Genomic DNA, 72,089 nt, shown 5'->3' on the forward strand with positions numbered 1-72,089 from the left:
CAATTTGTTTATGCCCAATTAAAACTGTGATTGATAATACAATTTGCGTGATTGAAGATATTTCAATTAAAAAATTTATTGCATCAATTAATTTCGTGATTGAATCACAAAAAATAAAATGTGTGTATATATACATATATAAGTCTCATGTATTGTATTTCTATCAATATGTAGTCCGAAATGGGTTGAATTGATTAATAAAAATTGAATTAAATTTTTTCGATTAATCGATTTTGGTCGCTATTAAAAGTCGATTGAGGCCATAATCGAATGTCGATAAGAGTTAGAACATGGTATATGAAGGAAGGTACTCTCAGTTTTACTAAAACAACAATATCAGCCGCCATACTGCTATTTTGAATGTTTAACAAGTGGGAAATGTAAAACAAAGTAAATCTGTATATGGTATTTGCTTCGAAATATGAGGAAAAATGTTACGGTTCGCAAGAATAATTGAAGTAATTCTTACCATCAATTGTGAAGACAATCTTTTTTGCGACACATTTCTGTCATCATTTTAAAGCAAATTGAATATTAAAAAAAAAAAAGAAAATTATTTAAAATTTTTATTTTTCTACACATCGAAATATCGATTTCCGACTATGTAAATTATATATATTCTTGATCAGGGAGAAATTCAAAGATAATATAATCATGTCCGTGTCTCGATCTGTATGTTGTCACGCTACAGCTTTCAATAAAGGCGCTATCGCCCTGCAAGTTCGAAGATGGGCTATATCGGTCCAGGATTTGATATAGCCCCCATATAAACCGACCCCCCGATTTGGGGTCTTGGGCTTCTAGAAACCTATTTTCTCTCCGATTTGTCCGAAATTTAAAATCTAGAGGAATTTTAGGACCACAAAAAGGTTTGCCGAAAATGGTGCCTATCGGTCCGAGTTTTGCTATAGCCTCCATATAGACCGATCTCCCGATTTTACTTCTTGGGCTTCTAGAAACCATAGTTTGTATCGAATTTGCCCAAAATGTAAAATCTAAAGTTTTTTTTAAGGACCATAGCCGTATTTCCTCTCCGAAGTTCGGAATATATTGAATATCGGTACAGATTTTGATATTTGTTATCTCCCCTATAAACCCGCCCTCCGATTTGGGCCCTAGATTCAGAACCACAATTAGGTGTGCTTAATTTGGTGTGTATAATTATAATTTGCAGATTTTACTTGTTCAATCAGATTTCAAATCAAGGCCTTATTTCATCATTTTCTTGCCCACTTGCCCTTGTCATTGAGCTTAACATGGAATCGGGCAGTACTAAGTGATAAGAGAGAAGTTCACCAATGTGGTATCACAAAGGACTGAATAGTCTAAGTGAGCCTTATACATCGGGCTGCCACCTAACCAAACCTTGCTCACTTAAACGAGATGTTTGTGATTCCTCTAAAACTCAAACCTAAAAGGTTGTTACAAATCCAGAATCTGATCTAGTCGTCATAGGTAGCATTTTGAAATTTATCTTCGAGAAGCGTAATGGGTGAACTGATCTGCTTGGGAGAATATCGGTCATCAAACCCCCTGTAATTCCATATATTATCTTATAACCCGCTACGACGGAGAGTTTTCAAAGGAAACTATTATAGATTTATGGTGGTGGGTATTTAGGATTTGGCCAGGCCGAACTTACTGTTGTATATACTTGTTAATTGGTACAATTTTCAGTTAAATATTGGCGTAGCCAGCAACATCCTACTAAGGGGTCAGAGCTACAAAATTATTTTCTTTGTTAATAACTTCAAAAAGAAAGAATAATTTCGAGTATATATGAACACAAAATATTTAATACAAGGATAAGCAATAATAATTTGAAAAATACTGCATGGCATTTGGTAGGGGAAGAGGGCACATCCATACAAACCCTTCTACCTACGCCAATCGCATTAATAAAATATATTTGAATATTAATTAACAAACGCTGACTATCAAAATTGTGCCAGCAATGGAAAAAATTGTAATCAGCTGATTCCTAGAAATTACCTTCCAAAATATGCGTTGAGTTAGAAGTCGAATTTTTAAAAATTTGGAAAAGTCGACTCTTAGACATTTCAATTTTTTCAAATTTTAAAAAAGTAAACTTTTCGAGTTCCCGCCTTTTTTCAAACTTGGAGAGTTGATTTTTGGGCTTTTGTGTTTTTTTTTTAATTCTAAAGAAGTCAATTTTCGACTTTTGCGATTATTGAAGAGTCGACTTTGGAAGTCGCGACTTTAGAATTTTTGAAGAATTTTCAACTACATCATTCGAATTTTTCATTATGGTTCGATTCTTCGATTTTGATCAACATCAATTTGTCTCTATTTATACAAATAAAAAACTAGTTTAAAGATTACAAATAAAAGCGATTTAAAGATTTGGTATCCTCAATAAGAGTTAGAACAAGTATATACAGCAGTAAGTTCGGCCAGGCCGAATCTTAAATACCCACCACCATGAATCAAATATAATAGTTATCTTTGAAAACTCTTCGTCGTAGCGTGTTACTTGATAGAAATTATTAAATAATGCCTTGATTTGAAATCTAAAATCTTTAGATTTGGAAATTTTACTTTCAGTTTCAAGCCACTTTCATGATCAGTGCGCCTTCTATACCCTCAAGTAATGAAATCGGTCTATATGGAGGCCTTACCAAATGGAGCGATAAAAACTAAATCCGTTACAATTTCAGACAAATCGGATAAAACCTACGGTTTATATAAACCCAAGGAGTTAAATCAGGAAATCAGTCTATATGGGTGCTATGCCAAAAATATGCACCGATACACAAAATTCAGCACAACTAGTTGTGGTTCTGAAAAACCTACAGAATTTAGACCCCAAATCGGAGGGCGGGTTTATACGGGGGATAAATCAAATTCTATAGCGCTACACAATTTATTCGGAACACCTATTTAAGGTCCCCAAAAACCTCTAGATTCCAAATTTCAAGCAAATTTAATAAAAACTACGGTTTGTAGAAGAAGTAAAACCGGAAGATCGGGCTATATGGGGGCTATAGCAAACCATAGATCGATACACACCATATTCGGCACACCTGTTTGTGGTCTTAATATACCTTTAGATTTCTAATTTCAGGAATATCGGATCGAAAATAAGGCTTCTAGAAGCCCAAGAACTAAAATCAGGAGATCGGTCTATATGGGGGCTATAAAAAAACATGGACTGATACACACCATTTTCGACACACTTATTTGTGGTTCTAAAATACCTTTAGATTTTGAATTTTAGGCAAATCGGATAGAAAAAACGGTTTCTAGAATCCCAAGACCCCAAATCGGGTGGGAGCTATACTAAAACATGGACCGATACACCTCATTTTCGGCACACATATTTTTTGTCCTAAAATACGTATAAATTTCCAATTTCAGGAAAATCGGATAGAAAATACGATTTCTAGAAGCCCAAGACCCCAAATCGGGTGGTCGGTTTATTTGGGGGCTATACCAAAACATGGACCTATAGGCACCATTTTCGGCACACTTATTTATGGTCCAAAAATACCTCTACGTTTCGAATTTTAGGCAATTCGGATAGAAAATACGGTTTCTAGAAGCCCAAGACACCAAATCGGGGGGTAGATTTATATGGAGTCTATACCAAAGCATGGACCAATATAGCCCATCTTCGAACATGACCTGCTTGAAGACAAAAAAACGAGTTTGTGAGAAAATTAAGCAAGATAGCTTTATTATTGAAGGCTGTAGCGTGATTACAACAGACATCCCGACAGACAGACGAACATCGTTATATCGTCTTAGAATTTCTCCCTGATCAAGAATATATATATACTTTATATAGTCGGAAATCGATATTTCGATGTGTTACAAACGGAATGACAAAGTTATAATACCCCCATCACCATTCTATGGTGGTGGGTATAAAAAACTTGAATTTGAATCGATTTTTAAAAATAGCAAAAGTGTCAAATATGAAGGTTATCAAAAGTTGACTCTGAATTTTCTAAAAGAATAGTAATAAAAAAAATATAGACAATTTTCTCAACTTAATTTTTCCCATCCATATTCTAACTAAAAGGCATGTGACCAATTTCTCATTAAATACAATGTTCGACTCACCGCTAATACATTCGTAAGCAGTGGCAAAGTCCCGCACATTATGCTCATCTGATCAATGTGCTATTTGGTGTTAAAACCCTTTGATCTAAATAGTTTGTAAAATACCACAAAACAAATCAAATCAAAAACAAACATGTGCAATATTTTGTATACATAGTAGGGGATTTTTTTTAGTAATTATTCATCTAGATTTAGTATGCAATTGCTTTGTTTCAGAAAATTTCGTTTCGAAATTTTTAACAGTACTTTTTGCTATATATTGTTATTTTGTTCTTTTTTTTTTGATACAATGTGATGTTGTGTAAGTTTTGTTTTTTGTTTTTCATTAATATTTAATTAATTTTCTTTGTATTTGGCACAATTGTTACTAATTTAAAATTTTATTTATTATATTTAAAATATTCTTTATATTTAATTATACATACATAAATATTTATATTTGAATTGAATTAATTTATATTGAATTGCTGCGCAATGGTAGTGATATATAGATTTTTATGTTTGTATGATCTAAATATGGAGTAGTTTTGATTTCTATTTTCAAATTGAGCAGGATATGCATGATTTTAGTAAACAAAAAAAAAAAAAAACAGCATTCATATATGGAGATATCAATATAGTATAAGTATAAAGGGGGAAACATTGGGTTTATATTATTTGTATACATTACAAAAAGAAATACTTTAAAAAAAGACTAGATTTCTATGATTAAATAGAAACAAAAAAATATATATATTAAAGAAAATATACAATATAGTACATAAAGATAAATAATTGCAATCGGAGTGAGTCTTTGTCTAGTAGAATTTTATAACTTAAGAAGTTCTTTTCATTAGATTTTGTTTTTATACTGATACCTTAATTCCATAATACGTATTCTCAACTATGACTTGGTAGCAAAAAAACAAACAAAAACAAAAAAAGAAAGAGGGAGAGAGAATCCCATCTTCAACTTAAATTCAAATTACTTGCCTCAGAGTATGATTGAAACATAAAGAATGAATTTAAATTTAATAAGGGCCGATAAACGATATTTCCAATACTAAAAGAAAACTGTCTTTAGCAAACCTTGTTTAAAATGAATTATTGAAAAAAAGTAACCGTGACAATGGGAATTTAATCACGGTTACTTTTTTCCAATAATTCATTTTAAACAAGGTTTGTTTAGACTGTTTTCTTTTAGTATTGGATATATCGTTTACATGAACTATCGTTGCACTGTTGTTCTATCCGAAACTTTTCATCTGTGCAAATCTCTCTAGTATATCCAAATTAAATTTTGATTTCTCAATTAGCCATAGCTATTTATTGTGATTAATTTGTTCAATAAAACTAAATTTAAAGTATTGGAGTGTCATCATCATCAATACATTTCTGTAAATGCTTTTAAAAATTTAATAACCAGTGTTGCATATTTTCCAACATCCCAGCAAAAAAATTGGAAGTTCTTCTAAAAGCATAACATTAAAATCACTTCCAAAAATGCTCTCCCAAAGATGTTCTTTATTTTAACTACACGGGTAGTTCTTTTGATTCAATTTTTTTTTAAATTCGTTTTTTTCACATTTTTAATAAGAAATTTTAAATTATTTTGTTTCAAATAAGTTAAAAAAGAGAGTAAGAATTAATAAAATGGTACAAATTATTTAAATTGTATCGAAAGAAATTCTAATCCATTCTAGAAAAATTGCACATGTTTGATAATATTTGAGGTCAAACGTTTTAGACAAGCGTTAGAATGCATTAAAAATTATAAAAAAAATTATAAAAATTATTTATTTGGCAACATATCACACAATTTTATAATTCACATCCAAAATATTGAATTCGGACCACACCTTAAAAAGTGATGCAAATTCAGTGCAACGAATGTTGAAAGGGTGGACATCCGTCCTATGACAAGCCCATGTTAAATTCATCGCTTCTGCGCCAATTTTGTACCACTTCCGGATCCAAAAAGAAAATTTTCACTACTTTTTTGGCGACGCTTTTTTTGCTGGGATGTTCTGCGGGAATAACGACTTCTGTGTTTACTTTTAGTATGTCAAAGAGTTTATAATATTAACTTATATTGGATCACACCTTAAAAAGTGATGCAAATTCAGTGCAACGGCTGTTGAAATAGTGGACATCGGTCCTATGACAAGCCCATGTTAAATTCATCACTTCTGCGCCAATTTTGCACCACTTCCGGTTCCAAAAAGAACATTTTCACTACTTTTTTGGCGACGCTTTGTTTAGCTGGGATGTTCTGCGGGAATAACGAGTTCTGTGTGTACTTTTAGTACGTCAAATGGTTTATAATATTAACTTATATTTTGGGTCAATTTGTAAATTAAAAATTTAAATTGTATTTAAACAGCTGATTGTCAGTGTTGCAAATGTAGGGATCTAGCGCCGTCAATGGTTTGGTGTTTTCAATAGCCATTCTTCCATATTCTTTATTCTATGATCTCTGTCCTGGCAACCCAGTACTAAAAGAAAACATGCCTACTGGTGTTTTTTTTTTCTTGTATGCCTTCATTTTGTCTGTACAAAGTGTTGCTGTCAGCCACGTACAAAGGCGCAAACAGAGGGCTATTCACGGCATTCGATATCCAGAATTTTTGATCGAAATGTAAATTTTTCGGGTCTAGGGAGTCGATATCGAGTTTTATTGATCGAAAATTTATTCGATTGGTAAATTTTAATAGTAAAACAGGTTTCACTTGTTTTTTACATCGTTTTCGCCATATAGAAGTACTAAATATATTAGTGTTTTAACATTATAGCTTGGCAAAGAACCATATAAAAAGCGCACAGGCAAGAACGATATCGAAGAGATTGTGATCAAGCAATTACCGTACCATACCATGACAACATAACGCTTCTGGGCCACCATGTAGGAATAGTGGAGTTTCCACTATTTAAGACGGCAGACACTTGTATTATCGATAGAATTGACGTTGACATGCCACCAAATATTATATTCCTCCAAGTAACAATTGAACGCCTCTTTCGTCAGCCGAAGGTATAATGCAATACAATTCACTTTTTATTTTGAAATCTTCAAAACCATCGAATCGAATGCCGTAATCCAAACTTTTAATCGTATCGACAATTTTTTCGATATCGAATGCCGTGATTAGATCCCAGGGCGAAATTAAAATGAACTCAAACAAAAACAATAAGAGTAAAATATAAACAACATTTACGATTTTTCGGATTTCTATGAAATCCATTGTAATTCGTTAAATTGGCCCTTTAAAGGCTTTGAATTGCTTAAATAAATGGAATAAAAATATATTTGTTTGGTATAAAATATAGATGCAAACATTGAAATTTGTCTACATTCATTTATATGTTACATGTCACCATTAACAGGTAAACGCAGCTCTGCTTTTCAAGGCAATCGCCGCACTCTCGTTTGTCGGCAGTGCTGAAATGCTCTCAATTTCTCTCTATGTGTGCAACAACAGAATTCGAAAGCAAACTGCTGTTTTTTTTTTACAAAAGAATCTAAAAAGGTCATATTCCGGGCAAAACGCGAAAAATGCATATATTAAAAAAAAAGAAAACGACATAATATTTAGATTTACATGTTGTTCACAGTTAAAATCAAAGCTTGTAATTTTAAGATAGTTTTTTTTGCGGCGATGAAAATCATTGGTGGTACATCACGAACAGAGATGAGCCATTTTTGCCTGCAACTGAGCTGATATAAAAATTAATTCCCTTCATTAGCGCTTCGACAAATATTCGTTTGTGGCTAACATGGTCAGCTTCATTCTCCGATCAGGAACATTTTCGACTTCCTCCAACGTTGTTTTTGAAATATTTTTTACTTATGTTTTGTTTCGTCCATATTTAGAATTGAAATTCTTTGTTGGTATTTATGAAATATTGCATTTATCTTTTGGTACTCAAGACATTGGTACTATTCAAGTTTCCCATATATTTTAGGACATAAAAATCCTTTAAATAAGTTTTTCATAATAAACAATTATTTGATTGCTAGCTCCCTATTCCGTCGACGTTCTGAAGTAATAAACTAAAAGTTGATTATGTTGAAAGTTTAATAAACAAAAAATATGGCAAAATAAAAAAAAAAAGATTCTTTGTTGTTAAAGGCAAAGAAATCCGTAATAAGACGAATTAATAGGTTTTTTATAATAACATATTTTGGAATTAAGGTTCGTATGTAACTAAAATTTGAACTTTAGTTTCAATAAATACCAATGAAAACTGTATATGCATAAATATACAAAATAAACATTTAGAAAAATATATTTAGATCTTGGAATTATTTTGTATAGTTTACTCACGAAAGAACAAAAAAAATATATATGTATATGTTATTTATATTAATACACAAGACGATACATTTTTTTCAGCAAAACTTAAAAATATACACAATTCTAATGTACTAATATACAAAATGAAGTTGTAAAAAAGTACACAGCGCATTATTTGAAGATAGAGAACGGTTCCATTACATTCGTCTATCATCAATTAGAGGCAGCAATATTTTTCAATTTGGTATATTAATTAAAACAAAACAAAAAACTTTTAAAACATACCCGAAGAAGAATAAATTAAACTTCATTTTGACTCCACCTTTGGTCACATACATCTTATAAATATATATATATTATGGCTTTGCCATTTTAATCATCCCATTCATCATCATTGCCCGATGATTCTGACTCATCATCGGAGGATTGCATTACACGTCCTCTATCTAATAGAGCTCTTCGTAGAGCATCAGCTAATGCATCTGTACCGGAAACGTGCTCATCGCTAAGACGATTTGCTGGTAATTCTCTACTTTGAGCTGGTTTAAGTTCAAAGCCCATGCGAATCTCTGACATAAGATCACCATGTGAGTCTCCGCTACCCGTACTAAGAGCTGACGTATCAACTTTCTGTAAGTAACAAAAAATAATAAAACAAGTTTAGTAGTAATATATGGATATTATGAAATCGACTAAAGTACGATAGTAGTAAGAAAAATCACCTACGAAGTTCAAAGTATTGTGTGAATAATTATCAGAATTGTTGGTCACATGAGAACACATTTTAATTATCTTTTGGGAATGCAACTATATTGGGAAAAATTATCTATAGAAAATTTTCTATAGAAATAAAATTTTGAGAAAATTTCTATAGAAATAAAATTTTGATAAATTTTTTATAACAATAAAATTTTGACAAAATTTTCTATACGAACAAAATTTTGAGAAAATTTTCTATAGAAATAAAATTTTGACAAAATTTTTTATAGAAATACAAAATTTTCTATAGAAATAAAATTTTGATAAAATTTTCTATAGAAATAAAATTTTGATAAAATTTTCTATAGAAATAAAATTTTGACAAAATTTTCTATAGAAATAAAATGTTGACAAAATTTTCATAAGAAATAAAATTTTTAATAGAAATAAAATTTTGACAAAATTTTCTATAGAAATAAAATTTTGACAAAATTTTCTATAGAAATGAAATTTTGACAAAATTTTCTATAGAAATAAAATTTTGACAAAATTTTCTATAGAAATAAAATTTTGACAAAATTTTCTATAGAAATAAAATTTTGACAAAATTTTACAAACTTTTCATAAGAAATAAAATTTTCTATAGAAATAAAATTTTGACAAAATTTTCTATAGAAATAAAATGTTGACAAAAGTTTCTATAGAAATAAAATTTTGAGAAAATTTCTATAGAAATAAAATTTTGACAAAATTTTCTATAGAAATAAAATTTTGACAAAATTTTCTATAGAAATAAAATTTTGACAAAATTTTCTATAGAAATAAAATTTTGACAAAATTTTCCATAGAAATAAAATTTTGACAAAATTTTCTATAGAAATAAAATTTTGACAAAATTTTCTATAGAAATAAAATTTTGACAAAATTTTCTATAGAAATAACATTTTGACAAAATTTTCTATAGAAATAAAATTTTGACAAAATTTTCTATAGAAATAAAATTTTGACAAAATTTTCTATAGAAATAAAATTTTGACAAAATTTTCTATAGAAATAAAATTTTGACAAAATTTTCTATAGAAATAAAATTTTGACAAAATTTTCTATAGAAATAAAATTTTGACAAAATTTTCTATAGAAATAAAATGTTGACAAAATTTTCTATAGAAATAAAATGTCGACAAAATTTTCTATAGAAATAAAATTTTGACAAAATTTTCTATAGAAATAAAATGTTGACAACATTTTCTGTAGAAATAAATTTTTACAAACTTTTCATAAGAAATAAAATTTTCTATAGAAATAAAATTTTGACAAAATTTTCTATAGAAATATAATTTTTACAAACTTTTCATAAGAAATAAAATTTTCTATAGAAATAAAATTTTGACAAATTTTTCTATAGAAATAAAATTTTGACAAACTTTTCGATAGAAATAAAATTTTGATAAAATTTTCTATAGAAATAAAATTTTGATAAATTTTTTATAGAAATAAAATTTTGACAAAATTTTCTATAGAAATAAAATTTTGACAAAATTTTTTACAGAAAGAGAATTTTGACAAAATTTTCTATAGAAATAAAATTTTGACAAAATTTTCTATAGAAATAAAATTTTGACAAAATTTTCTATAGAATAAAATTTTGACAAAATTTTCTATAGAAATAAAATTTTGACAAAATTTTCTATAGAAATAAAATTTTTACAAACTTTTCACAAGAAAAAAAATTTCGACACACATTTCTATAGAAATAAGATTTTGATAAAATTTTCTATAGAAATAAAATTTTGATAAAATTGTCTATAGAAATAAAATTTTGATAAAATTTTCTATAGAAATAATATTTTGATAAAATTTTCTATAGAAATAAAATTTTGAGAAATTTTTTTATATAAATAAAATTGTGATAAAATTTTCTATAGAAATAAAATTTTGATAAAATTTTCTATTGAAATAAAATTTTGATAAATTTTCCATAGAAATAAAATTTTGATAAATTTTCTATAGAAATAAAATTTTGACAAACTTTCTATAGAAAAAAATTTTGAGAAAATTTTCAATAGAAATAAAATTTTGAGAAAATTTTCTATAGAAATAAAATTTTGATAAAATTTTCTATATAAATAAAATTTTGATGAAATTTTCTATAGAACTAAAATTTTAATAAAATTCTCTATAGAAATAAAATTTTCTATAAAAATAAAATTTTGACAAAAAAAAAACTTTAAAAAATTTTTTAAAATAATCACACAAATAGGATCGAAAACTTCAAAGAGAGATATTTCAAATTTGGTAGATTTGTGGTAAAATTTTCTTCAAATTTTGGTAATTTGGCAACCGTGTTTAAAATACCAAAATAGGCTTATTACTTTAAGACATTTTTTTCGTTTGAATCAATAGAAAATATTTTGACACAAAAGCTTGTTGTGTTCCTTACCTTAAGTTGTACACCTTTACGTATACTATCCAGAAGTTCGTTGCGTGTATCTGATATAGGTGGTAAACTCGAAGGAGCTTTTGTTTCTTTAACATGCGATGTGGTAATTGTTGGTACTTCTCCCATGGCTGGTGGTGGCGGCGGTGGAGGTGGTGCAAAGGATGCTGCTGGTGGTGGTGGAGGAGGTGGTGGCTATATAAAGAAACCAAGAAAGCGTATTAAGAACAAAGTAGGTAATTTAAAAAAATTGTTTTTCATACCGGTGCAGCCATACTGGGTGCTGGTGGCGGTGGTGGTCTAGAAGGTGGCGCAGGTGCTCTTGAAAGACCAGGCACTGTTGTAGGTACTGGTGGAGGAGGTTGTCTAGCTGGTGGAGGTGGTGCAGATCTTGGAGTAGTTGTTGTTGTTGTCGATGTATTGCCATTTTGAGCCTGAAAAATCCAAACAAACAAAAATAAAAAATACAAATTTTGAAAAATATTACAGATTAAATACTCACATGATGATGTCTTGTTGGAGGTGGTGGTGGTGCAGCTTGCGCCACTTTCATGGGTTTTTCGACATTTTCTTGTTTCACAATATCCAAAACATTTTTATTTTGTATGAAATCGTAAATGAAAGCTCTCGTATCCCGATCATTAAGTTGTGTTTTCGATACACCAGCTTTCGCAAAGAATTGATTAAGAATTTCATCTTTCTCATCGCCCTGACAGTCGAAACCTTTGTCATCATCCCAACCCACATGGGTGACATGACGGAAATTGGTAGGTGCACCAATATCACATTTATTCACTTTGGGCTTTTGCTTTTTATTGTTGGAAGACGACGATAGCGAGAATAAATTTTTTGAAGGCGGCTGCGTTGTTGGAGCTGATGTTAGATTAATAGTACCAATTTTGGATGCATTATTCCTTAGTTGTACCACATTAGAATCGGGTTCTTTGGGTAAAGGCGCTAATGGAGCAGAAGGAGCCATTTGCGATTTTCGTTTATTACGTTTTTCTAAAAGAAATATTTTGGAATAGGGAAAATTGGTGGACTATTAAAAATAAAATTCTTAGGTGACAACAAAAAAAAAAAAGACAAGTTAACACAATGAAACACATTTTAATACAAGCAAAGCTTGGCATTAAGCAATTAAATGATATCCATGCATTTCGATTTTATATTCGATTTAGCATGTAGAATTGTATGTCCACAAATAATTTACTTCACAGTTGGCATAGACAAAACAAATGTTAATCAAAGAAATTGCGATGGTAAATACGTTTGGATACTCACACAATTTTCGATTAATATTCGACCACAAAATTAACGTAAAATCAAGAAATGTGTTATTATATAGTTGAAAGGATAGCCTATGGCATGTCGAACCATCTGGCAATCTGGACTATTGAAAATTCGGTCTATTGAAAAGGTTAGGTTAAACTGGCAGCCCGATTAAGTTTCAGGTTCACATTAACTAAAAGTACCTATTACATATGGGAACTTCTACTTTTAACCAACCAGATTGTTCTAAAAACATTAGCAGACTGCTTAAGTTAACGTTTTACAGGTTCGCCAGAAATCGAAAGCTATATGCCTCTAAAATTCGTTTACGCCGTACACAAAAAGCAGGACACTCACACTGGAGGTGTTTAATTGATTCCTTTTCCTCCGCATCATGACAGCTCATACAGTAGTCATTATACTTCGCGCCAATAGTTTTTGCAAAATCGCTTATAAGGCAGCGACCCGTTATAGCAGATATCAGAAGTGAAATCTGCCGTCTTGAGAACACTAGCATATCTAGTGTGCGGTTTAAGTTTAAATGGGGCCATATTTGCTTGGTGTCGTTACAACACTTGCAATTCTCCCATCGAACATTTACCATCATAACAGCCTTCTCACGCAGTAAGAACTTGCAGGTAGCCAGAGGCATACCAACAGATTCTAGTTCCCTGGAATATGTAAGGTAGTTCCTAGCCTTGCTAACTCATCCGCTTTGCAGTTCCCCGGTATGTTCATATGGCCAGGTACCCATATTAGGTGAATATTGTATTGCTCAGCCATCTCGTTGAGAGATTTGCGGCAGTCGATGGCCGTTTTCGAGTTAAGGAACACAGAATCCAAGGATTTTATTGCAGGTTGACTGTCTGAGTATATATTAATGCCAACATTTCTTGGAACATTACTTTTCAGCCAATTCGCCACCTCTCTTATTGCTAGTATTTCTGCCTACAGAGATTGGATAATCGTTTCTATATTCGAAGTTCCAGGTCTTCAGAATATATTCCGAAACCCACTTGTACATCAAAGTTGGTTTCGGTGTAGAAATCTTTTATTCCCTGTGGCCTGTGTGCATCAGGCCTCACTGTTGGGAATTAGTTTCAAACTTTTTGTCGAAAAGTGGTTTCGCCAGAGTGTAATCCACGTTTAGCACATCTAGCATTATTTTGAGGACCGAACTGTGACCGTACTTTTTTTTTCAACCACAGCGATGCGCAACCCCACCTCCGTTGCGTTGTTTGGCGAAAATGTCTAAAGACAATAGATGCAGCATGACATTAAGGGAATCTGTCCCTGTCTTACTGAATGCGCCTGATATACACAAGCAAGCCATACGGATCGAAGAATCTTATTCAATTTTTTTTTGCAATTTATATTACTTCTGGATAAAATTTGGTAAAATATTAGAATATTTGTTTTAACTGTATTAATATCAATTTTAGGGATGTTTTCTGAAATAATTTGTGATTCGGCTTAGTGGCCTACGTATTTTGCAATTTCTCTCTCTTTCTCTTTCTCTCTCATTCTCTAAACTTTGATTGCAAACTTTTTTCAACTGAGCTCTTATGGGATCCATCGTCAATTATTCATTGCTTTCTTACTATGGTGTTAACTTCCCATTAAATTCGTAAAAAGTATCACATTTAGTGGCACAAAAGTTGAACCGGCCAAACAAAGTGGCAAATTCGACATTAAAGTGGCATAACGGTAACGCTGGTCCTAACCTTCAAAACTATTCCATCATTCGTTTATGTATTGATAGTATTATTTTGTTGCTAGCGTGATATAGTGCTAATTTATGGAATATTATAACTGAGGCAATCTTCTGCAGTGTTCAAAAAGCTACGATTGCCTACACGATGTTGCCAAGTTCACTCTGTAGATTTATAAACCCACCAAGTGAATGAGTTTATTTAAAAAAAAAAAACTATGTTGTTCATTATGGTGTACAAGCGTAACAGTGGGATTGTAACACTAAATATATCCTAAATTGTGATAATAAATATATCCTAAATGGTCAATACACTGAAAAAAAAAATGTAGTAATCACGAAGATTTAATGTTCTTCAAATGAAAAGGCTCTTTTTTGTTTGACATACACTTGTATCCAACGATTTTGACGTTCACTTAAGGATTTTGGTATTGATTTCGAGCCAACGATGTGTCGAATTTGCATTATCTTTTTGCGATATATTAACACAGGTATTCGAGCGATTCGGCTCTAAAATGCGCATCATTCAAAGCCACTTTATTAATATTAAAGAACCCGTCCTTAAAGTCGATGATTTTTGAAATTTGGTAAACTTCATGCTTTTTGCTTGAATGTGACATAAGTTATACTTGAAATCGAGATTAAATTTGGAATATGAAGTTATGAAAGGGATTTGATACTACACAATGATACTACAAAAAACGAAAAACGATTATATTAAAATTTGTTTTCTAGTATTAAGTACGCAAAACATAAACCTAAGAAATGTTTTTCTTCACTTTAAAGAAAGTTTTCCTTACTTCATAGATATACGAAGTGGCGCGAATGTGAAAGATTCGTGTCCTAAAAATTAGCACTTCTCTAATGCAAAAATGTTTACTGGACCAAAAGTCCATAACTAATCATTGAACTCTCTTTGTCCTTAGATTTACGTGATGATGATGATTTTTGAAATTTGGTTAGATGATGATGATTTTTGAAATTTGGTAGACTTCATCCAAGATTTTATCTTAAATACGCTTTTTGCTTAAAGGTGAAATAATTTATACTTGAAATCGAGACTACATTTGGAATAAGAAGTTATGAAAGGGATTTGATACTACACAGAAAAAAATTTCATGTTTCAATTTTTCCAATTAAAATCTTAATTGAGTTTTAAAAAATATTCTATTAAAAATTTTATTGAATCAACAAATTTTTTAATTGAAATAAAAATCAATCACACCAATTAATAGTATCAATTAATTTTTTAATTGATAATATCATTTCTGTGATTTAAGACATTTCAATTAAAAAATTAATTGGATCAATTAATTTCGTGATTGTATCAGATTTTTTTTTTGTGTACACAATGATTGTAGTATCATCAAGCTGGAAAAACGATTATATTAAAATTTGTTTTCTAGTATTAAGTACGCAAAACATAAACCTAAAACAAATGTTTTTCTTCAGTTTAAAAAAAGTTTTCCTTGCTTCAAAGAAAGTCGCTTTGTCCTTAGATTTACGCGATTCGAGTGATTTTTGAAATTTGTTTAGATGATGATGATTTTTGAAATTTGGTAGACTTCATTCAAGATGTTATATTAAATACACTTTTTGCTTGAAGGTGACATAATTTATACTTGAAATCGAGATTAAATTTGGAATAGGAAGTTATGAAAGTAATTTGATTCTACACAATGATACTTCGAAAGCTGGAAAAACGTTTACGAGGGCAGTTCGGAAACTTCTTAGCCCAGCACAAAAAGCGCGGTATAAACAGAAAAAAATTACGTGTTTTGGAGACTTCCATCTCTGTTATGAACACATGTTAAATTTTGTTTCGATCTGGCAACTCCTTCATATAGAAACAGTGTTCAAAAAAGACGCATCCGCAACTTTTTTTACAATGGAAAAATTAGAAATACTTGCTGTCATTAAATATTTACATAAAAAAAGGTTTATTGGGACAAGAATTTATGCAACAGTAAAAAATTGGGTTGCTGAATTTAAACGTGGTCGTACAAGCATTGAAGATGAACCACGTAGTGGACGTCCAAAAACAGCAACAACAACAGAAATTGTAGCCAAAGTGCATGATATGGTATTAAATGATCGACGAATAAAATTGCGTGAAATTGCTAATATCATAGGTATCTCAATTGATCGAGTCCATTTAATTTTGCATGCCTTCTGCAAGATGGGTGCCGCGTTTGTTAACAGTCGATCAAAAACGCGTAAGAATGAACATTTCTCAAGCTTATTTGGATCGTTTTAAGCGAAATAAAATGGTATTTAAGCGTCGTTTCATAACTGTTGATGAGACGTGAATCCACCACTTTACTCCAGAGACAAAAGAACAATCCAAACAATGGACTGAAGCTAGAGGAAGTGCCCCAAAGAAGGCAAAAACAATTCAATCGGCAGGTAAGGTTATGGCAACGGGTTTTTGGGACTTCAAAGGTATTTTATTGATTGACTATCTGCAAAAGGGTTAAACAATAAATTCAGAGTACTATTGCAACCTTTTGGATCAATTAAATGTACAAATTCGAGAAAAACGTCCTGGCTTACAACACAAAAAAATAATGTTTCATCAAGACAACGCACCAGCGTACAAGAGTGTTTTAACAATGGCTAAAATCAACGAATTAAAGTACGAGTTGCTTGACCTGACCACCCACCTTATTCTCCTGATTTAGCTCCCAGTGACTTTTACTTGTTCCCAAGTCTAAAATAAAAATCCTTGCTGGCAAGCGTTTTACCTCAAATGAAGATGCAAATACAGTTGTAAACCATTTACAGTTGTAAACTGAAGACCTATTTTAATCAAGGGATAGAATTGCTAGAAAAGCATTGGACTAAGTGTATTGAAGTTTCAGGAAATAATATTGAAAAATAAAAATATTTTTGAAAAACTAACTATTCTCTTTCATTGATAGGCTAATAAGTTTCCAAACCGCCCTCGTATATTAAAATTTGTTTTCTAATATAAAGTACGCAAAACATAAACCTAAAAATTGTCTCAGTCTTAAAGGCATATTTAATGCAACTTCTCACTTCATTGGCTCGGAATCAACAGCAATCTTATTAAAGATATGATCTTTGGAACTGAGTATATTTTTTTTTAATATACACCCCCATGTTCCGATATTCGGAATCGCAACGAATTTAGTTTTTTTATAAAGAAAAAATTGAGATACTATAAGACTTAGGGTTAAGGATTTGCGATAACGAATATCGGAACATACCCCACAGTGCTTTGAATGGGTAACACTTAGTTTCAACTACCCTGGTGGTTTCTACCTTTAGAAACAATATTAATATTACTAATACATAACCCTCTAAGCTTCCATTTCGAATGCGTATATCATCATCGACCGCCCTAATGGACTTTGATTGTCCATTATGTTTTGTCCACATTGTTTCCACAATATAAATGAAAATGTAATTTATGATTAATGAGTTAACGACAACAACAATAAATAAACAATTAAAGCAGAGCAAGTAACAAAAGCTAACCTAATTTCTTACGGTTTCTAGTTTCAATTGTTTTATCCACAGCACGATAAAAGGATTCACATTCATCTTCTGAAACGAAATTTAGACCGATATGACCATCCTGAAATGGAAATGAAGACATTATTTTCATCTCTCTTTTTTTATAGATTAACTCCATAGTGTCGCTTTTACTTACCTGACCCTCAAAAGTCAATAGAAATGATCGGGCTTTATTTATTTTCATGGCATCGTACAGTTCATGTTCCCATATTAGTTCATGTTTTATCAGACAAAATGCTCGTAAAAAATAGGAACGTAAATCCCAATCCTTTACAAAACATACAACTCCCGTGTATTTCTTTTTCCAATGGGAGTGTGCGGAAGCTTCAGTTTTATAGATTTGTACAACGGCCGTATTAAGAGTCTAAAAGAAAGATGAATTTAATTAAATTAGATTGAAATGAATTAAGCGAATTAAAAACTATACTGCAATTTTTAAAATCTATATCACCCTAAATGTAATATTCACGGTACGAATCAAATGACCAACCAACCTTTTCAAATGCGACTGTATGAATATACTGAACAAATTGTTTGTTGCGTCAATCCCTTTGACATTTCCAGCCAATAACTTAGGCAGAAAATGTCTGTGCGGCTAGTGTGTGCATATATGCGTGTACTTCCTTTTCATATTGCATACATGTTTATAAATAATGAACAGTGGTATTTTTGGAATGTTTGCATAAAAAATTATGAAGCTTGGTAATCGACCCTGTTATGCTTTCCCTGTGAAAATAATGTTGATGCAAAAAAGAAAATACCAATTTGTTTTTAAATTAATATCCTAATTGAATTTGGAAAACCTATTCCTTTCACATACGCATTAATTGATTTAATTAATTTGTTTTTTAACTAACCTTTGAGAGGAAGTTCTCTTAAGGCACAAAATATTTTTTTCTGCATCATTTTGTGGATATTTTTTACTGCATCAGAGTGAAACGATAACAAGAGCTATATGACGAACTACATTGATGCGTTTTGCGACGAGCCTTGCGTGATAAATGGCCACAATAATTGGATAGATTCTAAAAGAACGAAGAATTGATTTTGCAGGACGCTAACGATCGGCCACGTGTTGCAAAACCCGTAAAAACTTAGTTGGAAATACTACATTGGGGAGTCCGCCATATGCTCAGAAAAAAAAAAACATATCACAAAAATATTTCCAAGTAAAAAGTTGATTGAAGCTAAAACTTTTTCATTTAAAAAAATTAATCGATAGAAACATCATTTTATTCAAACTGGAAAATGTAACCCCCATTTTCTGAAGCTCCGTTAGTGCTACATTAGCCAACGAATTTTTAAAACGAAGTTTGGATACATCTGTCATGTTGCCTATACAGAAAAAAAAAATTACGTTAATTTTCCCAATTAAATTCTTAATTGAGTTTTAACATTTTTTTCTGTGTAGGCAACATGACAGATGTATCCAAAGTTCGTTTTGGATAATTTTTTTTTAAAGAAACTGAAAACAATCACAAAAATTATTAGTATCAATTCATTTTTTAATTGACTTTCAATTTTAATTGATACTATAATTTTTTTTTTGATTGAAGACATTTCAATTAAAAAATTAATTGGATCAATTAATTTCGTGTGTATATTCAGATATGAAATTATCAGCTGAAAAATTTTCAGTTAAAGTTAATCGGACAGAAGGGAGCCACCGTGGTACAATGGTTAGCATGCCTGCCTTGCATACACAAGATCGTGGGTTCGATTCCTGCTTCGAGCGAACACCAAAAAGTTTTTCAGCGGTGGATTATCCCACCTCAGTAATGCTGGTGACATTTCTGAGGGTTTTAAAGCTTCTCTAAGTGGTTTCACTGCAATGTGGAACGCCGTTCGGACTCGGCTATAAAAAGGAGGTCCCTTGTCATTGAGCTTAACATTGAATCGGGCAGCACTCAGTTATAAGAGAGAAGTTCTCCAATGTGGTATCACAATGGACTGAATAGTCTAAGTGAGCCTGATACATCGGGCGCCACCTAACCTAACCTAATCGGACAGAAGATATTTGTAATTTACTTTCTGTTAACTGACAGTTAAAGCCTAACGGAGTTACATGAATAGATATAGCTCTAACAGAAGGCATTAAAAACAATAGCAAATGTGAAAAAGTTGTCCGTGCGTTTGCTTATTTCGAACAGCAAGAGTGGGTGTGATACTATCTCACAACAATATTTGACGTTTCATGACTTGATGAAATAAGGATCAACTGGTATATACTGTCCAATGATTCGAGATTAATCATTGGACGAATGTGCTCCGAAAGCGAAGTCCGCCGCCATTCCATTGTATTTTCATTTATCCCCGTTCGAATTATATTTGTTTCCAAGCAACAACAAGTAAATATCAGGTCGTTCTACGGAAGCCTATTGTGTAGCCCACCAGAAATACATTTAGTAAGGGAGGCTATGTTAATAAATATACATATTGCCAATTATACACTTATTGAACCATCTTCGTAAAGGAGGAAATTCAATGAAAGAATCTGTTCCAACAGGTTAAATTTTAGACGGGACATAAGATTAATCGCGTTTCTAATTGACAACAACAGCAAGTTGAAAGACTATGGCATTATTCTAGCTGATAAACGATTTGAAAGTCACTTTCATTCAAAAATTTACTTTTTGTCAAACATTTTTTTGTCAAAAATAGTAATAGTAAAGTCAATATCGAAATTTTATGATCTTCATATTCGACTAATCGACTTTTGATAAGTTTTGAAAACCCAACCGAATCGACTTTAGATGTTGCTCAAAATAGGCTAATTGATTGCCTTTTATATTTCGGGATTAGAGGACTAAAACAAATTTTAATCATCGAAAATATTTTTATTGTTTTTAAAAATATTCCCCACTAAGATCTATACACTTTTACAGGCGTTTGAACGAATTATCGGAGCACTTTTGTCACTCTGATTGAGGTATCTCCAAAACATGCATTCAGGTGTCGAAAAATGTTGACCTCTCATTTTATTTTTTACGTACGGTAATAAAAAGAACCCAGCAAAAAAAAATTTTTTGAAGTTCTTCCAAAGGCACAACTTTAAAAGCACTTCCAGAGGATGTACTCCCAATGATGTTCTTTATTTTAACTACCCAGGAAGTTATTTTCATTAAATTTTTTATAACATGCTTTTTCATACTTTTAATGGGTAATTTTAAATAGGTTAAAAACGGGGTAAGAATTCATAAAATGGTACAAATCATTTAAATTTTGTTGAAAAAAATTCTAAATCCAATCTGAAAAAATTGTGAATTTTTGAAAATATTTGAGGTCAAACGTTTCAGACAAGCGTTACAATCCATTAAAAATTATAAAATTTATTTATTTGACAAAATATCACAGAATTTTTTAATGTACATTCAAAACATTGAATTCGGATCACACCTAAAGAAGTAATGCAAATTCAGTGCAACGGCTGTTGAAACTAGGGATCTATAGTACAAATCAATAATCGATTTTTCGACTTTTCGATTATTGACTTTTAATCAAAAATCGATTTTCGATTATTTTTTACCAAAATTCGAATATTCGATTTTTCGTAATCGAATTTCATAGAAATAATGATTATACAAAATATTCGATTTTATGAAATCTATTTTGTTTTTGCGAGTTGGAGAGAAATGAAGGCTCTATTAACCATCAATGGCTCTATTAACCATGTTCCTTAATCTATATCTGTCCATAAAGCTCGAAGAATAATTGTATAATTAGATATAATGCATTTGGACGTCAATTGCCTGTTTCGGTATCAGGCTAACATGTAATATAATAAGCAACGATGAGCCCGTCGCAAAACTAGGAAAAACACGACTAATGTACGCATTAGAATTGTTGTTGTATCCTGGAAACCAGTTTCTGTTAATTGTCATATGTTGTAGTTGACTGTAGAAACAATAAGCATTGTTCGACTGTTCACCACTTAGGTGAATTCTAACAAATTAGCTTTCTAAAAATAAATTTCGTGTTGTTGCATTACTATGTAACAAAACGAAATAAAAATAAGATTAAGGGACTTGTAAGTTATATGAAAAGATGATGTACAGTGGGAGAAAAGATGATTCAATTTGTAAGAGGAAATTTCCCAAATGTTTTCTCCATAAGGAGTTAGCATAAAGGGCCCAAAATTGAGTTATCTCTCCCAGCCAGATCTATACTAAAGGCTGTGGAAAGGTTCATTCGCCCGAACCGAAACATGTACAGTCCAGGCGTGTATAGATTGGTATCTGGCGTTTTCTTTTCAATGGCTCTATTAACCATGTTCCTTAATCTATATCTGTCCATAAAGCTCGAAGAATAATTGTATAATTAGATATAATGCATTTGGACGTCAATTGCCTGTTTCGGTATCAGGCTAACATGTAATACAAAAATTAGTGTTCTAGTCAAACATGTTATTTTTTTTTAATTTGTTTAATATATTTTTAAAATGTTAAGTATAAAATTTTTAACATGTACGAATCATTTATCATTATTTCACAAAATAAATTCAAGGAAATTGAAAACACAAAGGATTCATTTAAACCAATTTGATATTTAACTTAATCAAATCAATATTTTTATTCTTATTGGTAATAGAATTCTATAAATAAAAATGAAGAAATATCTCGGTATTTTTCAATTAAATTGAAACCAATGAATATGAAAACAGAAAACACTAAAATCGAGTTTTAATAGTCAAAATTAAAAATTAGATGAAAATCTAAAATCGATTTTGCGATTATTTTTAGGTTAATAATCGATTTCGATTTTTTTTAAATTTTCATGCCAAAATTCGAATAATCAATTAATCGATTTTCGATTTATAGATCCCTAGTTGAAACGGAGGACTTCCGTCCTAGACAAGCCCATGTTAAATTCATCGCTTCTGCGTCAATTTTGCACCACTTCCGGATCCAAAAAGAACATTTTCATTACATTTTTGGTGACGCTTTTTTTGCTGGAAAGCCATTCGGTGCCAAGTCAGGACTATACGGCGGATGAACCGTCAAATCGATGTTTTGTATGATCAAAGTTACAGTTGAGACTATAAGTAAGAGCTCTCATTGTCTTGGTGAAGAGTGGTTCATCATCGGCGGTTGGTATTCCTGATTTCTTGGAAGACAAGGGTTCTGTGAATGTACACTGAAAAAAATATTGTTGTGAGACCAAAGATTTCACGTCCTTAAAATACGACGTATTTCTCTTATATAAAGTTTTTTTCCTTGTCCAAAAGACAATAAACGTTACTATAAAGTTGTTTTTCCTTATAATTAAGTGATTCGACTTAAAAATGGTATCTTAAAAGAAAATTTTGTTTTACTAAGGTCAACTTGTCTTTAATTAGTGCGAAAAATTCTTTAAAATCAATGAAATTGTCTTTAAATTTGTTGCTTTTTGCATCTTGACAACAAAGCAAAAAAAAAGGCGTTAAAAATAGGAGATGTTTTTCTACACTTTATTTTAAAGAGGATTTTTACTTGAAACAGTCGAGTTTGAATTTGAAAATTCAAGTTGTCGTTAAAGTGGTTTTAAAAGACTTTAATTGTATATAAAGAAAAAAAAAACGAATAAATTAAAATTTGCTACCCAGAATCAAGTACGCAAAACTTAAATTTAAAAGACTACACTGAAAAAACAGTGAACCCACCAGGGAGAAAAATTTCGGTTAATTTTAGAAAATTTTGAATATTTTTAGAAAATTTTAACTAAACAGTATAACAAACGCTGGCATCACGGCGATGTCATAAAAATAAGTAAATATTTTTCGACAAATTTAAGAAAATTTATTAGACATAATTAAGTTTTTTCATTGGAGTTCAAAATTACAACAATGTCTTTAGTGACATACGAAGCTCATGATGAACGCATTTGTAGTAAAATTTACAAATTTAAAGTAATATTGAACTATTTTGTGGAAGACACGAATTTAGTTAATCTTTATCCTTCATTTGTGTATAGTTTTTTTTCTCGGTTTTAGTTAATTTAACTAACGTACACAAAAAATTATTAGAGTAGAGGAAACTTTCTCCAAACATAATAACTCCAAGAACTAAAATAAAGTTAAATTGGCCTTAGTAAAATAGAGAGTTAACTTTTTTTGAGTGTATTCTGTCTTTAAAGTATCCTTACATCAATTCTCCGCTTCTTTGGCTCGGAATCAATACCAAAATCATTAGTGTAAAGACAACATCTTTGGAACCGGGCATGCTTTTTTTCAGTGTATGCAGATCCCACCAATGCCTACACCCAGAGAAGGAATATGACAACCTCAAACATGTTTCAAGATCAAAATTTTATTTTTAGGAGGTGAACATGTAATATTTTTGTCACAATCATGTCCTTGACGGAGTTTCATCGTCAAAAATTGAATTAAGTTAATCGGTACACTGTTATTGAATTAATCCTCGCCGAAATTTGAAAAAAAAATCGCACGAAATTGTTCACGATTTTTTGGGCGATATGAATCTTTTAAGAATCTGTAAACAACACAAATCAAATCAAATCTTTTGGGAGTACGTATATCTTCCAAAATGTCAAGCTTTACGATAGAGCTCTCAGTTGGCAGCTTGCAACAATAGGGTTGCCCAATCCCGAAACATAATAGGCAGCCTTCGTCGTCGCTACCGGGACGAAAAATACTGTTTTTAACTCAAATTTTTAGCACATTTTTTTTAAGTGCAAGCATATAATGTTCATAAACTAACATAACATGTTTGCGACATATACACTGGCGTGCAGAAATGAGTACATATTTTTTTCAATTCTAAACGAATAAAAAAGCAGCAATAAAGAAACTCAAGATAATTTTAGTTATCCTTTATTCCTTCTTCAATTCTAAATAAAACAACAAAAAACTCAAAACAAAAAGTAAAGAATTCAGAGAGATAAATAAACATAAATAAAAATAAATAAAAAACTCGCATGTACTCAATTTTGCACTTTTTGATGTACTCAGCATAAAACAAAAATATACCGTTAGTTTTTATTTTTTTGTCTTTCTTTATGATCAGTAATACAACTTTGTGTTTAACATAGAAACGTGTTTGCTAGTAAAAGTTAAAGCTTTATTCCAAGTGTACTGTAATAAAATCAAGTAAAAATTAAAATGAAATCAATTGGCGCCCTAAAAATATATACATAGAAAGAAAATTTTATTGAAAGTTTTTTCTATCAGTGTATGAAACATAATATGTTTAAACAATATTTTGTTTGGACCAATCCTGAAAATATATATATATATATATATATATTTTTGAAGCAGAATGTGTATCTTACAAATACGATTTTTTTTTAGGATATAGGCCAGTGATTTTCAATTTTAAGGATAATAACCATGTTTATTACAAATTGTCAATTTCTTTGAAAATGCCACAAGTTTCCTCTTATAAAAATTGCTTGACCACTGTTTCCGCCCTAAGTTTTGGGTGATGAAAAATGGACAAGCAATAAGTAGTCATAGTATTAGTGGCAATCTATGTAACATCAGTTGACTTCATAGCAATTCCTATAGTATGCGTATATTTGCATAGAAATTACCAATATGCAGAGTTTTATACCCACAGTTGTTGTGTGGTTTATCTTAGCTTATTTCGAAATGCAGTCATAAAATTCAAATGCACTGTGATGGCTTAAACATACGCGAGTGAAGAGTGTTTTGTCCATTAGCCAAATGTAGGAACAGACGACAACAAGCCATCATCATCATCCATCAAGCACTGCTATTGTCTATTTTTGCATTGCAGTCACGTTCAAATAATATCAACTATTGTCGCCAAGTGTTGTTGACAGGCCGTTGCTATGGTCATACCAAGCTCATGCATGTGTATGTACACTTATGGCCAAGAGTGTTTATTTCTTTTTGTTTTTATTGTAAAAAGTGTAAATTTTTATCATTTGAATTGTAACGACCCCAACTAGCGAATGTGTGAGGAAAAGATTTGTTGTTTCTTTTTTGTTTTGTAGAATGATAGCTTAAAAATGTGTAGCCTAAGCTGGCTTTTGATTAGGCCGTAAATTTATAAATTATGCGAGGGTGTATTTGAAACGAGTTGAACTCTTTGTAAGAAAAACAAAAATACTTGTGATTTTTGAAGGGTAGACAACAAATTACTCCATATATGGTAAAGACTTGAAGGCACTTGTTATGATTTTTAATATTTAGATTTATACAAAAATTACAAGAAAAAATGAATTGTAATGAAGTAATAAGCCAAAAACCGGACTCAATATGACCCTAAATTCGGCTGGTTAGAATTTTATTCGTCTCCTCCATGAAATATTCTTGAAGAATATTAGGGTCATTGATATAGGAACCTGATCAGATTATACTCTAATATGTAATGGTGATGGGGGTATAATAAATTTGCCATTGCATTTGTAACACATCGAAATATTCATTTCCGACTACATATAAGTACATATATTCTTGATCAGGGAGAAACACTAAGACCCCAAGTTCCTTGAGCTTAACATGGAATCGGGCAGCACTCAGTGATAAGAGAGAAGTTCACCACTGTGGTATCACAATGGACTGAATAGTCTAAGTGAGCCTGATACATCGGGCTGCCACATAACCTAACCTAACCTAAGACCTCAACAAAGAGCTTCCCAAAAAGTAGTTTGAATACCCAACTTGTGATCCGGAAGTAGTTCAAATTTAAATCATCTCCAATGAATTTTACATGGGCTTGTCATAGGACGGAAGAAGTTGTGTCTTGGTAGTTCATTTGAATGAAGAAATTTTAAAAACTTCTTCGCTACAACTGGGAGTTGAACCTGGGTTTGTTGGCATCATAACAGATCGCCTTACCACACTTGGCCACAAACGCCATTGAACACGAAGTGTTCAATCATCAATTCAAATGTCTATGATATGATCGTGATATGACACCAAGACCATAAGCTTAGGAAGGCCTCTGGGGAGGGGACTTAGACCCCCCAGAAAAAGTTTTAGCCCCCTCTCCCCCAGAATTTGAAAATCTATTTACGAGTTTGCATTGTGGTAGCAATTTTATTTCTTAATTTTATTTCTTAATATTGTCTTCTAAATTGTAAGTTAGTTTCTTTATTATAAGTTGAATTAAAAAAATTTGAGATATTTTCCCGAATAAACTTTTTTTTATAAGTTTTTATGATTTGTAATGCATCATAACGCTTGTCTGAAACATTTGAACTCGAATATTTTCATAAATTATTAAAGTATTAAAATTTTCTAGAAAGGATTTAGCATTTTTGTGGCTAAATTTTGTACCATTTTATAAACTTTTACTCTTTTTAACCTATTAAAAAAATTACCTATTAAAAATACGAAAAAACGAGTTATAAAAAATTGAATAAAACACAGAAAAAATTTCACGAAAATTTTTCAAATTAAAATCTTAATTGAGTTTTAAAAAATATTCAATTAAAAATTTAATTGATTCAGGAAAATTTTTAATTGTTTTCAATTATATTTTTTTAATTGAATCGATTAATTTTTCAATTGATACTATCATTTCTGTGATTGAAGACATTTCAATTAAAAAATTAATTGGATCAATTAATTTCGTTATTGAATCAGAGAAAAAAACTTTTGTATGAGCAACAAAGAAGTTAGTTATTTTAACTACATATAATAAAATAAAACATTAATTGAACCTATAACTTCAGTCTATTAATTTCTAGTCTATAGCCCCCCTAGGAAACTTGTCTAGCTACGCTAATGACCAAGACATAACATTTTAACTACTTCTTGAGATGTTCTTTATTAGTATGAATGAAAAGCTAGGGGGTAAAATTTTTAATTTTATTTTCATTATTTTCTTACTTTTTTTGTTGACTTTTTTTTGTGACATTTAATTGTCCAATATTTAAATTTTGAATTTAAACGACCAATTGCCGTATTTTCTAAGCTCGTATTTTGTCAAGTTCGAAAATGGGCAATATCGGTCCATGTTTCGATATAGCCCCCATATAAACTGATCCACCGATTTGACTAATTGAGCATATAGATGGTGCTACTTTTCGCCGATTTTCATGAAATCGGAAATCTAGAGGTATTTTAGGTCCATAAGGGGCTGTGCTAAATTTGGTGGAACGTGATCCACGTTTTAATAGAACGATCTGATTTTATTGAAGGCATGAAGCCACAATTTTCATACTATTTGCTTAAAATATGACATATTAAAAAAGTTCGTAAATGCTGTGCCAATTTTGGTATATATCGGTCTATGTTTTGATATAACCCTAATATTGACCGATTTTACGTCTTGAGCATCTAGAGATCGCAATTTTTATCCGATTTCCCTGAAAATGTAAAACTGAAGGTAATTTAGATTCACAAATATGTGTGCCGAATATGGTGTAGGTTAGGTTAGGTTAGGTTAAAGTGGCAGCCCGATTGAATTTCAGGCTCACTTAGACTATTCAGTCCATTGTGATACCACATTTAACTAAAAGTACCTATTACATATGGGCACTTCTAGTCTTAACCACTGAACCTTATCTATTATTTACTTTTGTGGAACCAACCAGATTGCTCCAAAAACATTAACAAACTGCTTAAGTTAATGTTTTCCAGGTCAGCCAGTAATCTAAAGCTATATGCTCCTAAAATTCGCTTACGCCTTACACAAAAAGCAGGACACTCACACAAGAGGTGTTTAATTGATTCCTTTTCCTCCACGTCATGACAGCTTATACAATAGTCATTATGCTTCGCACCTATAGTTTTTGCAAATTCGCCTATCAGGCAGCGACCCGTTATAGCAGATATTAGGAGTGCTATCTGCCGTCTTGAGAACACTAGCATATCTAGTGTGCGGTTTAAGTTTAAATGGGGCCATATTTGCTTGGTGTCGTTACAACCCTTGCAATTTTCCCATCGAATATTGGCCATCATAACAGCCTTCTCACGCAGTAAGAGCTTGCAGGTGGCCAGAGGCATACCAACAGATTCTAGTTCCCCTGGAATATGTAAGGTAGTTCCTAGCCTTGCTAACACATCTGCTTCACAGTTCCCCGGTATGTTCCTATGACCAGGCACCCATATTAGGTGAATATTGTACTGCTCAGCCATCTCGTTGAGAGATTTGCGGCAGTCTATGGCCGTTTTCGAGTTAAGGAACACGGAGTCCAAGGATTTTATTGCAGGTTGACTGTCTGAGTATATATTAATGCCAATATTTGTTGGAACATTACTTCTCAGCCAATTCACCACCTCTCTTATTGCCAATATTTCAGCCTGAAAAACACTACAGTGATTAGGTAATCTTTTCGCTATTCCAATTTCCAAATCTTTAGAATATACTCCGAACCCCACTTGTCCATTCAATTTGGAGCCATCAGTATAGAAATCTATATATCTTTTATTCCCCGGGGTCTGTGTACACCACGCCTCACTGTTGGGAATTAGAGTTTCAAACTTTTTGTCGAAAAGTGGTTTTGCCAGGGTATAGTCCACTACGTTAGGCACATCTGGCATTATTTTGAGGACCGAACTGTGACCGTACATTTTTTCCGACCACAGCGATAGCTCGCGCAACCGCACAGCCGTTGTTGCAGCTGACTGTTTGGCCAAAATGTCTAAAGGCCATAGATATGTTGTATATCGGTCCATGTTTTAGTATATACCCAATATTAACCCTTTCACTACCGAAATAAACCTAATGTTACAAACTTTAATTTTTCTTCTGATTTTACTTGTAGAATAAAAATTGTAATTCTGAGGCTCCTACCTCAATTACTTCAAGAGCTATATGAGTTTGTTCTGAAAACTTGATTCTTGAATTGTGATCAAATAGCTCTATGAAAATAAGCGCTATTTGACCTATTATATCTATCGAAGTGTGAGAAAAAATACAAAAAATAACCCGAAAAAAGATCAGCTATAGTTTTTGTACGAATGTCCAATTACTAGAGACATACAGTAGAAAAATGAACTCAAAATTTCGTATTGTTTGTTTATTGTTATAGAAGTTTATAAAAATGCATTTTAGTGCTCACCAATATGGAAAATATTTATAGCTTATTTAGATTAAAGACTCTACTTTAAAATAACATCGACAAATAAGTCGAAACTAAATGGGGAAATAAAGGTGGACATCGGTAGTGAAAGGGTTAAACGATTTGACGTTATTGGCTTCTTTGTACCGATTTGTCCTGAAATTGGATATGTGAAATTTGTACTAAATCGGGAAGAGTTTGATTTAATCCCCACATACACTTATATCCTGATTTAACTTCTGATCATCCAAATTGTCCGACACTTGAAGTAAAATATTTAGATTTTATTTCTCCAACTCATTCACGCACGATATTTTTGGTAGGACTTACGCAATCCGTACTCACGTACGAAAAAAATTTAAAGACTCGATGATCAGAAATGTCTTAGTAGACTAAATGGTTTAGTAAGTAAGTCGTATGGCACGGTTGAAGTTAACTTTTGGGAATGCGTAAGTTGAAAAACCTTAGACAACGAGAATAATGTGGTATTCGCTACACTGTTAGAAAAATATGCTTTTCATATGTTCCGATATAAACAAAATGTGTTTCGGGCACAATTTTAAAACACAATATATTTAAGTGCAAACATGTAATGTTCATAAACTAACACTAAATGTTTGGGACATCTATGTTAATATATTAGAATATATTATGTTTGGGACATGAATGTTTCATAAAAATCATATGTGTGAATGCAAACATATATAAATTTACATACATATGTTGTAATATTTTATTCAAAGCGACAGAGAGAGTATAGAGAAAGAAATAGAGATGGAAACCGGGAGAGTTGACGAAAGATATCAACATAACACAGCGAAAGAATCAGAAGAGAACAATTTCTGTGAAACCGCTTGTATGTTGTTTCGGAAAACTGTTTTATGACAAGGCCAAAAATTTGATATGCTTAAGTCTAAATATTATTTAATTTGAATAAAGAGAATAGACATTCGGAACCAAGAGAATAGACATATGAAAAAACAGCATATGTTTTCGGCTTGAGAGCATCATTTTATGTATGTGTGGACATGTGTACGAAAAATTTTTAAAGACTCGACGATCAGAAATGTCTTAGTAGACTAAATGGTTTAGTAAGTAAGTCGTATGGCACGGTTGAAGTTAACTTTTGAGAATGCGTAAGTTGAAAACCCTTAGACAACGAGAATAATGTGGTATTCGCTACACTGTTAGAAAAATATGCTTTTCATATGTTCCGATATAAACAAAATGTGTTTCGGGCACAATTTTAAAACACAATATATTTAAGTGCAAACATGTAATGTTCATAAACTAACACTAAATGTTTGGGACATCTATGTTAATATATTAGAATATATTATGTTTGGGACATGAATGTTTCATAAAAATCATATGTGTGAATGCAAACATATATAAATTTACATACATATGTTGTAATATTTTATTCAAAGCGACAGAAAACCGCTTGTCTGTGAAACCGCATGTATGTTGTTTCGGAAAACTGTTTTATGACAAGGCCAAAAATTTGATATGCTTAAGTCTAAATATTATGTAATTTGAATAAAGAGAATAGACATTCGGAACCAAGAGAATAGACATTTGAAAAAAACAGCATATGTTTTCGACTTGAGAGCATAATTTTATGAATGTGTGGACATGTGTTTTGTTTATAATTTTGGCATTATGGGCACAATTTTTTTTTGTCCCAACTCTTTTTAGAGTTGGGACAGTAAAATGAAATAAGGAGGAAATAGTGAAAACATAGTGTGTTGTTTACAGCAACTTGAAAGATTCATTTCGCCCAAAGAATGGAATTAAATCGTAATTATTTTCGTGCGAGTATTATAAGCCCGAAAATAGACAGCAGTCGGCTGACATGTCGCAATCGTACCACTAGAATAATGTAGAACAGTCTATTCTGAGGTCCAACTTTTTACGACACCTGAAGAAACGGTTGATGGGTTCAGAATGCATGTTTTGGAGATACCCCAATAGAGTGGCAAAAGCGCTTCGACAATTGGTGTAACAGGTTGGCTGATAAGTCCCCGGTGTGAAACATAGATGGCGTCACTAGTACTAAATGCATATTATTTTTATATAGTACCATCCTTCAAATGATTCGTGTCAAAATTTGACGTCCGTAAGTCAATTAGTTTGTGAGATAGAGCGCCTTTTGTGAAGCAACTTTTGTTATTGTGAAAAAATGGAAAAAAAGGAATTTCGTGTTTTGATAAAATACTGTTTTCTGAAGGGAAAAAATACGGAGGAAGCAAAAACTTGGCCTGATAATGAGTTTCCGGAATCTGCCCCAGGGAAATCAACAATAATTGATTGGTATGCAAAATTCAAGCGTGGTGAAATGAGCACGGAGGACGGTGAACGCAGTGGACGCCCGAAAGAGGTGGTTACCGACGAAAACATCAAAAAATCCACAAAATGATTTTGAATGACCGTAAAATGAAGTTGATCGAGATAGCAGAGGCCTTAAAGATATCAAAGGAACGTGTTGGTCATATCATTCATCAATATTTGGATATGCGGAAGCTCTGTGCAAAATGGGTGCCGCGCGAGCTCACATTTGACCAAAAACAACATCGTGTTGATGATTCTGAGCGGTGTTTGCAGCTGTTAACTCGTAATACACCCGAGTTTTTCCGTCGATATGTGACAATGGTAGAAACATGGCTCCATCACTACACTCCTGAGTCCAATCGACAGTCGGCTGAGTGGACAGCGACCGGTGAACCGTCTCCGAAGCGTGGAAAGACTCAAAAGTCCGCTGGCAAAGTAATGGCCTCTGTTTTTTGCGCATGGAATAATTATTATCGATTATCTTGAGAAGGGAAAAACCATCAACAGTGACTATTACATTGTGTTATTGGAGCGTTTGAAAGTCGAAATCGCGGCAAAACGGTCCCATATGAAGAAGAAAAAAGTGTTGTTCCACCAAGACAACGCCCCGTGCCGCAAGTCATTGAGAACGATGGCAAAAATTCATGAATTGGGCTTCGAATTTCTTCCCCACCAACCGTATTCTCCAGATCTGGCCCCCAGCGACTTTTTCTTGTTCTCATACCTCAAAAGGATGCTCGCAGGAAAAAAATTTGGCTGCAATGAAGAGGTGATCGCCGAAACTGAGGCCTATTTTGAGGCAAAACCGAAGGAGTACTACCAAAATGTTATCAAAAAATTGGAAGGTCGTTATAATCGTTGTATGGCTCTCGAAGGGAACTATGTTGAATATTAAAAACGAATTTTGACAAAAAAAAATGTGTTTTCTTTGTTAGACCGGGTACTTATCAGCCAACCTGTTATAGTGTATAGATCTTAATGGGGAATATTTTGAAAAACAATAAAGCGATTTTCGATGATTAATATTTGTTTTTGTTCTAATTCTAAAATATGAAAGGCAATTCTCGTATTTTGTAAATTGCCCATACTAAAATGTAGGCTGCATTGTCTTTAATATTAGGTCAATATTATTTTCAGTGTACATGACCTACCGATCCAATGTTTTTATGTATTTTCTCCTATACCTCATTCCATATTCAGTACATATTTCTAGTTTCCATGAGATTTAAGCAAAAAGGAAGTTCATGTAAGAAATATTATGTAAAAGTAAAACAATAGTTTGCGTCATTCTTATTGGCCTTTGAAGTGAAAACCAAAGGAAATCGTAAAACATGTTCATTGACAATGTGTAAATTTTCCATACAAATATAGATATCTTAATATTACGTGTAAACCGTAACAATTTGGCACTATGTGCTATTACCCATTAAAGGTGTTGGTTTGTTGCAAGTTCAATGTTTTAATATGTTAGGGTTTGCAACAAGAAAACAAAAATTAATAACGATTATCGACCATTTGCTACACTACCTTTTCTTTCGAAAGTTTTAGAACGTAAAATGAATAAGCAGATATCTCAATAGTTAGAAGATAATGAATTATTAAGCGAATATCACTCTGGACGAAAAGAAATTGTATCACAGTTCTTACTAAGTTGTTGAAGACTTACGGAAACGGCTCGATAATAACGTATTTATTTGATCACAGCAAGGCATTTGATATGCTAAATCACAATATATTGCTCTCTAAACTTCACCATGTTTTCTACTTTTCCAAAACGCCTTGTAAATTTAAATTCAGACCTGGGCCCAGCCCAACATAATGGATTGCAACTAAATTAGTCAAAAACAAAATATCTTCTCATATCCAGAATAAAAATATTGAAAATGGATGTGACCCATAACAGACTGTAAACTCATAGGAATCTTGGTATACTATTTAATTCGATACTATCATGGACAGATCATATTACACGTGCTGTTGGCAAGTTTCACAGAATGCTGAGTTTTATAGGCTGATCGGACAAGTACGCAAATATCCATCCGCATTCTATTGGTAGTGAATTATTTATTAGCTTCGACTACTTAGATTCCCATAAATTAAAAGTAGCATACAATAACATTGCACGATATGTTTTCAATAAAGGACGTTCGAGAACCTATAAAAAGTGAAATGCCTGACCCAACTTCATAAAATAATGCACACTATAGAACCCCATCACCTTTACAATTCGTATTCGTTTTTCCCGATCAAACAGAGGACTAAAAGTAATACACCCACGAATTAAGTTATTGATATCAGTGAGACAATTTTTTATATTTCGTTTTTGTCTTTGGAACTCCGTACACGGTTGCCACAGTTGGTAGAATTCTACTAAAAATGATAAATATTATTTCACTGTTTGGTAGAACTAAGAGGTACAAAAATTTGACAAAATTTTCTGTAGCCAAATAAAATAAAATTCTTACAAAATTTTCTGTATAAATAAAATCACCCTTATTCCTTAAGTCGCCCTCGCTCTCGCCGTCGCTTTTTGTCGTCTGTCGCTTTTAAGTCGTCTCGTCATTCAATTGGTATTCCTGTGAAGTGGCAACGACGACGATTACTTTTTGTACCAATTACAATACTCGGTAATAAAAGGCCGATATCACTAGAAAACAATCAGCTGATGTGCAAAAAATTAATTTTAATTTTTTCGTTTTAATTTTAATTTAATTTCCGACGCAATTCTATGTCGGAAAATCAAGAAAAATATTTAATTTGACGCGGGAAAAATGTGGATATATATTCAAGGACAGTAAAAGCTTCCAAAACTATAATAATGGAGGCGACGATGAGATCAATGGCACAAGGATCATCATGAAAGAAAACAATCAGCTGATACACAAAACTGAATTTTAATGCTATTTGTTTGTAATTCAATTTTGACTTGGAAAATCAAAATAAATGATAAATTTGACTCGGGGAATGATTTAGATATCTACATTAGGACAATAACAACATCCGGCATATACAATTGGAACGACGTTAACATTATGTGCCCAAGGATCATTCAAAATTCGTGAAGGACACATTTGTTATCTAAGTTTGGTGCTAAATAAAATACATTGGCCTTGAAGGATTTCTATTAAAAATAAATGGAATTGAAAATCAACACTTTTACTTTAATTGTACAGTGTTATTTTCTATGATGTGAATGTGATGACCATAACTGTTATATATACTGATTTTTTCCCCATTTTTTGTAATTGTTGAAGATTAGTCACTTTACCTCTTACCAATTTCTATTTTTTTAATTTATTTTTCAATTGTTCGATTAATAAAGTCTAAAAAACTTCTTCAAAAATTAAACACTAAACTCGTCGCTGGTTAATTCAAAGGCGACAAAAAGCGACGATATTGGCGACAAAAAGCGACACCAGGAATATTTTTTTTTCAATAGCAGATCGATTTTCTTCGATAGCAGAATATATCGACGAACGGAATACCAATTAGTGGCGACAGAGGAAAAACGACAAAAAGCGACGGCGAGGGCGACTTCAGGAATAAGGGTGAATTTTGATATAATTTTCTATAAAAATAAAATTTTGACAAAATTTTCTATAGAAATAAAATTTTGACAACATTTTCTATAGAAATAAAATTTTTGACAAAATTTTCTATAGAAATAAAATTTTGATAAAATTTTCTACATAAATAAAATTTTGACAGAATTTTCTATAGAAATTAAATTTTGACAGAATTTTCTATAGAAATAAAATTTTGATAAAATTTTCTAGAGAAATAAAATTTTGACAACATTTTCTATAGAAATAAAATTTTGACAGAATTTTCTATAGAAATAAAATGTTGATAAAATTTTCTTTAGAAATAAAATTTTAAACAAAATTTTCTCTAGAAATAAAATGTTAAACATAATTTTATATAGAAATAAAATGTTGACAGTATTTTCTATAGAAATAAAATTTTGATAAAATTTTCTATAGAAATAAAATTTTGACAAAATTTTCTATAGAAATATTTTTGTTGTTGTTTTGTTATTGTTGGTTTATTCTTCAATCATTATTGTTGTTTTTGATTTCAGCTTAAAACCATGCATTGATTAAACCACAAGTGTTGCTTAACCAACAGAGGAAAAGTATGCTTGTCAAATTTATTTGGGCAAATCACTATAGACTGCAAGATATTTGGTTGGACAGCTGTTTCGGAATTACCACATTCCTCATCAGCATCCTCTAACTGAAACATTCTAATATTTCAAAAAAGCAAGAGAATTCGTTAATCAGATCTTTAACCTAGTCTTAATTTTATAGAGCCTAAATAAAGCCTCTACGTAAAAACGAATCTTTGGAATAATGCCAAAATTCTCTTTTGATCGAAGTATTAGATCATAATACTACTTAATGCGGTATCACAAAAGACTGGATTTTCTAAGTGAGCCTGAAATAAAACTGGACGATAGAGGTCACAGTTTATAAGGCGGAAATTCAAAGAAGGAAAATTTCACTAAATGTACAAAAATTAGAAATCCTCTAGGCTAAGTTTATGCCTAAATTTTGGAAAATATGCTATTTGACATATTTCCAAGCTAACTTGCATACTTGTTGTTCGTTTCAAAAATTTAACAGGCCAAATAGATTCTACTGAATAGTCACGTGTAGGTTGGTATTTTGTATGATACCATTATGGTCATGTTTTCGTACGTCATAGTTTAAAATAATTTTTATTTTATTTTTCTTCTATTGATGGAATTGCGAATATGGGCTATAGCACATGGTCTACATTTACAACAATTCGTCAAGAAAAAGAATTTCTTAATGGAGACTTAAGTTATGTTATCTCACTCACTCAGGCTTGGGTACAATTTAGATTTTTAAAGTAATATTTCTTCAATTTACTTAAAACCTACAACAACAAAAGTTTGTCCCGTTCCAAAGATTATTTTAGTACTCCGATCCAAAGAAACCAGGAATTTCATTTAAGACCCAATTAACTTTTACATTCCTTCATAAACTTAATAGCCTCAAATTAAATATCCAAATTCAAACCCGACTTTAAGAATAAAACCTTTGTTGTTGCACAAAATTTTTTTATATTTATTTCCATAATTTTTTATAATTATAAATCTTGTAATAAATAAATAAATGTAAGAATAAATTATGCAAAGTTTCCTATTCCTGAGTACGGTTTAGCTTAGATTCAACAAAAAAAATCATCGAATTTAAGGACGATTTCAATAATATTGATTTCACTAAGGACAATACGCCTTCACTGAAAAAAAGTAAAGGGTGTGAAGATAAATTCGCGAGTTAAATTCGTGGTTTGTTTCTCGGGAAAGCAAAATTTAAATTTGTGGAGCAAACTTAACTTTGTGGGACGAATTTAACTTGTGTACTGAATTGGAGATATAGCGTCGCCGATATCGGATATATAGCCTCGATATTGGATCGCCTATATCTGGGAAACCGTTCATGGTGAATTGACCAGACAAAATACCAGAGGGACATATTGACGAGGATCAAAAATCAAGTCTCATGTACAGTATGGAGATATAGTGTGTCAGATATCGGCTATATATAGCCCCGATATTGGATCGTCCATATCTAGGAAACCGTTCGTGGTGAATTGTCCAGACGGGCTTTTGATTAAATACCGGCTTTTGATTATGCTAATCACACGCACAAATGAAAATACTTTCCTCCAGAATGAAATTTTAGATAAACGAAATCTCCTTTGTTATAAAATAATTTCTTTAAGAGCAAATAAAAACGAAAAGTTATTTCCAATATTTTTTATTTGATTTTAAAGAAATCTTCTCTAGTTGTGATGCTTAACCCTTTCGACCCTAAAGTTGCCTGTGGGCAACTTTTTGTGTTTTGAGACTCTCTGTCAGCGTTGTTTTTGTTTTTGTTCATAAAACTGTAACGGTATCGAAAGCTACAAGTGTTTTCTTCAAGTTGAATGAAAAATCAGCTAATTTGGTTGTAAATTAGCAAAAAAAAAATCATTAATACGCACGTACCTCAAGAAAAAAATATTTGCGATTTTAAAAAGAGGTTTTTATACATGTGACTTTTTTCAAAAATTACAACTAAAATGTTGAAAGTTTTTATTAAATCTACTGTAGAACATGTCAAATAAAATATTTCTGGAAGTCAAATTTTAGAATTGCAAAAAACAACAGATGAGAAATTTTTTAAATTGAACAGTTGAACAGTAAAATTACATATTTTTGAACATAAGGCCTGGAGAAAAAAGGTTTGAAAAACAATGATTTTGAAAAAATTTTGAACTTCAATTGGGATGTCCCAGTGACGAGAAATGCGGCGATGATGTGGAAAACATATCTGCAGTGCAGTGGGGAATTTGGAAGGAATCGTAAAAAGGGAGGAAGCCACTTCTTGGCAACATACTAGTGGCAACATACTATAATACTTTGGTTTTTTACACCGCCAGTTAAATTGACATGGGTTAAAAACAAAAAAACAAAAACAAAACATTTTCGTGAGTCACGCGTGATTCACGCGAAGCCGTGAATGAAATTTAAACGAAATCTCGTGAATATGCGTGAACGGGATTAAAGAAAAATGTGTGGCGCGTGAGCGTGAGTAAAAATCAAATTGTGTTCGTGATTGTGAGTGAGTAAACTTTCTCCGAAATCACGCTCCCGATAAAAATTTACTTTCACGATCCAACCCACCCTCACGATCCAACTCACGCTCAAGATTCACGTTAACGATAAAATTCATGTTCACGATAAAATTCACACTCACGGTAAAACAGACAAAAAAAATCACAATCACGAACAAATTCACGTTCACGATTAAATTCAAGCTCACCGATTTTAATCACCCTTACTTATTTAATCACGCTTAAGATTTCAATAGCGCGAATCACGAGAAATTTCATTAATTTTATTGAGCCACGAAATTTTATTGAGCCACGAAAATTGTCGTGTTCCGAAAATATTCGTGACTCACGAGATTTGTCGTGAATTACGAAAATTGTCGTGAATCGTGCGAAAGCGTGAGACATAAACGTTGTTCATGTGTGATCGTGCGCGAGTATGACTTTTCATTTCGTGAATTCATTTCGTGACCGTGAATTCCTACCCACATGGCGAGCGTGAGTACAAATATTTCTTCGTGAATGTGTTTGAGCGTGATTGAAATTCCACTCACGCGCGCATCTAAGTATATATTTACTGTAAAATAACAAAAAACTTAACAAAAATCCAATAAAAGGTAATACGTCTATCATTACAAAACAAACTATTTTGTAGTCACAATTGCCCAAAGTTGCCCACAGGCAACATTCTCTACCGCCTAAACGAATGGGCGTGGCGACCCGAAATTTTGGCTAGACGCTTCTTAAATGACTTCAACATGATTAAAAGTCGGGGTCGAAAGGGTTAATGCAATTATAAGATACGTTTTCGGCCTCAACAGGTATGCCCATCTGACTCCGTTTTCAACCAGAATATTGGGGGTCCATTTTGAGAACTACCTGAAAATTCGTGTCTTAGTATTTCTACATAGTATTATTACGAACAAGGAACCTGATCATCTATTTAATAGATTACGCTTTAGTGCATCAGGTAGAACCGGTAATTTAATCCAACTACGCCACAGATATGTTGTATCGGAGTGGCAATTCTTCATGCATGCGATTCGTCTCTGGAACATGTTACCACTAAATATAAAGACAATTGCAAGCAGAGAACAATTCAAAAGCAAACTTTTTATATATTTTCTTTAATATTGACATGTTCCACAATAATAAGTAAACTACACTATCCATTCACTTCTTTTCATTGTAATTATCATAATTATATTGTATTTTAATAAGATTTATATAATCTCTAGAAACGTTAATTAGTTGACCCTGTTTAAGTTAAGTTAACTTTCAATTTTGATATTTTATTTATTTATGCTTTTTATTTTCGTAGCAAAACATCATTTCTTTTTACCTCATGTGTCACTCATTTATCTTATTTAAACCATAATTTTACATTTCGTTTTAGTTTAATTAATTTTATTAAATTTTGTTATGATATAAATCTGTTCGCATACAATCAAATGCCTGTACTGTAAATTATAGGACCTTGAGTCTTGTTATGCGGGAACCAAACTCAATAAATACAAAAAAAAAAAATTTTTAGTGTCACAAGAAAACTTTGTCTAAAATTTCGTTCCTCAGAAAAGCAAAGTGTTAATTCAGTGTAAAACTCGCATTTTTATTTCAAGGACAAGAAATCTTTGTACTGAAGACACTATTTGGTTCAGTGTATGTGGTAAAATAATGTGCCAAACTGCACCATACACACCCAAAAAATATTCTTTCCTACCAAACGAAATTTTATCATTTACCATTTGCTTTCCGCTGAAATGAACTTTGTTTGGATGAAAAGTGTGGACATTTACCAAATGTGAAAACACTATTGAAGAGTATCTTCAATAATTTGTTTTTAATTTTTTGGATTTTTTTAAGTTTTGCATCTTCCCTCATATATTTCTCACTTTCACGTGCTGTTTTCTGTAATACACACAATACATGAACAAATATTCCATTTTATAAAAGTCTCACGAGGCCCATCAATTCTGTAAGCCACTGGGAACATAAAAAAGTACATGAGCCCCATTGTAAAAATATGTTGAAAAAGTATTTTCCAATTTGCACTTTTCACGAAATCCTTTATAATGATTATTAGTGATTATGAAAGCTGAGCTCAAGCCATTTCCAACAAACCTAGTTTCAATATCGCGACCTCGTTTTTTAAACGACCAAATAGTAAAAATTCAAATTCGAATTTGAAAAATAAATTAGTATTTAAGGTGTTGGTTTGTGTCTCGACTAAGTTTTTTCTTTTCGCAAATTTCAAATTCGAGCTTATCTTCGCACACATCATGTAAACATCGTTGTAAAGGATTTATAACAGGTTGGCTGATTAGTCCCCGGTCTGACACATAGATGGCGTCGCTAGTATTAAATGCATATTATTTTTATATAGTACCAACCTTCAAATGATTCGTGTCAAAATTTGACGTCTGTAAGTCAATTAGTTTGTGAGATAGAGCGTCTTTTGTGAAGCAACTTTTGGTATTGTGGATGCTCAAAAGAATGCTCGCAGGGAAAAAATTTGGCTGCAATGAAGAGGTGATCGCCGAAACTGAGGCCTATTTTGAGGCAAAACGGAAGGAGTACTACCAAAATGGTATCAAAAAATTGGAAGGTCGTTATAACCGTTGTATCGCTCTTGAAGGGAACTATGTTGAAAAATAAAAACGAATTTTGGCAAAAAAATGTGTTTTTCTTTGTTAGACCGGGGACTTATCAGCCAACCTGTTAATAGAGATCTGTTGGAAATGAAGTCAAAATTTGGTTTTTGAGAAATGTATAATTTTTTGTTGATGTGCATAAATATAGGAATTTATCAATTTGTTTTAAAAAACGTTATTATATAAAATTCGCCTTAATTTTTGTTTGTTATCAAGAGTATAAAAAATATTTTTAATTATTCAATATTCCCATCATTCAAGCAGTGAGCTAAACAAATGAAAACGACAGAAGGCTCTACATAGATACGGGTAAATAAATTTGTATATAACCATTTGTTGTTAGTTTTTAGACCTTACATGATAAGATAACATTGGGATTAAATAACAATAATAATTAGATGTATTGCATTGACTCAATTGTATACATATGTTTTCATGGTATTTTTGCGCAATGAGTAAAGCATTTTTTTAGCAAAATAGATTGTGAAAACAATATGTGTTATTAAACATTTTTGTAAAATAGGGTAATATGCCCTTCGTTAAGGGTACACCGAAAAAAAAGTAAACTGTTCTATAGGAAGAATAAACTAACTTTAACAACGTTTTCCCCAAAACGTTGTTAAAACCAAGAAAATGTAATGCCCTTTTGTACTTTTTAACTACAGTTCACGAAATTACACCCTCTAATAGAAGAAAATATTAAATAAAAGTTAAGAAGAAAATCATTGGTGCCAAATCATAACCATTTTAACCATACAGTAGTTCGTTCTTACTATTTTTGGGAATCGTACGAAAATTTTCATTTGCTTTAGTTCATATTGAACTTATGTGTACGGTCATCGAACTTTATATTCACGTTTAGTTCATAAACTATTTGAGACATACTTAAAAAACGAAAATTTCATTGGGCTGTGGGAAATTTCGCAAGAAGTAATAAAATTTAATAACTAAAGCTGAGTACTATGTTCAGTTTTCAAGCTGAAAACCAGCTTATTTTCACGGTTACTTTTTTTAATCAATTAATTTCGAAATACTAAATGGTTCGCAATCAATACATTGGATCTTTTCCATCCATAATTTGAAGAGACTGGATAAAAATGTTATCGTCTTCATATATATTTTTGCACTTTTAATTTACTGTTTTGGTGAAAAATACGAACATAGTACTCACCTTAACAAATAATTTTTTTCAATAAAAATAAGATAAATTTAGCGTTAGTTTAACTACGGAAATTTTTTTCTGTGTATGCGTCTATCTATCTGTTCATCTATTTCTGGTAGCAATTTTATTTAAATTAGCTTATTTAAATAATTCCTCAGAAAAGGGTACGAAGATAAATTCCTGAGTTAAATTCGCAGCTTTAGTCCAAACTAAGCAAAATTCAAATTTGTAGGACGAATTTAACTTGCAGAACGCATTCCAATTGAACAAGATTTGCTTAAAAACAAGCAATTTAGTGTTGAACAAGTAAGGAAAGTCTAAAGTCGGGCGGGGCCGACTATATTATACCCTGCACCACTTTTTAGATCTAAATTTTCGATACCATATCACATCAGTCAAATGTGTAGGGTGCTATATATAAAGGTTTGTCCCAAATACATACATTTAAATATCACTCGATTTGGACAAAATTTGATAGACTTTTACAAAATCTATAGACTCAAAATTTAAGTTGACTAATGCACTAGGGTGGAACACAAGTTTAGTAAAAAAATATGGGAAACATTTAAATCTGAAGCAATTTTAAGGAAACTTCGCAAAAGTTTATTTATGATGTATCTCTCGATATATATGTATTAGAAGTTTAGGAAAATTAGAGTCATTTTTACAACGTTTCGTCTAAGCAGTGGCGATTTAACAAGGAAAATGTTGGTATTTTGACCATTTTTGTCGAAATCAGAAAAACATATATATGGGAGCTATATCTAAACCGATGTCAACCAAATTTGGCACGCATAGCTACAATGCTAATCCTACTCCCTGTGCAAAATTTCAACTAAATCGGAGTTAAAAATTGGCCTCTGTGGTCATTTGAGTGTAAATCGGGCGAAAGATATATATGGGAGATATATCCAAATCTGAACCGATTTCAACCAAATTTGGTACGCATAGTTACAATGCTAATTCTACTCCCTATGCAAAATTTCAACTAAATCGGAGCAAAAAGTTGGCCACTGTGGGCAAACAGGACCCTATACCAAATTTTAGGACAATCGGACTAAAACTGCGAGCTGTACTTTGCACACAAAAATACATCATCAGACAGACAGACGGACATCGCTAAATCGACTCAGAATTTGAAGAGTATAAAAATCTGCCAAATACCGTCGATTATTTTATATGTAGGCATACAAGGTTAGGTTAGGTTAGGTTATGTGGCAGCCCGATGTATCAGGCTCACTTAGACTATTCAGTCCATTGTGATACCACAGTGGTGAACATCTCTTATATCACTGAGTGCTGCCCGATTCCATGTTAAGCTCAATGACAAGGGACCTGCTTTTTATAGCCGAGTCCGAACGGCGTCCCACATTCCAGTGAAACCACTTTGAGAAGCTTTGAAACCCTCAGAAATGTCACCAGCATTACTGAGGTGGGATAATCCACCGCTGAAAAACTTTTTGGTGTTGGGTCGTAGCAGGAATCGAACCCAAGACATTGTGAATGCAAGGCGAGCATGCTAACCATTGCACCACGGTGGCTCCACATACAAAAAATTAGTGGTTTTATATAGTCGAAAAATTGAGCCATAAGAGATAACCGCTACTAAGTCTACATTCGTACAAAAATTTCAATATATCATGAAGTAATGGATATAAAAAGTTTGAGGGCAGTTCGGAAACTTCTTAGCCTAGCACAAAAAGCGCGGCATAGACAGAAAAAAGTTAAGTGTTTTGGAAACTTCCATCTCTGTTATGAACACATGTTAAATTTTGTTTAACATGTGCTCCTACATATGCAATAGTAAAAAATGGGGTGCTGAATTTAAACGTGGTCGTACAAGCATTGAGGATGAACCACGTAGTGGACGTCCAAAAACAGCAACAACAACAGAAATTGTAGCCAAAGTACATGATATGGTATTAAATGATCGACGAATAAAAGTGCGTGAAATTGCTAATATCATGGGCATCTCAAATGATCGAGTCCATTTAATTTGATTTAATTTAATGAAGAACTACAGATGAAAAAGCTTTCTGCAAGATGGGTTCGGCACTTGTTAACAGTCGATCAAAAATGAACATTTCTCAAGCTTGTTTGGATCGTTTTAAGCGAGTTAAATGGATTTTAAGCGTCGTTTCATAACTGTTGATGAGACATGGATCCACCACTATATTCCAAACAATGGACTGGCACTTGTTAACAGTCGATCAAAAATGAACATTTTTCAAGCTTGTTTGGATCGTTTTAAGCGAGTTAAATGGATTTTAAGCGTCGTTTCATAACTGTTGATGAGACATGGATCCACCACTATATTCCAAACAATGGACTGAAGCTGGAGGAAGTGCCCTAAAGAAGGCAAAAACAATTCAATGGGCTGGTAAGGTTATGGCAACGGTTTTTTGGGACTTCAAAGGTATTTTATTGATTGACTATCTGCAAAAGGGTAAAACAATAAATTCAGAGTACAATTGCAACCTTTTGGATCAATTAAATGTACAAATTCAAGAAAAACGTCCTGGCTTACAACACAAAAAAATAATTTTTCATCAACACAACGCACCAGCGCACAAGAGTGTTTTAACAATGGCTAAAATCAACGAATTAAAGTACGAGTTGCTTGACCACCCACCTTATTCTCCTGATTTAGCTCCCAGTGACTTTTACTTGTTCCCAAATCTAAAAAAAAATCATTGCTGGCAAGCGTTTTATATCAAATGAAGATGCAATTACATTTGAAAACCACTATTTTGAAGACCTTTAGGAAAACTATTTTAATTAAGGGATAGAATTGCTAGAAAAGCGTTGGACTAAGTGTATTGAAGTTTCAGGAGATTATATTGAAAAATAAAAATATTTTTGAAAAACTAACTATTCTCTTTCATTGATAGACTAAGAAGTTTCCGAACCGCCCTCGTAAACTTCACTTACTCGGGTGAAATAGTGCATTTCTGTAAATGTACATTTATATGGGGGCTATACCTAAATCTGAACCGATTTAAACCAAATTGGGTACACTTTATAGTGGTATCAAATATACTTCTTTTGCAAAATCAGATCAAAATTCTGGCTTCTGGGGCCATATAAGTGCAAATCGGGCGTATGATATATGGGAGCTACATATAAATCTGAACCGATTTCAACCAAATTCGGTATGCACCATAAGAATGTTAATTTTACTACCTGTGCAAATTTACAAGTTAATCGGAGTGAAACTTTGGTGCCAGACTGAAAATTTGTTCTCCGGAGGTCATATGAGTTCAACTCGGGCGGAAGATTTGTTTGGAATCTATATCTAAATCTGAACCGATGTCCACTAAATTTTGCACGCTTGACTTTATTGCTAAGTGTACTCCTTTTAGAAAATTTTGAGCAAATCAAAGTGAAAGTGTGGCGTCTGAGGCGATATTAGATTCTGACAAAATCCGGTGTTACTTTACGTTTATGGCGCCAGAAACCACAGTTTCACTTAGATTTGATCAAAATTTCCCATTTTCGGGGGACCGATACAACCGGTGTTTTCGAGGCCTCAACAACCGGCAATGAACCGACGGTTACGCTGGTTATTTGTTTCAAAAATCACCGTCAGCCGGTCTTTGAAAAAAGTCCGGTATTTTAAAATCGAGAAAACCCAAATTTCAAAAAATCCGGTTATTTGATCACTCTAGTGACTCACATTGATGTAGAAATTAGATTATAACGCTTTAAACCTTATACTATATATATTATGGACCGATATGTACCAATTTTAGCATGGTTGTCAAAGACCATATACTAACACCATAGTTGTCAAAGACCATATACAAAAAAAAACATAAAATTTGCTCCTCCAAGAGGCTTCAAACCCAAATCTGGTGATCGGTTTATATGAGGGCTATATATGATTATCGACCGATATGGACTAATTTTGGCATGGTTGTTAAAGACCATATACTAACACCACGTACCAAATTTCAACCGGATCGGATGAATTTAGCTTCTCCAAACGGCTCCGGAGATCAAATCTGGGGCCCGTTTTATATGGGGGCTATATATAATTAGGGCCCGATATGAAGCAATTTTTGCATGGTTGTTAGAGACCATATACTAACACCACGTACCAAATTTCAACCGGATCGGATGAAATTTGCTCCTCCAAGAGGCTCCAGAGGTCAAATCTGGTGATCGGTTTATATGGGAGCAATATATAATTATGGACCGATGTGGATTAATTTTTGCTTGGTTGTTAGAGACCATTTACTAACACCATGTACCAAAAATTCAGCCGTATCGGATGAAATTTGCTTCTCCTAGAGGCTCCACAAGCCAAATCTGGGGATCGGTTTATATGGGGGCTATATATAATTATGGACTGATGTGGACAAATTTGATTAGAGACCATATACATACACTATGTACCAAATTTCAGCCGGATCAGATGAAATTTGCTTCTCAGAGTATCCGCAAGTCAAACCTGGGGATCGGTTTATATGGGGGGCTATATATAATTATGGACCGATGTGGATCAATTTTTGCTTGGTTGTTAAAAACCATACTGACAGGGTATAAAAATGTTTGAATACTTGCTTGCTAGACCAACAATTAACATCCCAGCAAAAAAATTTGGAAGTTCTTCTCAAGGCACAACTTTAAAAGAACTTCCAAAAATGTTCTCCCAAAGATGTTCTTTATTTTAACTGCACAGGAAGTTCATTTGAGCAAATTTGTTTATAACTCGCTTTTTTATATTTTTAATGGGAAATTTTTTTTTTTTGTGTTTCAAAGAGGTTAAAAACAGATTAAGAAGAAAATGGTAACAATTATTTAAATTTAGCCGAAAAAAATGCTAAATCCTTTGTAGAAAAATTTGAATTTTTGAAAATAGTAAATAATTGAAAATTGAAATTAGCTGAAAACCCCGAATAAATTAAAATTTGTTTCTTAGAATCAAGTACAAAAAACTCAAATGTGAAAGATAATTAAAGGTATCCTTACTTCAATTCGCAGCATCTTTGGCTCGGAATCAATACCAATATCAATAATAATTATATAATTATATAATTTTTTCAGTGCAGAAACTTCATTGAAATTCAAAAATCTGGTTAACCGATGCTCAATACTCGGTTTTCGGATTTACCAAAAATACCCATTATTTCACAATTCGGCTTTTGTAACGGAATCCGGTTAACCGGTGTCGGTTTTGGATAACCAAGCAAAAAAAAGTAGTTAAAATGGTATTTTTGGATGGTAAAGGTATTTTTGGATCGGATGTCCACCATTTCAGCCATTGCACTGAATTTGAATCACTTCGTAAGGTGTGATCCGAATTTATTGTTTTGGATGTGAATTAATAAATTTTGTGATATTTTGCTAAATAAATAAATTTTATAATGTTTTATGATTCCTAATGCATACGAACGCTTGTCGGAAACGATTGACTTCAAAATATTTTGCATTTTTTTAAACAAACTTTAAATAATATGTACCGTTTTATTAATACTTTCTTTGAAACAAAGAAAGTTAAAATTACCCATTAAAATATAAATAAAATCGGGTTATAAAATATTGAATTAAAAGAACTTCCTGTGTAGTTAACATAAAGAACTTCTTTATGAGGACATTTTTCGAAGTGCTTTTAAAGTTGTGCCTTTAGAACAAGTTCCAAAAATTTTTTTCTCAAATTGTATAAGTTCAATAAACGTAGTCAGTTTTTCAACAATATCGGTGTAAATCAAGGTAAAAGAAATAAAATAGCAACAAGTTTTTACAAAAACAATATTATTCACATATCGCATACTATTTTATCGCGGCTATGACTTACTTTGATAAACATTTCTTATCTCTTTTAGCTTAGAATTATTTTTGTACACAACAAAATAAGGAAAATAATGGGTCGTAGCCAACAAGAATACAACCACAAAATTATTGATTATTAAAATTTGTTACAAAAATAGGTACTAAAGTTTCTATTTAGGTGGACAGGGATGATTTGTTATGGTCTATTTTGTGCCCTTTGTTAATGTATTTTTGGCATTTTTATCCCTATTGCGAATTTAGGTGAATGGGGAAGTGAAATGTTTTTCCAGTTATTTTTACTTATGAGGTAATTGGCTTGTATGTACATTGAAAAAAAAAATATATGTTAATAATTAAAAAAAATAGACGATAAGATATGGAAACGATAAAAATAAAAAGAAGTTATAATAAGCAAAACAGTTTACTTGAATCCAAAGATTTTGACCTTCGCTTAAGGATTTTGGTATTGATTCCGAATCAAAGATGCGACTTCTTTAAAATAAGGACATCGTTTATGAAGCTATCTAGCTTTATATCTAGGATCTATAAAATTAAAATTATGATACAGATCTAATTTATCGAATTTTCATTCTCTTTTTGCAATATATTAACAAAGATATTAATGTATGAATAAAAGTCAGTAAAAATTTCAAATTATGAGAAATACTTCAAAGTCAAAATATTTTCTTAATTTCAAAAAAAAAAAAACTTTAAACCACACGGAAAAAACAATTTCTGATTCAATCGCGAAATTAATTGATCCAATTAATTTTTTAATTGAAATGTCTTCAATCACAGAAATGATAGTATTAATTAAAAAATTAATTGATCCAATTAAAAACTTAATTGATACTATTAACTTTTGTGGTTGATTTTCGTTTCAATTAAAAAATTTGTTGATTCAATTAAATTTTAATTGGAAAATTTTTCTGTGCAAAGATGCAAAATAGTCAAAATAACTATTAGCCTATATTTGAAGCTTTTCTATCTTTAATCCTATAGTGAAAAAAAAAAATATTTACGTGATATTAAAGATTACGCAACCTAAATTTGAGAATGCGCAATTTACAAAATATTAAGGATACATTTCTTTAAAATAAAGAAATTTTTATTAAAATAAAATTTATAGCCTTTGCTTCAATTTTTTTTTCCATTAAATTTAGGACACACATTTTGTAAATTTGCGTCCCTCCGTTAAAGTCACATGTCTTTGAACTAAGGCAAATATCCCTCAAAGTATAGAAACACATTTTTGATTTAAAGAAATCGTCCTTAATTTAACTGAAATATTGAATCTTTACATTTAAGATAAAATCGCTTCAAATATAGGCTAAGAATTATTTTGAGGATTTAGCATTTTGGTTTAAAGTTTTTTGGAATTAAGAGAACATTTTATACTTCGAAGTATCCGTCATAATTTGGATTTTTAAACTGTCTTTTGTTTGTACGTAAATAGCTTCATTAATATACCGCGAAAAGAAAAAGAAAATTCGATAAATGAGATCTGTATCCTATTTTTAATTTTATTGATCGTAGATTTAAAACGAGATAGATCACTAAAAAATGTATTTATTTTAAAGAAGCCGCATCTTTGGCTCGGAATCAATACCAAAATTCTTATTTGAAGGTCAAAATCTTTGGATCCGAGTAAACTTCTTTTAGTGTATGATTCAATAACTAATTAATTCAGCTAATTTATATATTATTTCTTAATGTTTTTTTATTTAAAGATATACAACTTTAACGAAGGGTCTCGCCGTTCGGACTCGGCTATAAAAAGGAGGTCCCTTGTCATTGAGCTTAACATGGAATCGGGCAGCACTCAGTGATAAGAGAGAAGTCCACCACTGTGGTATCACAATGGCTGAATAATCTAAGTGAGCCTGATACATCGGGCTGCCACATAACCTAACCTAACCTAACGAAGGTTCCCGAATTTCAAATATTGGTGCTTAAAATTAAAGAAGAAAATGTTTACAGCAAAGATTTTAAACATTATTTAATAAAAAAATTCTTTATTTTAAAGAGATTGTGTAAATTGAATAATAAATTATCCTAAAATTTTGGTTGCACAATTTTTCATATTATTTTTCATTAAGATTTCGATTGGTATAACAACAGTTTGTCAAAAAATTCTTCTGAATCGAAGTAATGCAGCATGTGGCCAAATGAAAAAAGATGAGCATCCAGAATTAGATGTGGAAGATAAATCTGTCTTCTGTTCGATGGTAAAAATGGGTATTACAAAATGTGTTTGAAAATTGCATTATGTGGCTTACAAAAAAGTGGAGAAATGTAAGCACTGTGGCCAAATGGAAAAAATGGGCATCTAGAATTATATGTGAAATATATATCTTTTAGTATATTGCAAGATGTGTTTGGGAAACCTAACATATGGCGTATAAAAAGTGGAGGTACTGATCCTCGAGAGAAATCGGGAACTGCGACCAAATGGAAAGAGGTGCGTGTCCAGATTTATATGCGAAGGAAAAACATAAAGATCTCAGGATCGAAAAAATATAGATTTTTTATGAGATTTTCTAAGTTTTAAAATAATCGGAGATTTTGTAGAAACGCCGATTTTAATTGTATTTATTAACTGAAACGCTTTTTGTTACATTAAGGTCCACATTCCTCGAAGCCAAGTTATAATTCGTGTACACTAATACGCCTGCAACAATATGAGCAATCATATACAAATTTTGTGGATAAATATTAACTACACAGAAAAAAATATCCCCAAAATATTTCCAATTAAAAAGTTAATTGAAGTTGAAAATTTTTTCAATTAATAAAGTAATTGATACAATTAACCTTTTAATCATGATAGAAACATTAAGTTAATTAAGTCAATGATTGAAATGTTTAAAATGTTTAATTAAAAAATTAATTGATACAATTAACTTTTTAATCAAATTCGAAAGACTAATTCAGTTAAAAAAAGTGCTGATTTTTTTTTACTTTTTTAATTAAAAATGTATTTCAAACAATCATTTGTTAATCCAAATAAAAACTCTAAGCCAATCTAACTAAGTAATTAAAAATAGTTACCTTTTTTAATTAATAAATTAATTGCGTTTTGCAATCAACATCAATTAAATTTTTAATTGAATCAATTAAAAAATTAATTGAATTTTGCTGAAAAAATCAATTAATTTTTTAATCAAGAATTTTTTCTATGCCCAATTAAAACTGTGATTGATACTATCATTTCTGTGATTGAAGACATTTCAATTAAAAAATTAATTGGATCAATTAATTTCGTGATTGAATCAGAAAAAAATTCTTTGTGTGTAATTACGGACCGATATGGACCAATTTTTGCATGGTTGTTAAAGACTATATACAAACACCAGTTAACAAATTCCAACCGAATCGGCTGAATTTTGCTCCCCCAAGAGGCTCCGGAGTTCAAATCTGGGGATCGGTTTATATGGGGGCTATATATAATTATGGACAGATATGGACCAATTTTTGCATGGTTGTTAGGGATCTTATACTTACACCATATACCAATTTTCAATCGGATCGTATGAATTTTGCTTCTCCAAGAGCTCTGGAGGTCAAATCTGGTGATCGATTTATTTGGGGGCTATATATAATTATGGACCGATGATATAGATAATTTTTTGCATGATTGTGCGTTTATCACAAAAAGTATATATTTTTCTTCCGAACAAACGAAATGCTAATGGCAAACGATGTTTGTCTAAAATTTCGTTTCGGAGGAAAGAATTATGTTTTTGCGTGTATGATGTTCGTCATGCCCTATATACTACAAACTCTATAAAATTGACTATTTCTCAATTTATATAGGAAAAAATTAAGACATTTTTACTTTTCAATTTACATAGATTTCTTGCAAATGTCTATAGTATGTACCACCACTGTTCATTCAAGTCAAAGAAAATAATTGAACTTTTAATTTCCTTTTGGTGTTCATAACATATGCATACATACTACGTACATTTCAGATAAGGGATATTCGTGATTTACATTTTATAGTCAACAAACAATGGTCTACAACAAAAGGATGTGTGTGATTTCTTTCAAGTGTCCCCATTTCTATTGCCTCCTATTTAACCTTCTTAGTACTGTATTTTTGATAAAGCCAAGAAATCGGATGCAATTCTTTATGCCTGGCGCTCTGAAGTACGGTGATTGTTTGCTAGCCTACACGTGTAAGAGCGGAAGCTCATGTCCACCACTTAATTTAGTGAAGTTTGGCAAAAAATGAACATGCGAAATAATAACAGCATTTTTTTTTTTTTGGTAATAAGTTTTTTGGGTTTTTTCCAGCATCCCTCCCAAATTTTTGGCACTTAAAGTATTGTGTAAATTTCACTTTTTTAGTTCGAAGGACTCGATATTAGCGTCTTGGTGTCTATCAAAATATGGGGTAATAGTTGAGTAGTATTGCGGATAATCTTTTATTCTATTTTTTAGAATAAAAACAAACAAATGTTTCCCTATTGTAATATAATAGTATCATTTTTTTATTGAAAAACTTAAAAAAATATATAGCACCCAACACATTGGACGGATTTGATATGCTATCGAAAATGTTGATCTACAAAGTGGTGCAGGGTATAATATAGTCGGCCCCGCCCGACTTTAGACTTTCCGTACTTGTTATTTTTATACGCTAAACCACATAGTGGTCAGGGTATAATAACTTTGATCTGCCAAAAATGTGCCTACCAGAAATATTGACTTTAGACCCCATAAAATATATACCGATCGACTCAGCATCATCTCCTGAGTCGATCTAGCGCTTGGTGTCCGTCCGTCCGTCTGTCCATTCGTCAATGTATTTGTTGTTCGCATGATTCCGGTCGCAATTATTAACCGATTTTGATAAAATTTGGTATGTGCCGAGTTTTTGGTACGAGGACAAACGCTATTGAATTTGGAAAAAATCGGATCAAATTTAGATATACCTCCCATATATATGTATCGCCCGATTTCGATAAATGGGGCAGATTGCGTTCATTTACTAACCGATCGGCGTCAAATTTGCTACAAAGTAATCCAATAGACCACCCTTTAAGTGTGTCAAATTTCATCAAAATCGGTTCAGAATTAGATGTAGCTCCCATATATATGTATCGCCTGATTTTTCGAAATTTGGCCCCATAAGTCCATTATTTATCAACCGATCTGACTCAAAGTTTGCCAAATATAATTTTCTATAGTACTTACTATATGTGCAAAAAATCATCGAAATCGGTTCAGATTTAGCTATAGCTTCCATATATATGTATCGCCCGATTTTCAGAAATTTTGCCATAAAACCCTTATTTATCAACCGATCCACTCAAATTTGGCTTACTATAATGTTCTATAGTACTGACTATACGTGCAAAATATCATGCAAATCGGTTCAAATTTAGATATATCTCCCATATATATGTAGCGCCCAATTTTCAAAAATTTGCCCCTATAACCTTATTTTTGACCGTAGTAGCCTCATTTATACACCGATTTTACTCAAATTTAGCACAAGATAATTTCCTGTAATATCAACAAAACCTGCAAAATATAATCCAAATCGGTTCAGATTTAGATATAGCTCCCCTCCTATATATGTATCGGCCGTTTTTGAAAAAATTACCCCTTACAAATTTATTTCTGACCTTAATAGCCTTATTTAGTACTCGATCTTACTCTAATTTAGCACAAGGTAACCTTCTGTGGTATCAACCAAATCTGGGAAATACCATCCAAATCGCTTCAGATTTAGATATAGCTTCCATATATATGAATCGATCGATTTTCCCAAATTTGGCCATAATACTCTTATTTATTAACGAATGTTGCTCAAATTCCAAATGTACATGTATGAGCTGATCGTATTTAGACTTACATGTAGCTCTTACATAAATCTATTATCCTATTTTCAGAAATTTGTCTTTATTACCCACACTAATTGAGCGATTTCATCTTTTTTAATAATGGACTCAATATTAATGGCATACTGTAGGCCCGCCTTGCATACACAAGGTCGTGGGTTCCATTCCTGCTACGACCGAACACCAAAAAGTTTTTCAGCGGTGGATTATCCCACCTCAGTAATGCTGGTGACATTTCTGAGGGTTTCAAAGCTTCTCTAAATGGTTTCACTGGAATGTGGAACGCCGTTCGGACTCGGCTATAAAAGGAGGTCCCTTGTCATTGAGCTTAACATGGAATCGGGCAGCACTCAGTGATAAGAGAGAAGTTCACCACTGTGGTATCACAATGGACTGAATAGGGCTGCCACATAACCTAACCTAACCACACTGTAGGTTCAGAATCAACTCTAGCTCCATTTCTGTTCAGATTGTGATAAAACTCCCATGAACCCTTTAATGTTCTTAAATGTGGAAATGCGGTTTTCCCCAAACCTATAACCTTGATACCCCACAAACAATGTTTACTAATCCAGTAGGTGTGGTTTAGGGTATGATATAGTCGGCCCCGCTCGACTTTCTGCTTTACTCACTTGTTCTATAATGTATACTAGACCTTCACAAGCAACATAACAAGGCAAATATACTACAATCTATGGTGTAGGTTATAAAGGAAGAACATTATAAACAAAACTTAAAATTAAAATTGTTGAAAACAAATATGAGCTCTTTTCAGAGAAAATTGTTTTTACTAGCCATTCCATTTGTTACACATAGACCAAAATCTAATCCTGTCCCCACCCCATCGAGCTATTTTTGAATGTACTATACCCATGTATATAAAAAGGGTTATACAAACACATGTATAACAAAAAATATTTAGTCACCAGACAATTTCCCTTGGTGCCCACTAGGTAAACATGTTTGTATTTGGCTTTCTTTTCATCAGTTCTTTTAGATTCCCATGGGGATGATAAGTCAACGTATTTCCATAGGTAATAATGATGTAACACATTCTACTACGTTATGCTGGAACATCCTTAATCTGATCTAACATACTAGGTAAATGTAATTTGATACTAGTATGCCTGGTTCATCCCAACATGACATACTTTTAAACTAAATGTAAGCCATCAAATGGCCTCTTGGGTAGCCAGAATAATGTTAATGCTAATAAATTTGAAGGTATGATAAACATCATATTAAGTAGTCCTAGTATGAATAATTAAACGATTTTAATGATGAAATTTGGAAGGAAGAATCTCTATTTGGTATAACTCATACTTAATTATGGAAAATTGATTAATATTGCGCTTATTTAGGGATAAAAAGCTTCAAATAAAGGTCTAATGTTGAAGTCGACTTTCTATTAACCTAAAATTTCGAAATTTGCTTGTGGACAATTTCGTATGTTTGAAAAATAACTATTAGCGTTTTTTAGAGGTGTGCGCGTGACAAGAAATTGTCGTGGCACGCGTGAATCACGTGAGTCGTGAACAAAATCTGAAGCAACTCTCGTTAATATGCTTGAATATGGGACTGAAACACATATGTCGTTTGTGAGCGTGCGTTAGAAAATCGGTTCCTGAATGTGCGTGAATAAAATTTATGCAAAATCACGTTCACGATAAAAAAAAAAAAACAAGATTTAATTCTTACTCGTATGATAACTGAAATTAATTTAGCTGTCGAACTATATTCTATTCATGAATTTTTTACCTTTGCCCATTCCCTGGTGGAAAATGTCGTGTCTCGTGAATTTGTTGTGAGTCACGTGAATTGTCGTGAATCATGCGTAAGCGTGAGTCTCTAAAAATAGTTCGTGCGTGAGTACTGGTTTTCATTTCGTGAGTGTGAGTGGCTACCACACGTATCGTGCATGAATAAACTTTTTGCTTCGTGAATGTTCGTGAGTTTGAGTGAAATTTCACTCACGCGCAAACCTCTAGTTTTTTATCTTGTAACCGTATCGATATCTCTTTAAGTTGAATGAGGTAAAGGCCTATTTGGTTGTCAATTGGCGAACTTATTTTCATTAGTACGCACGTCTAATAACAACTATTTTTGCGAATTGGTAAGAATATTTATACATTTGATTTTTTTCTCAAAATTATAACAAAATTGTTGAAAATTAATCTTCATGTCCAATAAGATCGTATTAAATTTGTAATAATATGTAAAATATTAAATTCATTTTAGAAAATTTCAAGTAATGTATATTAGTTGTCATAGCTGTCTAACTTTTAAGTTTTCGATTTTAATTGGAACTTGATAATGAATGAATAAATAAATAAATGTATAGAAGTTAAATCTAAGAATTGCAAGCAAACAACAGGTGAGTAATATTTAAAATTCTCAAGATGATTGCTATCAACTTTGGGTAAAAATTATAATTAATTTACATTCTCATAGACATGATACTCAAAGAAAACCGTTTGACAGACAATGATATTGAACGAGTTTCTGCTTCTGCTTTCCTTGTTACTTTCAAACAAATCTGCATTGCTGGAGAAGTATATGAAAGCCCTAGAGACAATGTGGAAGGACTCGTATTCTAGATTTTAAAAACTTTTCCAAAACTCGACTAGTCGAAAGTCGACTATTCAAAATTTTCAAAAAATAGAAAACAAATTCATTTGTAATTTGTTTAATAAAAATCAAACGCCCATAAGGATTATAAATTGATGGATATAACAATTATTGTCAAAGCCACTAATGTCACTAATATCTAAAAAATACAAAATACAATGGATATTATATAATTATTAATTATTTTTCTTCGATTTGCAATAATGTATTTCTTAGGCAGAAAACTGAAAATGTAGGAAAGATAACCGTCACATAAACGAACTTTATATAGAGGAGTTATTGGTTTCAAATGGGCGCTGAATCCAAGTCAGTGAAAGGTGTTATTCATGGGTAAATTTCTGAAGAACTAAAATGTTACTGAGTGGGAAAATTAAAACATTTTTCAATTGCGGGATCGTAACATGATTCTAACATAAAGGCGAAATTCTGAATAATTGTTAATTTAACAAGAAAATATTGATTGCATTTTATTTGTCTCTTATTGCTGTAGTTTTTTTTATTTAATTTTGATTTTGCTATTACACATAAAAATGTATGCTCTCAGACAATAAAATCTCAAATTGGTATAAAATAGTTTATATATGCAATAACCCAATAACCAACCCAATAATTACTACACAATATTATGAAAATTTATAAATTTGACTTACCTGACATTTGTCACCGACCATACGAAATACAGCCTCATTCTCATCAGAGGTTAATAAAGAACTCGGAGCATTTGGTTTGCGCCGCATGACTGGCGCGCCATGACCCCCATCCTGTGCTCTCATATTTCTGCTCATTTAAGCTTAATATTGTTGCCTTTTTATGAAAACGCACGACTGGTGGTTTTAATCAATTATTCTATTAGTTTGTTTTTATCACTAGAGACCGAAATTTTCCGGGGATATTTAGGAAGACGAACGATTTGCGAAAATGTTTTTATCAGGAAATTACTGCGCACGAAAATAAAATAAATAGTTTAAAAAATATTTATTTGCGGTTTACACGATTCTATCACCCGAGAGGGAAGGTAATTGCTGGAGAGAAGTATGTAGGTTGAACGATGAAAGCATGTTGTAATAAATGTGATGATTATAAAATGATGATGTTGTATTGCCAAATAGCGGAAGGATTTGATGTTGGGTATGGGAACTGTTGAATTGATCTTTGATCGTTTCTAGGTTTGGATGTGTTTTGTTGCTTGGGATTTGTGTTTTTATTTTATGGTGCTCCACTTAAAGATGACTTCTGTTTAAGCCTTTGCTGGTTTTTGTTTGCAATCGATTTACTTTTCCCAATCTTCTTCTGACACATTCTTAGATATTGTGCAAAATGGTACAAATTTCCTTAGGCCAATACTTGATGACAGTGATGATTATGCTTGCTTTTGACATTTACATTTAAATTACCCAAGAGAGTGAGAGGGTTTAGGCCATTATTCATTTATTAAGAGAGGCAAGCAACAAGGCATACACATACACACAATAAGCGTGAGAGTGGGGCCAGGGTTTTTGTGAATGAATGAATATGGAAGTGTAGCCAAACGACGACAAAAAGAAAATACTATTGCAAAGCTGGGGTTTCATATAGATCTAACACACCAGAGTCAATATGCATAGTCTATGTATGTTCGTTGGATGAAGGAGGGCTGGGACGACAATACTAAGCAAATAATGATAGCCGCCAAAATAGCAACAAACCAAATAAGAAAACAGCTGTTGTTGCAATTGCGGTAACGAATGTATTTGCACTAGTATAGGCAGTTGTAATGACAATGTCGCAATGATGTTCAATATGGCAACAACAACAAATCTATGCAAGAGGCCTGAATCAAAATGATATTGATGTTTTTGTAGGTACTTGGTGGTCGTCGTCGTTGTTGTTGCTATAAAAATCAGCAGCAGCAAAATAACAACAACAATATCAGCTATAAAATATATTGGGGCGACGTTGTTGAATTACTATATGAAGCGTTGAGTCACCCCAAAGTAAAGCAACTGAATGTCCAATTGGAGGTTTATTTTGCAATATTAGTTGCTTGCTGTCGCGCACTCCCCTTAGCAATCTACACCATTTAATGGCGATTATTTTTTGGTGCGATCGATGGTATGAGCCAGCGAGTTCTTACTTTCTTCCTCGGGAGAGATATGATAACAAACCCAATGATAAAAATATTTATAGCTTTATTAGCAATCAGCAAGGCGTCGCCGAATGGCACCTGAACTTGTGTGTATTTCTCCTTAGCAATTATCGATGAAAGAACAAAATTAATGAGAGCGGGGGGTAAAGCAAATGTTTGTTGTTATAAAAAGAGTTTGTAATTCGTTTTAAGCACTGACTAAACCTCAAACGCACACACACGTCCATTCATTGGCTCATCAACATACACAAAATATAAAGTATTCTCAAGGTGATAGCGTTTTATTTTGGAATTTTGATTCAATATAAACTTATGGCCCATTTAATAGTAACATGGCCGAATTTCGGGGTTGTCAAATTTTACGAAGCAATAAAATTTAAGGACTTTAAATTTATAGCCGTAGAATTACAAAATTTTGCATGTAGACCTTGCTATTATTTCAACTAGTCCAATGCCCAAATGAGCTCCCATCGACGTCACTCACTGTAAAACTCCAAATATAAACAGTGTACAATTCGTTTCGTTTTTTGTTGTTATTTTCACTTTAATTGATTTTATTTTTCGATATTCTTGCCCTCTGCCAAATTTCACTTTTGTGCCATTTTCTTGTTTTTGGTATTTTAATTACATTTGTTTTTGGCAAAATCTTCATGGGCTGAATTAATCTTCTTGATTCGTTTTTTCTTCTACACTTTTATTATACACTCACACTTGAATATAACATGGTTCTTAGTTTCCGTTCATCAGTGAAATAATAAACCAAATGATTGGTATTCTTTTATTAAATTATTAAAACATTAAAATCAATAATTTTGTTGATTTTATTCACGTAGTCGCTGTCCACCTTTTTCCAAATGAATGGCCAAATCGATTATGGGGTTTTGACGGAATATCGATAGTGATTAGAACGTCAAATGAATGTTTATGTTATCGATTTAAACGATTACCGATATTTATACAAGTTGGATTACAGTGCCAGTGCGACCTAATAGAAAAATGTGTTTAGAAGTTTAAGGGCTTCTTGCTTTTTTAGAAATTATCCAGAAGCGTTAAAAAAAAATAAACCAAATGCAAATTGTGTGTGGGGAAACGGTATATGTAGTAAAATCATATACAATTTAAAGGTAGCAAAGCTTTAGAATAATAAGTTGTATCACTCAATATACAAAAATTAGTTTTAATTGAAGTTTGAAATTTTGTTGAATTTTAATCTTCTTCAAACGTTTACGTATTTTTCTATTTACTATTAATGAAACGTACAAAAGATGTGCATTTAAAAGTAAACATATTAAATTCTACTAAGAGGTTTTTAGGTGTTCGTACAATTATTAACCCTTTCGATCCCGAATTTTTAAAGTATCGCGATTTTTTTTTACTTTTTGTCATGTTGAAGTCATTTAAGAAGCGTCTAGCCAAAATTTCGGATCGCCACGCCCATTCGTTTAAGCAGTAGAGAATGTGGCTTGTGGACAACTTTGGACAATTGTGGCTATTATTTTGTAATGATAGAAATATTACGTTTTATTGAATATTTTTAAAGTTTGTTGTTATTTTTACAGTAAATATATACATGGATGCGCTCGGCAGGCACATTCATGAAGAAATATTTCTACTCACGCACGCCAAGTGGGTAGGAATCCACGCTCACGCAAATTCACGAAATGAAAAGTCATACCCGCGCATGCTCACGCCCCAATAACGTTTATGCCTCACGCTCCCTCGCGATTCACGACAAATCTCGTGATTTACGAATATTTTCGGAAAAGAACAATTTTCGTGGTCAATAAAATTCTCGCAATTCGCGAAATTTGTCGTGACTCACGACAATATTTTTGATTCACGAATATGTTCGTGGCACAAAAATTAGCATTCGCGAAAATTCTTGTAATTCACGACAAATCTTATGACTCTGCAATTACTAGTAGCATTCATAACTCACGAAGGAACCATTAGCAAAATTAAAATATGTTTCACAATCAATGGGTGCTATTGAAATCTTAAACGTGATAAAATACGTGGTGATTAAAATCGGTGAGCTTGAATTTAATCGCGAACGTGAATTTGTTCGTGTGATTTTTGTTTTGTGTCTCTGTTTTATCGTGGGTGTACATTTTATCGTGAACGTGTATTTTATCGTGGACATGAATTTTATCGTGAGTGTGCGTTTGATCGTGCACGAGAATTCTTATTTTGAGCGTGATATGCGTGATCTAAGATTGAGAAATTTTACTCACTCACAATCACGAACACAATTTCATTTTTAATCACGCTAATGCACGACACATTTTTGTTTAGTCCCGTTCACGCACATTCACGAGATCTAGGTTAAATTTCATTCACGAAAATGTTTTGTTTTCTTGTTTTGAACCCATGCCATTTTAACTGGTGGTGTAAAAAACAAAGTATAACAAAGCGCCAATACCGCCCTCGTTGCAGTCGGGTCTACGGCCCGGGGCGGACACAGGGTTTTCAACCCTGTCCAAGGACTGCAAACCCCCATTTGGAGTATGCTTATTTCCCGAAAAACTCGAAAATACCAACTCCAAAGGGCTACAACAACAACAACAACAAGCGCCAATATTCGTGCTAATCCACCAGTATGTTGCCAAGAAGGCCGATATCTATGACTTTCTCCCTTTTTACGATTCCTTCCAAATTCCTACAACCAAATCAGCTAATTTTTTATTCAACTTGAAGAAAATACTTGTAGTTTTCGATACCGTTACAGTTTTATAAACAAAAACAATGCTGATAGTGTGTCTCAAAACACAAAAAATTGTCCACAGGCAACTTTAGGGTCGAAATGGTTAATTCTCTATTTGTTTCATTAAATTCTAAAATTCAGTTCTTTTATATATGTAATAATTTCACATTTAATTACAAAAATATTGATCTCAATTTTTAATTATTAAGGAATTTCCTTAAAAATATTAAAATTTTAAACTCTCAGCAATAGTGGTGACATTTCTGAAAGTTTCTAAGCTTCTTCAAGTGATTTCACCGCAATGTAAAAACCCGTTCGGAGGTGGTCCCTTGTTATTGAGATAAACCTAGAATCTGGAAGAAAAGTTCACCACTTGCGGTATCACAATGGACTGAATAGTCTAAAATAACGAGCTGCCACCTAACCTAAGTCCTCTGTAGAACAGTTGAATTTGACCAAAATTTGTTGATGCAAAATCAAATCTGAAATAAATAACAATCCATCAAAAATATTTTTAAAAATCGTGAAACAACATCTTTCGTTCACATTGATGGAAGATAACTCGAATTAGGGGCATATGTAAGAAAATACTTTTTATTCCTAAACAAAAGGCATATATACTTATGTTAGCAACAATTTACCTTCTTCTTGCATGAAAAAATAAAACTTATAAAATAATGCTTCTAACAACAATAATGACCTATGGGAATTTTGTCTAATAATAATATCCGTGCATAAATTAAAGCAGCAATATCGAGGGATCAATTAACAGGTATATTGATCTATATATGGTCGCGAATATTTTTCCACATCAATAGCAGATACAAACATCAACAGCTTAGATAAAAATAGGTTTAGATTTTGTATTTAAAATATGAAATTAAAGGTATAACAAAATTTATCTCTTAAATTATTCGTAGGCATTAATCATTTATAATTTATTGTGTTTTTATAGAGAAAAACAAATTTGAAGAATGACATCAGCAGTGGTATGGACATCTGAGATGTTATTCAAAATTGTTTCAACCATATAGATTTTAAAATATGAACAAGAATATATATAGAGAGAGAGAGGTAACAAAAGAAATAAACTAGAAAGAAATTCCCACTGGAATAGATATGTTGTGTAGAGCTTTTAACAAAATTAATAAAATTCTAAATTATTCTGTGATTTTTAAAGAGAAAAACAAATTTCAAGATTGAAATCAGCAGTGGTATGGACCTCTGAGATGTTATTCAAAATTGTTTTACTGTAGATTTTAAAATATCAACAAAAATATAGGGAGAGAGTTAACAAAAGAAATAAAAAAGAAAGAAATTCACACTGGTATAAATAGATTGTGTAGAGCTTTTAACAAATTTAGTTGAGAATGACATACAAATATACAACTTTTAATCTCTAAAACGTAAATCAATAACTTCTCCGCCCTCCAAATCAAGATCAGCAGGGGTATCATTCAATTCTAAAAGGTCACCATCGAAACTGTAATAGGAAATATATAACTCTACCATAAAAAAAATTGATTCTTGAGTTAAACTTACCTCAATTTTAGTCTATCTATGTTAACACTTAATTCCTCCGAACATTTGATATATAGAATACGGAATTTGTCGGTTTTTTGTAAATCTATCTGTAACGGTCGTTTCCATTTATCGGATTGTATCTTCACAGTGATTTTATTTTGATCACGTTGTTTCTTGGGAGCAGCAGCGCCCATTGGTGAATTGAGAGCAGTTATAACGCGGCCATCTAAAAGAATAAAAAATATTTTAATTTTATCTATTTAAAGCTAGATATTGAAAGCCGCTATAAATTTCGACATAATAACTCTCGCTTTATTGTCATGCCGTACACACAGAGAAATTTTGTCATATATGTAATTAACGTTTTTCCAAAAGTTTTGGAAAATGTTGTGGTGACTATGGGTTATTCAACTTATCCGAAATAGATGGATAGTGTAGTCAAATAAAAAAAACTTGTAGTGAATTAAACATATATTATTAACTGTAGTTACTATTATATAAGCGTTTTCCCATCAGCAAACAAAAAGTATATATATTTTTTTGGAGCAAATTTGGTCTGAAGTTAAATATGTACGAGGAGAAAAGTGTATCTTTTATAATAATGGTTAAATATGTATTTAAAAACAAAATTTGCAATCCATGACTATACCAATATATTAGGCATGGCATTGTACCAATTTTTATTTTGATCATGATGTTTCTTGGAAGCACCAGCGCCTATTGGTGAATTTAGAGCAGTTGTTATTGCGCGACCATTTTTTTTTGTCGAAAGTCGCCTTGTCGAGAATATTTTAAGAAAACTATTTTAATTGTGGCTTAATCTAACCTAAGTTTCCTCAATTTGTTTCACGCATATTATGGCTTTTAATGTAGCATTCGTTATGTATTTCAATACTCACCAATGAACTGGTAAATTTTGTAATCTATCGAATCGGGCGTATCTTCTGGTGTAATAATACGGCTACTTATGTTAAAAGCAATATTTCCCAAATCAGTTCCTTCACGTTCGGCCAATTGTTGGAAAATTAAAGAAAATTTTTGATATTTACGTAGTTTGAAGGCTTCTGGAATACCTTTCCATTTAACTTTGATTGACAACTCTGGATTATCATCATCCAATGAAATATCCAAACAAGGATTTTTCTCAATATTTTGATTCTTTTTAGATTTCTTTAAATTATTTGCCGCATTTTTTCTACGAGTGCGTGGTCCCTCATCTTCACCATCAGAACCTATTACAATTGTACCTTCAATATGAGGCAATGGACTTGAAACTAGGTCAACAAATCCTACTTGTGGTGCCCTAGCAGCAATTTCGGCAACATGACTTCGACGTGATTGAGTAGTGGCTTGTCCACGACCCCTACCACGACGACGACCTCGGCCCCGAGCTTGATCTAAAAATCGTTCCATTATAGAAGCAGATGAAGTGGTAGGATTGTTTTGTTCAACTTGGGGTTCTTCATCGGAGACATCACTGTCATTACTCTCGCTTTCCGAAGATACTTCCGAGTTATGGGAAGAATCATCACCCGATATGAAAGAATCCTCATTAGTTTTCCGAGCCCGAGCATTTGTCCGACCTCGACCCCTCCCCCGTCCTTTTCCGCGGGCTCTCGTCGCCTTTGCCGTAGTATTTGTATTTTTTTCTCTTGCTTCAGCAGCAGCGGCAGCGGCTGCTTGTTCCTCAGCCATTTTTCTAATAGCATCAAATGATTTCCTACTTGGCCTTACAGGCATAGACATAAAATCGCTAACAGGAAAACTATCTGCCACGGGTTGTTTTTTAATGTTGTTATTGTGAGCTATATTGGCCTCGACCACTTGGGAGCAAACGCTATTCCCAGTGGCGTTTCGTTTTCTTCTGGTTTTTGCAATTGATTCCATTTGCTCATTGTCGTCATTTTTGTCCAATAAATCGACTGTTGACGACCAGGATAGGTTCGAAGAACTAGTTGAAGAACGACGTCGATTTCTAGTTTTCTTTGTCTCTGTTGCTTTGTCAGGAACAGGAGCTACATCTTTGGTTACATTGACTTTTTTTGGCCGTTTAGGTGGGCTTTTGTCAATTATATTATTGTTAATGAAAGAATCAAAATCATCATTGAAACTGTCATCAATGTTTGGCACATCATCATCACCGTTTGAATGGTTGGCGCGTTCCAATGACTTGAGGATTGCTTGTGGATTTACTAAATGAAAATAGGCGAAAGAATTGTAAATGTTCTTCTGTTTTATGATGCCGGTGGAAATATGCTACTTACACTTTCGTAAATCATCCAAATTTTTAAAAATATCAAATTCTTCGCTCATATTAAAGCAGCTGTACAAAATAGTTTTTTTTTCTGTTGGAATTTTTTGGCTTGTGCGGTTTTGTTGTTTGAAGATGGGAGAAATATAAACAGTGACGTAGAATGGAAGCATCTGTCAACATTTATTACAAATAGTCAAACGTATCGTGCATGATAAGGACGAATTATTAATGAACGTAAAGTGACGTTTGATCATAGTTGGTTGGTAGCTTCACTAAATTTGAACAGAAGCGTCATCATTATACAACGTTTCTAAAAGTCGCGCTGTTAAAGTACTATGTTCGCTTTTCGAGTTGAAATTTTCGCGGTTACTTTATTGAAACAGTTATATATAAAGCAGATATATTAACTCAATTGATGGGCAGTTTCTTGTTCCTCTAAATTTCGACAAGGCATTATGGGAATATGTTTGTTTTCATTTATAATTTTGATTATTTCAGGAAAAGTAATCGCGAAAATAAAGTGATTTTCAACTCGAAAACCGAACATAGTACTCACCTATACATACAAATTGATGTTTTCAAATACCAAAAAAGCGAATAGAATAAATTTGGTAGCAATATTTTACCTATTGATTGACACTTTGTGTTTTTGATATGAATATTTCGTTGTTTTGGAAAAGCAGATTAGATGCTAAAAAGTCATTTAGATGCTAAAAGACATTTTTGAAGTTACTGTCTTCAAATAGTTCGATTCAAAGCAAATAATTTAACTCAATCTGGGCTAACTTTCTTTTTCATCTAGATTTCGTCAATATTTAACAGAAATATGTTGATATTCATTTATAAGAATAATTTTTTAGAAAAAGTAATCGCAAAAATAAAGTGATTTTCAACTCGAAAACCGAGCATAGTACCGGACTTAAATAATTTAATTTTTTCTCTTTTACCAGCATTTCAATGTTCGATTTCACCCAACGATTTTATACTTTATAGAGCCAATATGTCTGGAAAAATGTTACACATTAAGGGCGGTACTACCCTGCCAACATTTTTTGAATTTGACGGCGCTTCTGAGAATCCCCACCACGCCGAAAACAATCGTATACGACATCCAAAACTCGTCGGAAAAGCTCCGTCACCACGCCAAGTTACTACAAAAAAGTATCGCATGAGTGCACTTATTAGGTGCCTTTTTAATAATTGCAAACAATTTCCTTCATACAATCAGAAAAAGTGAATTTTAAGATAGTTGTAAAAGAATCATTGTGATCAAGTAAAACACGATTGTTTAGATGTTTATTAATTTCATTAAACATTTATAAATTCTTATAAATATAACATTTATACACACATTTAACATAATTTTTTCATTAATGATAGAATGATGTTATTTACAAGTGGCAAGTTACATGTTGCAGCGTCTATCAGCCAGTGTTTTTATTCTCGATGGAGGCAGCGCGTCTGTAAAATATCTGAAAAACAATCACTTGATTCCATTTGGAAAGTCAAAAATCGTTCACCAATATACCTTTCACAATTTTAAGCGAAATAACTATGTTTTCAGCACTTTGTAATCGTTATTTATTTAAATAAGCGCAACCAGGCGCTTGGTGTTTCACAAAATATAAAATGGTTCTTGTAACTATAGTGATGGCAAAATACTTTCATGTACATTTCATACTTCCCCCCATCACAGTTGGCGATTGTTGTAGTGTCACTTACTGTGGTAGCGATGAGGATGAAACGGAACTTTGAAATGCTGGCAGGGTATGTTCGTTTTCCACGGTTACTTTGTTAAAATAGTGCGATTAAAAGCAGATAAATGAACACAATTGATACCCATTGTCTGTTTCATCTATATTTGATTATGCAAAGGAAAAATATTACACATTAGGGGCGGTACTATTTTCGCTTTTCGCGTTGAAATTTCAGCGGTTACTTTATTAAAATAGTGCGATTAAAAGCAAATAATTTAGGTCAATTGATACGCATTGTCTTTTTCATCTAGATTTGATTATGATTTAACAGGAATATATTTGTTTTCATTTATAATTTGGATTGTTTTAGAAACAATAAAGTGATTTTCAACTCGAAACCCGAACATAGTTTCGCCTTTAAGGTGGGTATTAAGTTCGAGTTTAGCCGCTAAAACCGTCAGTTTTTCATAATTACTTTTCTTCCATTTTATAGAATAAAAAAGTTTTAAAAAATGTTACTTTGGGCTATTCCCCATCAAGTTATATTAAAATTTGCAACAAATATGTATAATTTTATGCCTTTTTTACCGATTTAGTTTTCACTTTAGCGATTTTAGCGGCTAAACTCGAACTTAATACCCACCTTTACACATAATTGACGTCAATAGAAATAAAATTTTGACAAAATTCTCTATAGAAATAAAATTTTGACAAAATTTCTATGGAAATAAAATCTTGACAAAATTTTCTATAGAAATAAAATTTTGACAAAATTTTCTATAGAAATAAAATTTTGACAAAATTTTTTATAGAAATAAAATTTTGACATTTTCTATAGAAATAAAATTTTGACAAAATTTCTATGGAAATAAAATCTTGACAAAATTTTCTATAGAAATAAAATTTTGACAAAATTTTCTATAGAAATAAAATTTTTACAACATTTTCTATAAAAATAAAATCTTGACAACATTTTCTATAGAAATAAAATCTTGATAACATTTTCTATAGAAATAAAATTTTGACAAAATTTTCTATAGAAATAAAATTTTGACAAAATTTTCTATAGAAATAAAATTTTGACAACATTTTCTATAGAAATAAAATTTTGACAACATTTCTATGGAAATAAAATCTCGACAAAATTTTCTATAGAAATAAAATTTTGACAACATTTTCTATAGAAATAAAATGTTGACAACATTTTCTATAGAAATAAAATTTTGACAAAGTTTCTATGCAAATAAAATCTTGACAAAATTTTCTATAGAAATAAAATTTTGACAACATTTTCTATAGAAATAAAATTTTGACAAAATTTCTATGGAAATAAAATCTTGACAAAATTTTCTATAGAAATAAAATTTTGACAAAATTTTCTATAGAAATACAATTTTGACAAAATTTTCTATAGAAATAAAATTTTGACAACATTTTCTATAGTAATACAATTTTTACAAAATTTTCTATAGAAATAAAATTTAGACGAAATTTTCTATAGAAATAAAATTTGTACACAATTTTCTATAGAAATACAATTTTGACAAAATTTTCTATAGAAATAAAATTTTGACAAAATTTTCTATAAAAATAAAATTCTATACAAATAAAATTTTTACAAAATTTTCTATAGAAATACGATTTTGACAACATTTTCTATAGAAATAAAATTTAGACAGAATTTTTTATAGAAATAAAATTTGTACAAAATTTTCTATAGCAAAAAAATTGAAAAAAAAATTCTAAAGAAATAAAATTTTGGAAAGACGTGATAAAAATATAATATTTTTGTACTTTTAATTTAGTGTTTTGGTGGGAAACCTGAACATATCATTAACAATTGTGAAATTACAAAATTTTCTATAGAAATAGAATTTTGACAAAACTTTCAATAGAAATAAAATTTTAACAAAATTTTCTATAGAAATAAAATTTTGACAAAATTTTCTATAGAAACAAAAAAAATTGATAAAATTTTCTCTAGATTTGACAAAATTTGTATGGAAATAAAATCTTGACAAAATTGTCTATAGAAATAAAATTTTGAAAAAAATTTCAATAGAAATAAAATTTTGAAAAAATTTTCTATAGAAATAAAATTTATTGTTGTGTTTGATCTCAGCTTAAACCCATGCATTGACTAAACTACAAGTGTAGCTTAACCAACAGAGGAAAAGTATGCTTGTCAAATTTATTTGGGCAAAGCCCTATACCCTGTAAGATGGTTGGATGTTCAGCTGTTTCGGAATTGCCACATTCCTCATTAGCATCCTCTAAATACTTGCAGCAAAACTATCAACCAATTATCAGAATAAATTCGGGTAATTCACTCAACCCAAAGTGAACTACACTTGAACCTTCCGAAAAAAGGTTTGATAGTCGGCTACTGCCTAAACAAATTTGCAAGCATATCTCTTTTCCTTTGCCAAACTCAAATCATCGATGTTTTTCAGCGTGCTTCCTCTATCTTCATTCGTTTTGTTTGTTATTGTTGGTTTCTCTTCCATCATTATTGTTGTTTATGATCTCAGCTTAAAACCATGTATTGACTAAACTACAAGTGTAACTTAACCAACAGAGGAAAAGTATGCTTGTCAAATTTATTTGGGCAAAGCCCTATAGACTGCAAGATGGTTGGATGGACGCCCGTTTCGGAATTATCACATTCCTCATCAGTATCCTCTACTTTTAAGCTGAAATCAAAAACAACAGCAATGATTAAAGGAAAAAAAAACAACAATAACAAAACAAAACGAAGGAAAAAAGAGGAAGCACGCTCAAAATAAACCCAGCCAACTGCGCTCAAATCGATGATTTGACGGTGGCAAAGGAAAAGAGATATGTTTGTGCGAATTTATTTCGGCATAAGCCGGCTATCATGTAAAACCTTTTTTTCGGAAGGTTCAAGTGTGGTTCACTTTTGGGTTTAGGTAACTGCCTGAATTTATTCTGATAATTGGTTGATAGTTTTGCTGCAAGTAGAGGATGCTGATGAGGAATGTGGTAATTCCGAAACGTGCGTCCATCCAACCATCTTGCAGTCTATAGGGCTTTGCCCAAATAAATTTGACAAACATTCTTTCTCCTCTGTTGGTTAAGCTACACTTGTAGTTTAGTCAATGCATGGTTTTAAGCTGAAATCAAAAACAACAACAATGATTAAAGGATCTATGATCTATGGCAAAAAAATCTTGACAAAATTTTCCATAGAAATAAAATCTTGACAAAATTTTCTATAGAAACACAATTTTGACAAAATTTCCTACAGAAATAAAATGTTGACAAAATTTTCTATAGAAATAAAATGTTGACAGAATTTTCCATAGAAATAAAATTTTAACAAAATGTACTTTAGAAATAAAATGTTGATAAAATTTTCTGTAGAAATAAAATTTTAACAAAATTTTCTTTAGAAATAAAATTTTAACAAAATTTTCATTGGAAATAAAATTTTAACAAAATTTTCATTGGAAATAAAATTTGGACGAAATTTTCTTTAGAAATACAATTTTTACCAAATATTTTTAAGGATACCTTAACTGCGCTAGTTGTCACAAAAACGCAAGTAATTTGACTGCAGTTGAAAGTCTTTAGTAGAACTTTGTACACAGAAAGAAAGTACTGTTATAAGTACAATCACAAAAATAATCGATGTAATTAATTTTTAGTTGCAAATCACTGAAATGACATTATTAATAAATAACGTCGATTAAAATTATTATATATTGTAAATTAAAACAAACATTAATCCCCCAACTTCACAGTTTCAATTAATTTTTTAATTAGATCAATTATATTATCTAATTAAAAAATTAATTGAAACTGTGAAGTTGGGGGATTAATGTTTGTTTTAATAAAAAATTAAGAATTTAATTTTTAATTAAAACAAACAATTGATTATTTTTGTGAAATTCAATTAAAATTTGAATTAGAAAAATGTTGCCGATATTTTTCTCTGTTTATGCAATCCATGGTGGATGGTGCATAAGATTCGACCTGGCTGAACTTTCGGTCGTATATAGTTTTTTAAAAGCCGTTCGCAAACTGTTAATTTCAGTTTAAAAATTCATATTATAATTGAGAATTCATAGAAAACAATATTTGCACAACATCCCTTAAATATCTGTCTTATGTACGGATGCCAGATTTTAAAGAGGCAACAAGAGCACATTCAGCTTATAAAAAGAGCACATACGAAAGGAATAGAGCACACTTTTTCAAATAAAATAAAATCATTTAATTTAATTGAAATATAATTCATTTAAACAAAGCAAAAAGGTACATACCATAAACATAAAATAAGTCACTTTCAACTCATGCTAATTTTCTTACAATACTTTGTAAGTCATTTTTTGGTGTTTTTGTGAAAAACGTTATTGAAGAAGTTTGTTTACATTTAGAACAGAGTACAAAGTCAAGAAGCAACATCGGCATGCTCTTCTACGACTCTGATATATAAAGTAACACACTATTTAATTAGAAAATAACGGCTAGGAAAATCTCTTAGTGCGACATTTACATATTTTCAGTTTACTTTTACCATTTGATTAATATATGTTGTGATGCAGAAGAAAGAGCACTTTCGCGTGCTCTTTTGGCCTGTCTTGTTTTAAGAGCACATTTTGTAAAAAAGAGCACATGTGCTCTTTAAAAGAGCACGTCTGGCATCCCTAGTCTTATGGGACATTTGCCAAATTTCAATTTCGAAAAATTAATCTGCATTGCCATCCCTAGTTCTGGTGTACATTAAAAGGAATGAATGGATTAAAC

At 31.8% G+C, this 72,089-nt stretch overlaps 2 protein-coding genes across 6 annotated transcripts; both read right to left on the bottom strand.

Annotated features, from left to right (window-relative positions):
• Positions 1–714: 714 nt before the first annotated feature.
• Positions 715–60,004, bottom strand: WASp (WASP actin nucleation promoting factor). Of its 5 annotated transcripts, none has more exons than XM_075291992.1 (8): positions 59,850–60,004; positions 57,666–57,953; positions 18,156–18,383; positions 17,981–18,080; positions 11,999–12,501; positions 11,760–11,930; positions 11,500–11,691; positions 715–8,990 (listed from the first exon to the last, which is right to left on the bottom strand). In XM_075291992.1, the coding sequence occupies exons 2-8, from the start codon at positions 57,798–57,800 to the stop codon at positions 8,733–8,735; spliced, it is 1,587 nt and encodes a 528-aa protein (XP_075148107.1). In that variant the 5' UTR covers positions 57,801–57,953; positions 59,850–60,004; the 3' UTR covers positions 715–8,732. The 5 variants fall into 5 exon arrangements, with proteins under 5 accessions (XP_075148107.1, XP_075148106.1, XP_075148105.1 ...); XM_075291991.1 differs by having other exon boundaries at positions 59,625–60,004; XM_075291990.1 differs by having other exon boundaries at positions 59,160–60,004.
• Positions 60,005–63,035: 3,031 nt separating this feature from the next.
• LOC142222057 (uncharacterized) lies at positions 63,036–65,796 on the bottom strand. Its single transcript, XM_075291994.1, has 4 exons — positions 65,633–65,796; positions 64,268–65,560; positions 63,387–63,594; positions 63,036–63,327 (listed from the first exon to the last, which is right to left on the bottom strand). The coding sequence occupies exons 1-4, from the start codon at positions 65,790–65,792 to the stop codon at positions 63,237–63,239; spliced, it is 1,752 nt and encodes a 583-aa protein (XP_075148109.1). The 5' UTR covers positions 65,793–65,796; the 3' UTR covers positions 63,036–63,236.
• Positions 65,797–72,089: the final 6,293 nt, after the last annotated feature.

Source organism: Haematobia irritans, chromosome 1, assembly GCF_050003625.1.
Source record: "Haematobia irritans isolate KBUSLIRL chromosome 1, ASM5000362v1, whole genome shotgun sequence".
NCBI classification, from domain to species: Eukaryota; Metazoa; Arthropoda; class Insecta; order Diptera; family Muscidae; genus Haematobia; species Haematobia irritans.

Coding starts and splice junctions, on each gene's coding strand:
- WASp (XM_075291992.1), bottom strand. CDS start 57,800: ATGAGCAGAAATATGAGAGCACAGGATGGGGGTCATGGCGCGCCAGTC. Junction 18,384..57,665: donor TGGTCGGTGACAAATGTCAG/GTAAGTCAAATT, acceptor TCTTTCTTTTAG/ACTCTTAATACGGCCGTTGT. Junction 8,991..11,499: donor GTAAAGGTGTACAACTTAAG/GTAAGGAACACA, acceptor TGTTACTTACAG/AAAGTTGATACGTCAGCTCT.
- LOC142222057 (XM_075291994.1), bottom strand. CDS start 65,792: ATGCTTCCATTCTACGTCACTGTTTATATTTCTCCCATCTTCAAACAA. Junction 63,595..64,267: donor CAAAATTTACCAGTTCATTG/GTGAGTATTGAA, acceptor TTATTCTTTTAG/ATGGCCGCGTTATAACTGCT. Junction 63,328..63,386: donor ATAGATAGACTAAAATTGAG/GTAAGTTTAACT, acceptor TTCCTATTACAG/TTTCGATGGTGACCTTTTAG.